Below are 72,089 nucleotides of genomic sequence, written 5' to 3'. Positions count from 1 at the left end.
CAAGAAGGGAAGGGAGACGTTGGAATTAAGCAGAGGCTGTGCTCTGCCAGAGAGTCGGAGGGGACGAAAGAGAACAGACAAGAGATTTGCAATGCTAGCTGCTGCTCTGGGAAAGTCCATCTCGGGCCCTCCTGAAAACCTCCTCTGCCCCAGTGACAGGACAGTCCTTCAACCGGTCCCCACGGAGGCCCCGGCCAGGTTACAGCCAAACCAGTGTGCCTGGTGCCGAGCTTTGGGCCACTGGAAGAATGAATGCCCTAAGGCAAGGAAGGAAGAGGAAGCTCCTGCAGTTGTGGGGCTTACCGACTTGGAAAGTAAATAGGGCTGCTGGGGCTCAGAGATATCAGGTCCCCGAGAGCCCATGGTAACCTTAAAAGTGGGGGACCAAAACAGTGACTTCATGGTGGATACTGGAGCAGAACTGTAGTTCGGTAGTAACAAAACCTGTGGCACCACTGTCCAAAAAGACTACCGCTGTAACTGGGGTATCGGGAGAAGAGATGATTAAATCATTTTGCCAGCCCAGAAGATGTCAGATGGGGGCACCAAGTCCTGAGTGCCCAGTACCCCTGCTGGGAAGAGACTTGCTCTCCAAACTAGGAGCACAAGTGACTTTCTCCCCTGAGGAGAGGCCCACCTTCCGGATGGACACTATGACGTATTTGCTCTCTCTCTCAATACCACCCCAAGATGAGTGGAGGTTGCATGAGCCTCCGAAGGAAGAACGGGTGAGCTGGAAGAGCATGAGAGTGAGCTAACTCAATTATCCCCTGAGGTCTGGGCGGAAGACAACCACCCCTCCTCCCCCCAGACTGGCTAAACATCAAGCCCCAGTGATAACAGAAGTCAAGCCAGGCACCATCCCAGTTAGAAAGCTCCAGTACCCACTACCGATAGAGGCCTGGGCCGACATACCGCCCCACATCAATAGATTGAAACAAGCAGGCATTCTAGTAGAGTGCCAGTCGGCTTGGAAAATGCCGATCCTGCCAGTCAAAATGGAAGGAGGGCAGGACTATAGGCCTGTACAGGATCTCAGGCTAGTCGACCAGGCTACTGTGACTTTACACCCCACTGTTCCAAAGCCTTACTTAGCCTCCTCCCGCTGAAGACTAAAGTTTATACTCGCCTAGATCTCAAGGACGCCTTCTCCTGCGTATGCCTCACCCCAGCATCACAGCCCATCTTTGCCTTTGAATGGGAAGATCCAGTCAGGGGCACCAAGCAACAGCTCATCTGGACTCCCCCCACAAGGGTTTAAGAACTCCCCGGCCATCTTTGGGGAAGCCGTGGCTTCTGACCCGAACTCATTCCATCAGGAAGAGTATGGATGTTGGCTCCTACAATACGGGGATGACCTGCTGCTGGCTGCCGAGACCAGGGAAAAATGCTGGAAAGGGACAAAAGCACTGCTCCAGCTGCTGATGGAAGCAGGTTACCGGGTGTTGAAGAAGAAGGCACAGATCTGCAAGGAGGAGGTCAGGTATCCGGGGTTTGTTTTAAAGAAGGACGCAAGGGTCCAGACCCTAGTTGGGTCCTATAAACTGATGGCACTAGCCTCATAAAACAAGGACAACGGCTGTCAGGTTAGCCAAAGTGGAAGGGGCCATCAAGACTGAAAAGGGATGGTGGGAATTGCCAAGTGGCAAATTATTGGTACCCGAGGAGCTGGCACACCATCTGGTAAGCCAAACACACCAAGCGACCCACCTGGGCCATGCTGCCTGCCCACAGGTTAATGCTGCCTCTCGGGTATCAGACAGAAACCTCCGGGTATTCAGCTGAAAGGCATGCTGCCCTTTGAACACCTGGGAGTGGACTTCACCAAAATGAAACCTCATCGACACTACCGTTACCTGCTGGTCACAGTATGTGCGTTCTCGGGATGGGTAGAAGCTTTTCCTACCTGGACTGAAAGAGCGTCAGAAGTAGCCCAGTGCCTGCTTTGGGAAATAGTTCCCAGATCTGGACTTTCTACCAGCATTGGTTCAGACAATGACCCAGCTTTTGTAGCTGATTTAGTACAACAAGTAAGCAAAACTTTAAACATCAAATGGAAACTGCACACTGCATATAGGCCCAGAGTTCTGAGATGGTGGAATGAACCAACTGGACATTAAAGAGACTCTCCAAGTGGATCATAGAGACTGACTGCTCCTGGGTGGACTTGCTTCTGACGGCTCTGCTCAGACTCAGGATGACCCCACAGTTCCAAGGCTATTCTCCATACGAAATTGTGAATGGGAGGCTCCCTCCCATAATAAAACAGGTGTCAAGAAATTTGCCTCAGTAAGGGGGAATATGATTTCACAGCAGATGGAACTGGGTATGGTAATAAATCAGGTAACTAAGTTTGTACAAGAAAGGGTGCTGTTCCCCCTTGGGGAACAGATTCATGAGTTTATACTTGGTGACCAAGTATGGGTCAAAGATTGGAAACATGATTTGCTAGCCCCTTGGTGAAAGGCCCTTATGTTATTCTAACTACCCCTACTGCAGTTAAAGTTGCAGGTATTGCCCCTTGGATCCATCATACGAGGGTGACAAGAACTACCACGCAGACCGAAAAAACGCTGAGTGGGCTGCACAGAGGGACCCCGCTGACCCTCGAGAGACTAAGACCATCCTTAAGAAGAAGGAAAAAAGATCCTGGATGAGCCCCTTCAGGATGAGGCCGCACAATCAACTCCTGCTGCTTGGCCTCATCAACGTGATTTTGAATTTAACTTCCATTTCAACTCAGGACAATGTTTTCATCTCATGGGCACATTTCTATGCAGACTTCCAAAACACCTCCAGCTGCTGGATATGTGGGGCTATGCCTCTGTCAGTGATGGATGGACTTCCTTGGTAGGTATCACTGCTCTGCCAAGGAGATTTTAAACCACTCTGCTCTTTGCTGGGATGACAAAAAGAGACTTTCCTCTCTTGTCAATCACAACCTCTCCTTGCTGTCTTGGTGTAAGACCTACAGTCAGTAGACTCGGGTCATTCGATTACATTTGATATAAATGCCCGTGTAACAAAGCCTAACCTACTTGTAAATCTACCCTGGTAGCCCCAGTAAATCTACCTTATTTACGTGCTAGATGGACAAGATCCGTGTTTCAATGGTATGAGTATATTGCTGCCTTATTCGTATCCTCTATAGGGACAACAGATATCATGATTAAAGTAGAGACCTTACTAATTTCACAAAACAGGCCCTCCTAGATAGAACAAAAGCCATCCAAGCCTTAAATGAAGAGCAAATCCAAATGAGAAAAGCAGTAATTCATAATAGAATGGCTTTGGACATACTCACAGCTGCTCAAGGAGGGACCTGTGCTATAATTAAGGTTGAATGTTGTGTATACATTCCTGACTTATCTGGTAATGTATCGACTGCTTTAGATGACATGAAAAACCAGGTAAAAGCAATGTCAAATGAAAACATTCGTTTCTGGACTTCGGTCCTATCTTGGGTGAAGGGCGATTGGTGGAAAACTATATTTACCACTGTTATAGTTGCCTTGATAGTTCTGCTTTGTGGACCCTGAATTTTACAATGTATTATAAACTTTGTAACCTGAAGGTTGTAGTCATTCTCCCAAATTGGCGGTTGGAGAGCCAGGGTGCAATATATCCCTATGAATGATGCTCATAATATGAGTTAAGAGCATCAAGAGGGGGGAATGAAGAAGGAATTCATAGGGCCTGAATTCCATCTTAGGCCTGTTCATGCTGATCATGCTTGGCCACCTTTCCAATGGACTCTGAACTCTCTGTTTAGTGCCTATGAAAACAACAACAGAAGGATAAGACCCCCTCCAGACAGGGGAACCTTGAAGATCGTATCTAGGTTACTCACCGCCTAAGAGAAAACATTCACTAATCACCCCTTCCTCCAGACAGGCCATAAATTTTTCTATATCTATTGGAGTGTAACCTCGGGTTTATTGATTATTGGCTAACTGTTTGACTGTTTGAGCACATGAGCACATAGCACATGAATGATGGGGTTATTGGGATTGTATTTTCCTTGGTTGATGTAAGTCTCAAGGAATTTGGAGTGGTGGGTTCAGACATGTACACATCGGGGTATAAAAGATTTTCACAAATGCTGGTCAGGGTCCTTGGCTAAGAGGCGACTCTGCCTTGGGCCCGCCGGTGTAATAAACTGCACTCCACTATCTGCATTGTCCTTCTGAGTGAGTTTGTTTCCCGGAATGCCTGGCTACAACAGTTTGAGCATTCTTTGGCATTGCCTTTCTTTGGGATTGGAATCAAAACTGACCTTTTCCAGTCCTGTGGCCACTGCTAATCAAAATGATTAGGAAACTGAAAATTGGGACTTTAAATTTTCATTTACACCAGAAACCAGGACATATTAAGAAATTACACTTTTACAGACATGAAAGAACAAAAAAGTTAAATTAGTAACCAAAGTAGACTAGTTTTATGGCTTACTTTATTGAAAGCCTAAGAACATTTTGGTTTTTAAACAGTTGTTTCATGAGGAATAGATATTATTCACTCTTGGGATCCAGCCTACATAACTCAAAGCCTCTAAGCCTCATTCATCCCAATGTCTGTGCTGGAAATGCCTTCCCCACTTTCTCTGTTCACCTAATCCCACTCTCTATAGTCCAGCTCATCTCACCACCTCCCTGGAGCCTTCCCCAGCTCCTGCACCCCACAGAGTTGTATTTCTCTGAACTGTAGCACTCACTGTATAATCATTTGTTGATGATCTTTTTAATGGATATAAATCCAGCTTTTACAATCAGAATTAAATACTTTGTAAGGACTAAAGAACCTATATACCAAGTGCAGGCTTCCACATCTATATGTATAAATTTATAATTTGGGATCCCCACCAAAATATAGAAAAAGAGCCCTTTTACATTTACTATTGCAAAGAATGTCATGCAAAACTAGGATTGCAAAGCATGAATACTTTAATACAGCCTGGGGATCTGAGCAGATCTAGCAGATGTCCATGGAGAGACATCTTGGGACCAAGTCAACATCCTAGGTGATTTAAGACCTTCGAACATCCAAAACTTTAAAAATGTAAGCCTGTTCCTCCAAGTGTGAACAAGATTGACGTTAAGATAAAGTCTCAGCTGCTAAAGAGCCACAAGTCTCATCTCATATTCATCCAAGCTGCAGCCTGGCTCCTCAGGCAGAGTCTGGGGACAGGCAAGCCCTGGAGCCTATTAAAAGCCTAGGCTCACCCTGGACCTACTGAACTAGAGGCTGCATTTAAAAACATATCTAGGTGATTTGTTGGTTTGCACATTAAACAGTCATTGGGTGCCTGTGCTTCCTTGCTTTCTTTCTTTTTTAATCTTCACCCCCAAAATGAAGAATTCAAAGCTCTGGGGCTATGGTTCTAAACTTGAGCTGCACATTAAAATCCCATTGGGGAACGCTTCACATTCCCAAAACCTGAACCACATTTCAGGTCAAGATCTCTGAGAGTAGCCCCATAATCTGCATGTTTAAACTCCCCTGGTGATGTCAACTTGCAGCCAGGTTTGAGCATCCCTGTGGAGAGAACCAGCTCCTGGTTTTCTACAGAAAGCTAGCACAGTCTGCCCCCTAGAGGCCAACAACTGCTCAAGGCAATAGGAATTAAACTTGACGTTCAAATGTCATGCACTGGTTTACCATCACCTCCACCGGGGCTGTAGATGTGGAAGCATGGAGCCTGAGGAGGGAATCAGCTCAGTTCAGTCGCTCAGTCATGTCCGACTCATGAATTGCAGCACGCCAGGCCTCCCTGTCCATCACCAACTCCCAGAGTTCACCCAGACTCACGTCCATCGAGTCAGTGATGCCATCCAGCCATCTCATCCTCTGTCATCCCCTTCTCCTCCTGCCCCCAATCCTTCCAGCATCAGAGTCTTTTCCAGTGAGTCAACTCTTCGCATGAGGTGGCCAAGTACTGGAGTTTCAGCTTTAGCATCATTCCTTCCAAAGAAATCCCAGGGCTGATCTCCTTCAGAATGGACTGGTTGGATCTCCTTGCAGTCCAAGGGACTTTCAAGAGTCTTCTCCAACACCACAGTTCAAAAGCATCAATTCTTCGGTGCTCAGCCTTCTTCACAGTCCAACTCTCACATCCATACATGACCACAGGAAAAACCATAGCCTTGACTAGATGGACCTTTGTTGGCAAAGTAATGTCTCTGCTTTTGGATATGCTATCTAGGTTGGTCATAACTTTCCTTCCAAGGAGTAAGCGTCTTTTAATTTCATGGCTGCAGTCACCATCTGCAGTGATTTTGGAGCCCAGAAAAGTAAAGTCTGACACTGTTTCCACTGTTTCCCCATCTATTTCCCATGAAGTGATGGGACCGGATGCCATGATCTTCATTTTCTGAATGTTGAGCTTTAAGCCAACTTCTTCACTCTCCACTTTCACGTTCATCAAGAGGCTTTTTAGTTCCTCTTCACTTTCTGCCATAAGGGTGGTGTCATCTGCATATCTGAGGTTATTGGTATTTCTCCCAGCAATCTTGATTCCAGCTTGTGCTTCTTCTAGCCCAGCGTTTCTCATGATGTACTCTGCATAGAAGTTAAATAAGCAGGGTGACAATATACAGCCTTGACGTACTCCTTTTCCTATTTGGAACCAGTCTGTCTCAAAAACGACAGAATGATCTCTGTTCGTTTCCAAGGCAAACCATTCAATATCACGGTAATCCAAGTCTATGCCCCAACCAGCAATGCTGAAGAAGCTGAAGTTCAATGGTTCTATGAAGACCTACAAGACCTTTTAGAACTAACACCCAAAAAAGATGTCCTTTTCATTATTGGGGACTGGAATGCTAAAGTAGGAAATCAAGAAACACCTGGAGTAACAGGCAAATTTGGCCTTGGAATACAGAATGAAGCAGGGCAAAGACTAATAGAGTTTTGCCAAGAAAATGCACTGGTCATAACAAACACCCTCTTCCAACAACACAAGAGAAGACTCTACACATGGACATCACCAGATGGTCAACACCGAAATCAGACTGATTATATTCTTTGCAGCCAAAGATGGAGATGCTCTATACAGTCAACAAAAACAAGACCGGGAGCTGACTGTGGCTCAGATCATGAACACTTTATTGCCAAATTCAGACTGAAATTGAAGAAAGTAGGGAAAACCACTAGACCATTCAGGTATGACCTAAATCAAATCCCTTATGATTATACAGTGGAAGTGAGGAGGGAATGGGGAGGCTAAATGGCTAACACATCAGGTTGAGACCCTGTATGAGTCCCTCTTAGGAAGTATTGACACTTGGAATTTGTAAAAATGGTGCCCTTGGACATCTTGTATTTGTCATTTACATGTGTAATACTGCACACTTGCCCACACCCTGTCTGCTTCACCTCCTTCATTTCCCTAATATTTTAGCTCCAAGTTCTTGTGAACATCTCTGTACAGCCTGGAATCCTGAACGAGAGAAGTTTCACTGCACATGTCTATCTGGATACCTGTCCATAGAGTTGAGTTGAACTCCACATCACCACGAAATTTCAGAAAACTGGGACAAAGAGGAGATCCAATGAGTTTTCAGAGAGATAAGAACAGGTTCATAAAACACTTTGAAGAAAACAGGCACAGAATGTCAGCAGGCTGTCTTCAAGCTGGGAAGCTGGAGCTGAGTACAACAGCGCTGTCTGAAGGAGAACCCTTAACTGCCTAGAGTCCTGCACTCAAACTACCGAAGAAAAGTGCAAGTCACACGTCTTCACACTTCCAAACTTCACACTTCCAAACTGAAAATGAACTGTCTCCCTCTATGTCCAGAAGCTGCTAAAGGATATGCTCCACCAAAACAAGGGAGGCAAGCTAGAGAGAGTGAGAGATGAGATTCAGGAAACTGGGTTATGAGGGCAGGGATGGGAATCACTGAGACTGTGGAAAAGCAAATTCCCAGGTGGACAGCTATGAGTCGGGCAGGAAAACAGCCTGTTCGGATGGACACTGATCAAAGACTCCAGGAAAGATTCTATCAATAAGATGACACTGAGGGCGTTGTATTTGAAAATATAGAGTGGGGTAAACAGAACTTGGAGAGAATTAGGGGCTGGACTTGTGATAAAAACCACAAATATAACCAAGTAAATGGGGAAGGGCGTCAATTTAAAACTTCAGTGGAATATAAAAAGCTATGGAGGAAAGGGGAACAAAGCCATGGTGACTTTAAGTCACTTCAGTTGTGAACAATGTGAACACAACCATAATACTGTGAAAACAAAGTTGATATAATCCAATATGGCATAACTATATTGGGAGGATGCGGGAATGGAAAGTGGGCACATGTATGAGGTAGAGATGAGGGTAGGGTGAGCAGAGCTAAATCCTTGTCTACCATATTGGAAAATCAACAGACAATGCCTTATGTGGACAAAATCAGGAAGTATCTATAGAGAAAGTGAAAGTTGCTCAGTCATGTCCCCATGACTTTGTGACCCCATGAACTGTCCATGGAATTCTCCAGGCCAGAATACTGGAGTGGGTAGCCTATCCCTTCTCCAGTGGATCTTCCAACCCAGGAATTGAACCAGGATCTGCTGCATTGCAGGCGGATTCTTTACCACCTGAGCCACAAGGGAGGCATGGAAGTATCTATATACCCATGTTATTTAGAGCTATGGAGATAAATACCAAAAAATCACCTACTAGTAACTGAAAGTAGTTACCTCAGAGGACCAGGAAAGCAGGGTAAGCAATGACATTTTTGATACATGACTATTTGATTTTTTAAACTATATAAAGCTTTGGTTTAAAAAAAAAAACTGTAAAATTTTAAAATGGAACAAGTTGAATGAAGATTGTGCTGCTTCTCTGAGGCCCACAGGTGATGTCCAGGGATGAGGTCAATTCCATCCTGGACTTTATAATGTTGGAGCTAAACTGAACACCAAACCTCCAACCCTGGTGCCGCGGGAAGCTTCTTCAGTTGAGCTGTGTCCTCCAAAGCCGTGCTGGGTGTCTCCTCAGAAAAGCAGGTATGTGGTCAGAGGCTCTGTTACCTCTGTCTTCACCCTTTCTGACCTTCCACCTGCTTCTAGTGACTTTCAGGCTTGTAGACTCTGTGGAGGTTTAAACTTTTCTATTTGTGGCTCATCTGCTGCCCCAGCATCCAAAGGCCAAGCCCAGTTCTGCTTCTCCCCTGAATCCTTGTGTCAGTGAGTAGCTCTGCCAGCTCGCAGTCAGCCAAACCCAAGCCCTGAGAGGCACCATCACTGTGTCCACTGGGTGCAGACCTCCTCACCACCTTCCCCATGGGCACCACTCTCGTTCAGATTTTCATGGCTCCTTACCTTGATCACGCAACGCCGCCTTCATTGTTCTTAGGCCTCTTATTCCCCATCACACCCTCCACAGGGCTCTTCGCTTCTGTCCGGGCCTCTGTCCTGCCCCTACCTTCCAGAAGGTTCTCACTCCCTGGCTTAGCGCACAGGAGGTCGTGATGCTGCTCTGGCTGCCTCTCCCATCACCACCCACTCCCAGCTTTCCCTCCACCTACTGGACCCACCTGCGGCTCCCAGCCAGCACTGTGAGCACATCATGCCTAGTGTCCTGTCTCACTGCAGGACAAGCATCACCTCCTCCAGGAAGCCTTCCTTAGAGCCCAAGTGTGATTCAGGGGCTCCCCTCACTTCCTGCCTGTCCACTTTTCTGGTAGCTTCTGTCTCACTGTAGCATGAGTGTTTATTTGCTTAAGTCCTCCATTCACCGTGGTTTCTTCAAGGTTATGAATCATTTCTTTCATATTAAACCCCCGACCTCTCAGCTTGCTGACTGGCCCCAGAAGGGACAGGAAAGTGTGATTGAAGAGAGGCAATTCCCAATGTATCCCCCTCCAGAGGTGTCAACATGAAAGCATATCCGGCTGTTAACCAGCCCAACATTGCTCTGGATTAGGTTATCATGTTCCCATTAGGGCTTGCAATTGTCATTATCTTTTATTTTTTGTCTGGCTATTGGTTGTGAAAATTGATAAACATCTTTCACTATTGTGATTATGAAAGGGTAACAGGTAGGAAGGCTAGGGGTCCCCAAGAGGCAGGAGGAAATTAACTGCAAGTGGCAGATGTTTTTTTTCTTTTCTAATCCTGTGTTGTCATGACGACACTTGGTTCTGCCTGAACTTAACTTTTCTCAAACCTTAAGCTAACCAATGCGTTTTTCTTATGGAAATCTTTTTAAGCTATGTTAATGAAACTATGTATTTGACTTGGAATCTGCCTTTCTTCAAATCGGTTCTGCCTAAGACTAAGCTTTTTCTCAAAGCTTGAACTGATAATGGCTCAACAAACCAGTACATCTTACTCATGGAAATGTTTTCTTAAGCTATGCTAATGAAACTATGTATTTGCTTGGAAATCTGCCTTCTTTCAAGATTCATGTCAATTGTTTTACGGCTTGGGATGACTCACCTTGTGCCAGTGCTATCAAAAATGCACGTGGTAGGAGAGGGGCCTGGTGCAACTCTCTCAGTTTTGATGTGCTTCTTTTATCTGATTAGCAACTTGCTAACAGATATATAACATCTTGCTAAACACTAGCAAGGGGGCACTCTTCCTGTCCCCTTCTGATGTGTATGTCAGAAGCTTTCTTTATCCCTTTTATACTTGAAGAAAACTGTTAGGGGAAACACATTCACTGAAACCGCCCACCCTGGCCAGGCTCTCTAGTAACCATTTGCATGAGTTGTTTTAGGACAGGAGGTCCTGATAAGGAATATGGAACTAATAAGCCACCATCAACCGGAAGAGTTTGGGAAAGGTCAAAAGGGGACACCGCGTGTCCGCCCACTTCCCAGAATCTCTCTCGTTGGCATCCATATTGGCTGAGCGGTGCGTGCACCACCAGGAAGGACTCTGAGTCAGAATGATTGGCCAAAGACCACCCGAAACTAATCTCATCCGGTAAAACCCGAGACTGCGGGCCACGCGGCAGAGCAGTGCTCCTGGGTTCCCTTACCCTACTGCTCTCCACCCAGGTGCTCCTTTCCCAATAAAATCTCTTGCTTTGTCAGCATGTGTCTCCTCAGACTATTCTTTTCTGAGTATTAGACAAGAGACCTCTCTCAGGGCCCTGGAGGGGGCACCCCCTTCCTACAACAAAACTTTTTGCTACACAAAATGTCCCTGGATCAAAATCCTCTCTGCTGGAGGTCATGAATCCCAACATAGCACATGGCTTGCAGCTGCAACCTTTCAATTATAAAACTATTACTCACTTAATACCATTTTATCATGATTGGTTTTCAAAAAAATAACAGAATTCTATGTTATCGTTTAATAGAAAAACCTGTAATCACTTTTTAAATCCAGATGCATATCAGAATTATCTTGGAGCTTTTTGAAAAATACAAATGCCCAGGTATTGCTTTTTTTCCACCAGAGCTCCAGATATGTTTCTAATGAGCAGCCCTGTTTAAAAATAACTGGACTCTATGATGATCTTTTCGGAGAAGGCAATGGCACCCCACTCCAGTACTCTTGCCTGGAAAATCCCACGGATGGAGGAGCCTGGTGGGATGCAGTCCATGGAGTCTCGAAGAGTCAGACACTACTGAGCAACTTTACTTTCACTTTTCACTTCCATGCATTGGAGAAGGAAATGGCAACCCACTCCAGTGTTCTTGCCGGGAGAATCCCAGGGATGGGGGAGCCTGATGGGCTGCCATCTATGGGGTCGCACAGAGTCGGACACGACTGAAGTGACTTGGCAGCAGCAGCAGGATGATGATCTTTTATTTAGTTTGTTTCACTTTTTCTATTTCATATTCAGTGCTCCCATTTCATTTGGTTTATGTTTTCTGGTTTCTCCATCTCTTCCTTTTTTTTCTCTTTTTGATGTTCTTTATCAAGTGTAGTAGAAAAGCTCTTCTATACATATATAATATGTATAATATATACATTTTAGAAACCTTATGAATTTTTGCCTAACTGAAAAAAATTATGACATTTTGATTCTACTTGTTTCTTAGCATGAATAGAATGATAGATTTCTAATTAAAAAATTAGACATGCAACAGCAACAAAGGTTTACTGTATAGCATACAGAATGATAGTCAATATCTTGTAATAACATATGATGGAAAATAATTTCAAAAATAACATATCTATTTGTATAACTGAATCACCAAAAAAAGAATTCTACTTTCTGAAATTCAATAATATTTATCTTTTGTCAGTTTTTCTAAATGCCCTGTGGACATCTAATAACTTATGAGATATAAAATTTTAAGTATATTTGTGTAGTATATAAGGTTAATATAAATTAATATAAACAGAACTATTATATTTAAATTATTAATGACATCCTTCAAGATGCTCCTATTCTTATTTTTTATGCTCCTGCTAAGTCGCTTCAGTCATGTCCAACTCTGTGGGACCCCACAGACGGCAGCCCACCAGGCTCCCCCACGCCTGGGATTCTCCAGGCAAGAACACTGGAGTGGGTTGCCATTTCCTTCTCCAATGCATGAAAGTGAAAAGTGAAAGTAAAGTTGCTCAGTAGTGTCTGACTCTTCGAGACTCCATGGACTGCAGCCTACCAGGCTCCTCCGTCCATGGGATTTTCCAGGCAAGAGTACTGCAGTGGGGTGCCACTGCACTTGATAAAATATTCTCAGAGAAATGTTTATATGTCTCACTATGATTATATATTTTTTCTTTTCTATTTCTTCTGATTTTTGCTTTTTGTTTGTTTATGATGTCTATCTTCTTAGTGAATTGTACCTTTTATCATTAAAAATTTATCTTTGTTTCATTAAAAAAAAACAAAACCCAACTTCCCTCAGTCTGAATTCGGCTCCTTTTAAACAGAGGAAGTAGGGGGCCATTCTGACTCTAACCAATGGCTGAGTGGGACCTCTAACCGCCACTCACTAACAGCCATGTGCTTGCCCCGACCCTATTGCAATTCCTATCTATCAATGTCCATTCCACAATCTTGTGGGAATAAGGGGTGATGATTGTTCTGGCTACTTCCTGCTGAACAGAGGCAATGAGGGGGTGATCATGAAATGGAATTGATCAGCTTTGGGTCAGGAATACTCCTTAATAATTTTAGTAAGTAAAACAATTCTCTGCGACTATTTGAACCTGATGAAATTCCTTCTGCAAGGAAATTTTATTCTCCATACTTATCCTTTCTGAAGAGCAACCTTAAGTCTTCTAAGGGTTCACGAACACACTGCTCTCTAGGACTCAGGAGTTGGGTCATTTTCTGATGACGGTGAGGCTGCTTTGACCTGACTGTGATGTATCCGTGGCTTTACTCCAGTTACTCCAGCTAACCTGACAGATGAGTGTGTGATGAGTAATACCACAGGTGGTTCTGTCCACTTTGCAGTCAGCTGGTGCTCAGGCCCTTGTCCTCCACATGTTTTAAGAGGATGCAATGTCCAGGCTGGAAAGGATGTAAGGAAGATTTGCTTCTAGCAAATTCATGAACAGAGGTTTGTATTGTGCCTAGAGTTTGAACATAATTGGTAACTGCTATATCTTCCAGAATATTTATACAGTGTCCCTCATGGGCAGACACATGGAGTGGCCTACCATACAATAAAAAGAGGCTAATTTTAAGCCTGCTTCTGGAAGCCACTCTGATCCATAGTGGGGCAACTGTCAAGCCCTAACCCCAAGTTAAATTAGACTCAACGTATATTTGCAATGCTATTTAATGTAGAATTCATTTTCTCTGTTATTCCTATTGAATGTGCACTCCAGAATGAATATAGCTTTCCATTAATTTGCAGTGGTTTGGACATCTATTGGGTTATGCTAGAGAAAACAGCAGGCCCATTATCACTTTGAAGGGTGCTAGACTATCCAGTGGAGAAGGCGATGGCACCCACTCCAGTACTCTTGCCTGGAAAATCCCATGGATGGGGGAGCCTGGTGGGCTGCAGTCCATGGGGTCTTGAAGAGTCGGACATGACTGAGCGAGTTCACTTTCACTTTTCACTTTCATGCACTGGAGAAGGAAATGGCAACCCACTCCAGTGTTCTTGCCTGGAAAATTCCAGGGACAGCAGAGCCTGGTGGGCTGCCGTCTATGGGGTCGCACAGAGTCAGACACGACTGAAGCGATTTAGCAGCAGCAGCAGCAGACTATCCAAATTGGGGGAAATTTTCCTTAAACGTGGCTTTCACCACTTTGGAGGCTTTTTCAGTCCTGGTGCTTCCACCAGTCCTGAAAAAGACCACCAGTACTAGCAGGGATCTGAAATTTCCTGTGGCTCAAGGCACTGAAGTCAAGTCTATTTGTCAGTCCTCGGCACAGGCTCCTATGTGTTGGGTCCCTGTCTGGGGAGATCTGATAGCAGTCTTTGGGTTATTTTTAGTACAAATCAAGCAATTTTGAGAGATCACTGGATGGTCCTTTGTAGGGTGATGATGAAGCTCAGTCACTCAGTTTTGTCCACTTCTTTGTGATGCTATGGACGTTAACCCACCAGGTTCGTCTGTCCGTGGAATTTTTTTCTTTATATATGTATTTTATTGACGTATCATTGACTTGCAATGTTTCAGGCACACAGCAAGGTGATTCAATTACATATACACATACACAGATAGTACAAATATTATTTTCAGATTATCTCCCATTATAGGTTATTATAAGATATTGACTGTAGTTCCCACTGCTATACAGCTAACCTTTGCTGCTTTTTGTGTATCTATTTTTAAAATTCAGCCTCCTCCTGGAAATCTTGCAGAGATAAGCTGTGCAGGAAAAGTGCCTGAGTTATCTCCCTGCCTCCTGGTCCTCTCTCCTGCTTCCCTACTGGGCCTCCCACCCTTTCCTGCAGCTGCCTCGGCCACAGCAAAGTCCAGAGTCCACAGAAACTGCTCTGTTCATAGTGTGCAATCCCTTCCTCCCTTCTGCGAAGGTCACTGAGAAGCAGGGGGAGGCAGGGGTGGAGACGGTCTCAGGGGCGTGGTACCCACTCTTTCAGGTCTTCCTTCAACAGTGCATCCGGAGCCCTGACTACATGCCTGGTACTGGTCCAAGCACAGAGGAAGGAACAGTGAACACAGTGACAAGGTCCCCAAAGTGAAGTTTACAGTCCTGTGGGGAAGACAGTCAGTGGATAAACAACAATCACAACATCGTGTAAGGCAGCAAGACAGAGTGAGGTGGCAGGCAGGGGAGGCCTCTCTGGAGAGGGGATGTTTGAGCTGAAGTGAGGAAACAAGTCATACGGACATCTGCAGCCAGTGCACCCCAGACACAGGGACTGGCAGGTGCTATGGCCCTGCGGTGGGAACATGCTTGGCACATTCAAGGCACGGCAGGGAGGTCGTGTGGCTGGAGCAGAGAGACTGAACAGAACCGTGGAGGACAGACGGTCAGATAAGAAGGTGGGGGCCACAGTGCATGGGGTCTTGTGGGCTCTGGTGAGGTCTGGGCTGTGGTTGAGGTAAGAAGCTAGAAGAGGGTCTGAAGTCGACTGATGTGGTTGACATGCACTGTGAAAGGATCACTCGGAATGGAAAGTTGCTGGAGCCACTGATCCGGCCTTGAGGTGCAGTCTCCACATGGACAGACAGTAACGTCTGCAGCCTCGTCTTTAAAAACTAACCCACTGGCATGGTAACATCGATGTCTACAGAGGACCACCTTCCACAGTGTGGAGGACCGCCTCCTCTACCCTGAGCCCCCACCCCTCCAGCCTGTTCCCACCACCAAAGCCATCTCTGTCCCAACCAGTGACAAGGCAGACCACACGGAGGATATTTTATTACTTTAATACATCTGGTGTTACAAATAGAAAATACTAATTATGATTTCAAATAAAACGATGGTTTCAGTAAACATTTTGTTTATAAAATTAAGAGACTCAAGAGTAAACACTTTCTCCTTATGCAAAAGTAAGGCACCTTCATTTTCCACCTCCTTTCCACCCCTAACTCAGTCCTTGCACCAGAAGTGTGTACTTCTTCTTTTATGTACAGAGTGCTATACACACACACACACACACACACACACACCAGCTGCCCTCGGGCAGTGGCCCAAGCACCCAGCACCGCTCCCAGGCAGGCAGCTCCAGTATGCTGAGCCCGGGGTAGTGGCCACAACAAAACAGCACAGAGGTTGTGATCACAGAGCGCAAGCCCCATGAGAAACAACCAAAATGTCTTATTTTGAGGAGATTCTCCCCGAGCCCGTGAGCCAGACAGCAGGTGAGGCAGGAGAGGGCAGCTTGGGCTGGCTGAAAGGACATGTGTGTGTGTACGCTCACTCATGTCTGACTCTGTGACTCCATAGCCTACAGCCTGCCAGGCTCCTCTGTCCATGGGATTCCCCAGGCAAGAATACTGGAGTGAGATGCCATTTCCTGCTCCAGGAGATCTTCTCGACCCAGCGATAGGACCTGTGTCTCTTGAGTCTCCTGCATTGGCAGGCAGATTCTTTACCACTGGCGATACCTGAGAAGCCCCTGATCAAAAGGGAGTCCCTTTAAACTCAGAATATCTGAGAAAGAATTATTACTATTATAGAAGGGGGTGGTGAGAGGGGCTGGGGCTGCAAACACTGTCCCCACCAGAGGTGGATGCGCTTACCTAACCCAGCAGACCCGAGTCCCATTCACGGGCTGCCTGTCCTTCTGCCCCTTCCCCTCATCTCTCAGGAGACCTTTGGAGTTCTCAGGCGGGGAGGACCCAGCTGAGTTTGCAGTGAGGGTCACAGGCAGGAGAACACGAGCCCCTGAGTGGCGTCTGGAGGAAGGCACGGAGGTGGCAGTGACGCACACAAGGCCCTGGGCCGGGACGTCTTCTGCAGAAAAGAGCCTTTCTGTTCCCGAATCAGGCTACCAGACCCCCCAGATTCTTAGCACCACCACATCCTGAGGAGGTCAACTGTCTGAAATCAGCTTAGTCTTCTAGGTCACAGCAATGTTTTTATCAAGTTTATTGATGTTTGGTTTGATCAGCTCTGAGGAGAGAGGTTTGCAGACATTCACAACATGAGCCAGAAGAACCTGGTCCCGGAGTCCTGAGGGGTTTGTCCTGAGGGTGTTTGCTCTCCCACAGAATGTCAGTGGTCAGTCTGGGGGCCCAAGAATGACCCTCATCCAGAGCAGCTGCTGCTCCTTAGAACTGGGCTCCTAAGGGTCTTCAGACACTAGAAAACGTTAATCTCCTGAATAAGCTTTCTTTTGGGATAATGTGCAGGCTTTGTCCCAAGGGATGGACTGGAGCAGGAAGGTGAGGCAGCAGCCAGGACTGACTCCAGGATTCTCTCTGCCTCCCCAGCTCCCAGAACCTGCAAGGGCAGGGCGGGGCCCCAACCTGTGTGGTAGAAAGGGCATCTCCCCCACGGAGACAGGGCAAGCTCTGGAGTGGGTTCCAGGAGGCAGAGGCACTATCCTACAAGACACAGATGTTCCTCCCAGTTCCCCCAGAAGCTGCTCGGTGAAGGCCGTGGGGCTGGCAAGTAGAGCTGTGCTGGCTGGAGAGGTGGGGGCGGTCCGAGTCCCCCGAGTCGCTCCTCTGCCCTCTCTCAGAAATGCTCCTCCTGCACAGTGGTGGGGGCTTTGCTGCTCTTGCTGTCCTCCTCCTCCTCCCCGTCCTGGGGTTTCTACAAGACAGACAAGGAGACAGCCATTGAGGGAAGAGGCAGGGACTCCTCCCTGCTGGAGCATCTTCCTGCCCATAAGTCTGGAATCTGGGGGGAAGACCAGAGTCCCAGGCACTCAGCATCCCCCACTGAACAAGGACGAGGACAGGGGCTCCGTTCATGCACAATGCTCCCCAGACACACACACCATCACGACAGGAGCAAAGGAGGAGCGAAAAGGTCAGCCTTCCGGGACACCACAGCCTCCAGGGACCACCTCACTGTGAGTGCCACTGAGCTCCGGTCACCCTCCTCCCCTTCTGACAGCCTCGCCCCACCTGGATGGACCCCCACGTGGCTGTGGATGGGCCAGGTCTGCCCCCTCCTCAGGAGTGCTGACTACCCCAAGTCAGGGGCAGCCCCCAGGCGAGGAGCACGGTTACCATATGTGTGGAACAGACGCACAGTGAACTGTTACCAAGACAGGATGCAGTATGGCTCAAAGTATGTATATATTAATATAGCATCCCCAGAGAAGAAGAGACTTTGGCTGTTTGTCATCAGATTTCTTGGGGACGATGGCACAGAATTAGAAGGTATTCAGGGTCACGCTTGTTAGCTGGGTGGGATTTAAATATGCCCTGAAGATTATGCTCTGAGGCCCCTAAGTACTAACTGCCAACTTGGGCGTTTGTCTGCTGTTTTAGGAACACTTTGCTTCTTCCCTCAGGGGCTCATCTCGCTCCCAACAAGGCCTCGAGCACAGGCCGAGCCCCACACAGCTCTGACCATCGAGGCTGGCGGAGCACATGCAGGCCACGTCAGCTGGACAAACGGCACTTCACCCACCACGACGCCCAGGGCAGCCCATGGCGGAGGCAAAGCAAAGATCCAGCGTCCAGTTCTCCATCTTGCTAACTTGTCGGCACCAGTTTGGCCTCATCTCTGAGAAGCCCTCACTCAAGAGCCAGGAGCCGCCTTCAACCACTCATGCCACCTCCTGTCTCTGACACACTCATGCACACACACCCGCCTCCTTCAGCGCCATCACCTTGAAGTCACAGATAAACAGGGCTTAGTGTCTCTGGGGCCAAGAACTACCAACTGGAAGACAAATGGAAACCCAAACACAGAGTGTCATCATCAGCGTCAGTCCTGACCCACTGGAAGTTCTGGCTCTTTCTGCCAGTGACCCACCTCACTGATCAGAAAGTGCAACTCTGGCCCGATGCGCTCCCTGCCCTGTCGTCCCCTGGCGCTGAGACTGAAGTCCTAGGACGGTCTGCAGGTCCCACTCACACCCGCCACCTCGGTGGGAAAATGACGGCTCCTTCACGACGCCCTCTGACAGCCCTGACTTCCCTGGGACCAGCCCCACGTGCCTCTGACCCCCGTCCCACCAGGCCCCCCAGGTGTATCCAGGACAGCACCGTAAGCCTGCACCCACTGGCCTCCTGGCCCGACTCGCGCTGCTTCCCACGGTCCACACGCATGGGACTGAGCCCTCACCGCCTGCTGGATAACAAACCTGGCCCACGGGGACAAGGATCTGCTTTCGAGACAGGGAAATGTGGGACGACCTAAGTAGGAAACAGGAGGAAACGGACACGTGTACATGGAGACGTGGGGTTGGGGGCAGCGGTATAGAAAGGTTGTCAGACTCTCCTAAGGAAACAAGCAGAGTAGAAAATCCAGCATGCACAAGCACATTTCTGCATCCACGGAAGACACTGGGAAATGACTAAAGTGTCACCAGGGTATCTCTGGGCACTAGGCCTACGGGCAGCCTTTACTTTCCTCTGTTTGCTTTTGCCCAGGGAAACACTGATTACAGAGTAAATACAGCAGAGTCTCATATCGCTTGACACAATGCATCACATTTCAAATTGAAAGCTTTTCATGAGTAATCCATCCTGTTATCATAGGCACCTTTTCATAGGCTCACACTATAGTCACCCAAATGTCCCAGATCACGTGTCCTCGTCTATGGCACAGGGACAAGCCCATCTCCGCGGGGCTGCTGCTGCACTTCTCACAGGCTCCTGAGAAGACCGCTCCTGTCTCAGGCGTTCCCTGTGCCCCACTGAACGTCCTGTCCCAGGCGCCTCGCCCTTCACCTGCTCCCTGCTGCCACCTGCCAACTCCAGGGCGTGAGATCAGAGGACAAACGTCTCTCAGCGCACAGCCTTAAAGCACTAAACGTACCTCTCTCAGATACGATTTTTGCCTTCGATAATTGGCAAAGATTTTCAAAATGAGAAATACTCAGGGTTGGCCCCATACACTGCTAGAGCAATGTACATTAGTAGTATTGATAGTACCTTCTTCCTACAGGACAGTCTGGTAACACATGTCAAAGTCTTAACTACAGGCACAACCACTGATCCATTTCTCAAGAAAATACAGTGCTTAAGAACATGCCCAAACAGTCAGCTCCAGAACAGTAAACACAATATCATTTCTAACAACAACCAGAGACACTCTTAGTGTTCCTGGACAGGAAAGTTGTCAATCAAATCATGTCTATCCATGTGCAGTTATTAGAACACTGTGATGTCAAGTACGTTGTAAAAGACTAATGACCTGACGAAGCGCTTGCAGAAAGTACGAAAGCACGTGGAACAGGAAAGCTTGCAGAACCACAAAAGCGCGAGATTCTACTTTGGTTTAAAAAATACATACATATATCTACACATATATATGTGTACACAGACGTGTGAGTAAATGCAAAAATACAGGACCTCATCTCTAGGTGATGCTATTACACGATGCCTTTCAAATTTTGTACACTTTAAAACAAACAAAAGATTAAAAAATTTGTACATTTTGCCATATTTTAAATTTTTTCCACAAAAGTATGTGTATTACCTCCGTAACAGGTTTTGGGTGTTTTGTTTTTTTTTAAGCAATATCCCACTGACTCCTGAGAGCTGAAATTCCCTTCATCCTGATTCAGATTTGATATCTAACACATTGGTTAAAGGATTCCCTGGTAGCTCCACCTGCAAAGCAGGAGACCCCAGTTCGATTCCTGGGTCGGGAAGATCCCCTGGAGAAGGGATAGGCTACACACTCCAGTATTCTTGGGCTTCTCTGGTGGCTCAGATGGTAAAGAATCCTCCCACAGTGCGGGAGACCTGGGTTCGATCCCTTCACTGGGAAGATCCCCTGGAGGAGGGCATGGTAACCCACTCCAGTATCCTGGCCTGGAGAATCCCCATGGACAGAGGAGCCTGGCAGGCTACAGTCCATAGGGTTATAAAGAGTCAGACACTTTGAAGTGACTTAGTCACAAAGTGCTTGGTCACAAAGTCGGACACTGTGACTAAGCACAGCACAGCACGATGGTTAACAGAGTTCCCATCTTTCCCAATTAGAAAAGATGGGAAATACTCTTCTGTTCTTGATCTACTTCCTGGTCCTCTCCCCTTCCACCATGATCCACTCCTGCTTCCTGATTTGTACTTTTAGAGCCCTGCTGGCAACCCATTGGCTCTGGTCCCTCCCTGGCACCTCCTGAGGCCCTGCCACATGCCAGGAGAGCCACTGCCTCGGGGCCACCACCGCTATGACAAGATGAAGGAGCCAGCCCCCCACATTTCCTCTCTGTTCATGAACCCCAGGCTGAAAGGAGAGGAGCCAGGGCGTCAGGACTTGTCTCAGGACCCCGGGGTGGGTGTTGCTCAGCAGACTGTGACACAGGGACCAGCTCTGGGGACCAGAGCAGGGAGGCCAGGAGCAGAGAAGGAAGTGGCAGAAAAACCAGGAGAGGGTAGCAGAAAAGCGGGGCTGAGCCCCACGGAGGAAACCCTTTATCTCCACGTGTGTGACGCTGCGTGGCTCTCACCGCCACCAGTCCCCCTGGTGCTACCCCCATCCCCCACTTCCCCCCAATGCCACAGCCTCAGCAAAGTCTGAGCCCACATCTCAGCCCAGCAGCTCCCACATACTCACAGTCTCAGGAATTTCTTTGTTTGCATCCTGCCTCCGGAGATCTGCCTTGATGAATGCTGAGGTTCAAGGACACAGAAGAAGGGCAACAGAAACATATCAAGCAGAGCAATGGTCAAGTTCAACCACAAGAGGGAGCCCGTACTCTCCTAAGGATCACGGATATCCCATCTCCTTCAGACCTTCCAGGGATCTGGAGGTTCCACCAGCCAGCTTGATAGAGCCTGGGAACCACTGCTGTGCCAAACAGGAAGAAGCCAGTGACAACACTGGCCTCCATGCATAGACCCCTGATATTTGCAGGGAGTTTGCACACAGTGCTCCAAGCCTCACAGCCATCTCCATTCTACAGATTAGGAAAGTGGGGCTCCCAGAGAATGGTCCACTTGCCCAAGGTCAAGGGCTATGGAGGTCAGTGTCACAGTGCAGGGTTCCAACAAGGGTCTTTTGGAAAGTCATTCCAAAAAACTGAAGCTCATTAGTTTCATTCCAAAAAAACTGAAGCTCATTCCAAAAAATTGAAGCTCATTCCAAAAAACTGAGGCTTCCAAAACTGAAGCTCATTCCAACAAAATATGCTACTGCCTGCCAAAGACACTTCCTCATGAACCCTCTCGTCTGCCCTGCTGCACGTGAGCCCCTTAGCTGTATGATCAGTGAGGACATTGGGTGCCAAACTGCCAACAGTGTAAACTCAGGCACAGTCAGAGCATCACTTTGTCCTGAGGCCCTGACTCACCAGTGAGCACCGCTCCAAGGGTCAGGAAGACACACAGGAAGATGTTCCCAGGCATGGTTCCATAGTTGTCGATAATCTGGCCCTGGGAGATGGTAAAGATGATCCCGAATACCTGCAAAGACACGGAGAAGACGGGAGACAGGGGCCCAGCCACGCAGCCCACGGGGAGCTGAGCTGCCTTATGCAGCACCCGCACCCGCCGAGCCCGGCACGGAACACAGGCCCACGGCTCCAGTGCCACCACCCAACGAGAGGCCTACCTGGGCAGACACATTGAGGAGGCCAGACGACATGCCTTCTGATTCCGGGTATGTCAGCTCCACGGCAAACTCAAACCCCAGTGGGAGGTAGCCAGTCATAAAGAATCTGAAGGCCAGATCACAGAAACGAGGTGATGGAGAAATTCCAGAGCAAGGAAAAAAGGGTGCCCAGCTCTTGCCCTACAACTCCCTTTTCTGTTTCTTCCCATCAAGACATGCCAGGCCCTTGAAAATCAGGCCACCCTCTAGGTGGTCATTATACACACGCACGCTCACACACCGTCACGTGTATCGTCCATAGGAAAATAAGCAAGAGGTGAAGCTGAGCAGAGATCCCTGTGGAAGGGGCTCCATTTCCTATACTTTGTCATACAACAGGTCTAGAAAATTCCAGCTCTGGTCCCTTACAACTGCACCACACTTCCTGGTGCTTTCACATCTGTTAATCCTCTCCTTCTTTCCAACAACTCCACAAGGGAGGCCACTCATCTGCAATTACGGATGAAGATACTGAGCCTCAGAGTGAGTAAGGAGGTGCCAATGATCTAATAAACAGTCGGCAACAGTGAGCTCAGGACCCACCTTTCTGATCCCCAGGCCTGTGTACTTTCTGTGACCCCATGTTGTCCCAGGCAGAGCTCATAAAGACGCTAAACATTTCCTAGCCTCCCAGAGATTTATGAAGGACATAGTCCGTTCCAACAGCGTGGACGGCCTGGATGCCCGAGGCAGCCTTTTGAAGTCTTATGAGTGAACATGACCTCTGGCCATTTCCACGTGTGCAGAAGTCATGAGAGGCGGCAGATCTCTATTGCATCTTAGGATGTCAGTAGGTCTCAGAACCATGGATGGTGCTTTCCAGTTAAGCAGGTTCGAAGTACAACTTACCCCATTGCGCCAGCCGTGATGAATACTACCCACAGGTGTCCCAAGTTCAAGGTGTTTGTGTAAACCACCATGCCCACCAGAGTCATGATATAGACCACCAAAGTGGTCTCCCTACAAGCAGAGGCAATGAAGTTGAGTCATAAACTGCAGACTTTAACAGGATATTTTCCCTTCTTCCTTCCTCTTTTCCTCCACCCCACTTCTTATCTTCTGGGCAACTGCTGAGCGCTGAGCAAGCCCACGTCTGTGTGCTATTTACTCTCATAGAATTTTCTGTCTGTGAGGTTGATGGACACCGGACCAATGGTCACACTGTGCTCAGAGCTACAAAGGGTCAGACCAGGACAGTGCGAAGCCATCTTGTAGCACGTGTGTTCTCCTGCAGAAACCTCTCAGCGAGTAAACACTGCACCTGGACTGGCCACCTCCTATCCACAGGCAGGACACAGCCCTTTCCTTTTCTCCTTCCACCAGAAAAAAAAACATGGGGCTCACACCAGCTGTGGTCAGGTGGCAGTGGTCACAGGACCCAGAAGCCCATTCTGCTTGTCTGCATCGCCCCCCGGCCCCCGGACAGTGCCGGGCAGGGACCTGACTGTGAGAGTCTCTGTCGTCTCTGAGTCCTTCCTCTTGCCACCTGCACACGTGCAGCACAGCTTTTCCCACTGAATCTGAACTCCTCCACTCCTGACAGTGCAGCTGAGAGAACAGTCTCCAGCCCTGAACTAGCCCCTGATTCCAAAGCCCAAGGGAGAAAGCTGCGCCCCCTCCTGGGTGCGTGTCCCTCTGCTGGTCCCTCAGAAGGCCCATCTGTGCTGGCTTCCGTTTCAGGCTCACCCTGCCTGAGCCCCTCCACGCACCTCTCCCCCAGGTTGCCCCCCAGGACTGCTGTGGCCCTGAGTCCTGCACTGGGACCGGCCCCCTCTCCCTGTCCTCCTGACTGAGGTCAGGGACTCACAAGGCACCTCCTTGTGCACTCTGGCCACGAGCATCAGGACTCAGACCACGGAAGCTCAGAGCCTTCCCTCATCTCTGCTGAAGCCAGAAACATGGTGGGGCTGGCAGGTGTATACTGTGCTTACTAATACTGCACTTGTTGGACGCCAGAGATTCTCTTATGCACTTTACATATATTTAGTATTTCATTTAACCCTTACAAAAGCCCTGCAGGAAAAGTATGACTGATTTAAGAAAACTGAAATCATATCAAGCATCTTTTCTAATCACAAAACTGAGGTTAGAAATTAACTATGAGAATGGCTGATTCATGTTGATGTTTGAAAGAAAACAACAAAATTCTGTAAAGCAATTATCCTTCAATTAAAAAACAAGCAAATTTTTTAATGTAAAAAGGAACTTTAAAATATTTTTAAAAATCAACAATGAGAAAAAAACTACAAAAAACACAAAAACATGGAGGCTAAACAATTATCTACCAAGCAACCACTAGGTCACTGAAGAAATCAAAGTAGAAATTAAAAAAAAAGAACATCTGGAAACAAATTAACAAAAAACACAACACAAACTCTGCGGGGTACAGGAAAAGCAGTTCCAAGAGGCAAGTTTTTAGTGACACAAGCGAGTCTCAGGACACAAGGAAAATCTTTAAACAGTGTAATCCAAGGCAGTCGGCATATTCAAAGCAATTGCTGTCAGAACACTAATGGCAACTTGGCAGAATTAGAACAAATAATTCTAAAATTTGTATGGAAATACAAAAGGCCCCATATAGCCAAAGCAGTCTTGAGAAAGTATAAAACTACAGGTATCAGTTCTTCCAGATCTCACACTGTCCTCCAAAGCTACTGTAATCCAGCCAGAATGGTATTGGTATAAACAGACACCTGGATCCATGCATCCGAATAGGGACTCAGAAGTGAACCCACATGTATGTGAACCATGAGCCCATGATGAAAGAGGCAAGAACATACAGTGGGGAAAGACAGACTCTTCAACAGATGCTGTTGGAAAATTGGACAGCTATATACAAAAGAATCAAATCAACTGCTCTCTCACGCTATGCAGAAAAACAAAATGGATTAAAGACTTAAATGTAAGATTGAAACCACAAAAATTCTAGAATAAATTTATAGGCAGTACACTGACATCAGTCTTAGTAATTTCGAGGGCCGGGGGGTGCGGGGCGGGAAATGTCTCCTCGGGCAAGGGAGCCAAAAGCGAAATCAAACAAACAGGAGAGCTTTAGCACAGGAAAGGAGACGACCAACAAAGGCAAAAGGCCATCTACTGCATGGAGAAGGTGTATCTGTAAGGAGTCAATATCCAAGCTATACAGAGATTTAATACAACTCGACATCAAAAGAAAAAAACCCAAGGGAAAAGTGGGCATAGGATCCGTGCGGACATTCTTCCACAGAAGACACACAGACGGCCGAGAAGCACGCGGAAAGGGGCCCTGTGAACTGCCTGCCGGTGGGCGCTGCAAATTGGTGCAGCCACTATAGAAAACAGTACGGAGATTTCTAAAAAAAAGGTTCAAAATAGAACACCCAGGGGGCTTCCCTGCTGGCCCAGTGGTAAAGAATCTACGTGCGAATGCAGGAGACATGGCTTTGATCCCTGGTCTGGGAAGATCTCACATGGGGCAGAGAAAGAAGGCCTGTGCACCACATCAATGGAACTCTAGACCAGCAACCACTGAAGCCCAGGCACTCTAGAGACTGTGCTCCACCACAGGAGAAACCACGGCAGTGAGAAGCCCATGCACACTAGAGAACAGACTGCAAAACAACAAAGATCCAGCTCAGCCGAAATAAATGAAACCATACGCATATACATGACAAACCAGAACACTCGGATGACCCAGCAACTCCACTCCTGAGCATTCATCCCAAGAAAACGAAAACACCAATTCAAAACTATAATGTACCCCTATGTTCATTGTAACATTACATACAAAAGTCAAGATACAGAGGCAATCTAAGTGCCCATCGATAGATAAACGGATTAAAAAGATGTGGCATGCACACATACGTATTTCAGCCATAAAAAGGGAAGAACTCTTGCCATTTCCAGTGACATGTATCGACCCAAATGCTCTTGTGCTAAGTGAAATAAGTTAGAGAAATACAAATACTATATGACTTCATTGCTATGCAGAGTCTAAAACACAAAACAAATGAACAGACGTTAAGTCAGAAACAGACTCATAGATACAGAGAACACACAGATGGCTGCCAGAAGGGAGAGGGTGGGGGGAGAGGAGAGGAACAGGTGAGAGAGATTAGAGGTACAAACTTACAGTTGGAAAACAGATAAATCAAAGGGCTGAAATGCACAGGGCGGGGAATACACTCCATGACTAGTAATATCCTGGTATGGGAACAGACCACAGCCAGACTTAGGGCTCATTCTGAAATTCCTAGAAATACTGAATCATTAAGTTGTGTTAAGGAACCTACTAGTGTAGTAGGTCAGTAATGTCAAAAACCAAACAAGCATGCAAACTCACAGAAAAAGAGATCAGATTCGTGGGTACCAAAGGTAAGGATGGGATAGGGGAAGGGAAAATAGGAAGAAGGCAATCATAAGGTTAAAAACTTCCAGGTGTAAAATAAGTAAGGACTAAGTAATGTAATGTGGGCTTCCCTGGTAGCTCAGATAGTAAAGAATCTGCCAGCAATGTAGACTGGGTTCCAGCCTACATTGCTACCCTACATTCTACCCGGGTAGACCAGGGTTCCATCCCTGGGTCAAGAAGATCCCCTGGAGAAGGGAACGGCTACCCACTCCAGTATTCTTGCCTGGGGAATTCCATGGACAGACCATCCGGTCGTAAAAGAGTCGGACACAGCTGAGCGACCAGCACACACACCCAAGTATGTAATGTACAACATGATAAATATGATCAACATGGTATATGTTACGTATACAAGTTGTTAAGAAAATAAGTCCTAAAGGTCCTCATCATGAAACTTTTTCTATTTTTTAAATTTTGTATCCATACATGATGATGGATGTTCACTAAACTATTTGCGATGTCGATTTCACGATGTATGTAAATTAAATCATGTGCTGTATATAGATAGTTTAAGTCCATTATATCTCAATAAAACTGGTAGGAAAAAAGAAGCATATGACTATCTCCAATACGACAAATGTGGAAACTGAGCTCAGACCAGCCAAGTTACTTGTCCAAAGTCACCCAGTAGGTAAATGCAGGATTAGAAACCCATGCTCTCTCCGCTCCCACACACAGGAATACTAACACACGATGGGGCTACATTTTCAGAAATGAGCAACAGCCTCTGAAGGACACCCCTCCCTCCTGGGTCTTGAGCAGCTGCTGAGGTCAGAGGGCCTTCATCTCTTCTCACCCTGCTCCCTGCATCCAGGCCCTCCCGCTGCACAACCCAGCCCCATGGACACCCATCTCCCTTGCTGACCACACAAGCTCACCTTTTTGCCGTATTTCTTTACACACGGCTTCTTCTGAAACCACTAGCCTGTCTGCAAAACCATCCGTAGCCTCAGCCAGACATAAATGGACCTGACCATCCAATTTCCGTCTCCAAACCAAAGGGGACACATCTGGGAGCCTCAGGGAGAAGGAACAGGCACCAAAATGCCCAGATGACAGAGCTCCCCACCCTTTCTCTGCCCAAGTAGTGGAACGGAAAGAAGAATGTCCATGCTGATTGCAGGATGCAGACATCAAATGCCACTAGGAACCGTGTCAGCTAGACTCTGCAGTGTCCTCCCAGCCTTTCGCTGTCTTTTCACTGTCTTTTCTGGTTCATCTGAATCATCTGGTTGCCCATATCCTGGCCCCGCCAACATTTCAATCCCTCCTTTCTGTTGCCACAGAACAAGCCCAGGAAAAGAGATGCTGCTATTCCTTGTTCAAGGGTGGTCAGTCCTCACTACTTGAAGCAAGCAATTGGCATATGGCAGAAAGGAGGCAGTAGCCCAGCTCCACCAGCAGTAATTAAGTTCGGCCGGGCTACTCCTTGTGTCCAGCCAGGCAGCCACATCCCCAGGGAGGGCCTCAACTGGCCTTTGATGAGGGCAGCCAGAGGGAGCCCTGGTCTGACCAGAGCCTCACAGAAGCGGGTTTGTGTGCAGAGAACAGGTCTGCCGCTGTCTGTCGCCTCCAGACACTGGGAACTTTGGAGGCCTTGACAAAGCAGCCCAGAATACTGCCCTGCCCAGCACAGGACAGCCCAGGCAGCTGCCCCACTGAGCAGCATTAACTGAGCACCCAGTGGATGCGGAGCACGGGACAGACACAAATTGAGCCTCTGTTTCCAGAGCACTTTCTCCAAGGCCGGCTACTGAATCAAGGCATCTGGGTTGATTTCTAAATGCAGACTCCCCTACTGAGTTGACATCCATGAGGAGTGGGGCCCAGGGGTCTGTATTTGTAGTAAGCGTCCTGGATTAGCCTGCAATCCACTAAAACCTTAGTGGCTCTTAGAAATGCACAGGACTAAACCTGGACTAAACCACATCACAGTATTTACCAATGACGTGGAAGCAACTGCAAGGTAATACACTGAAAACTGGTGGAAGCACAGAGCACCCTGGTTAACCCCAGGAGGTCCACGAGCAAGCCATGGGAATTTGGCAATGAACCTCCTCATCCCAGAGAAGATACATCTGAACTGCCTCCTTGACCACTCAGACCCCAGCTGCGGCAATCACACCCTTGTAGCCGTGTTCCTAATGAACATGTCATTTCAAAACACGGTCTCCAATTCAGTCCAAGCGGAAGAGTCACTTACTTGTAGGTTTTGGTCCTATCCAGCCAGATGCCTGAGATCACAGCCCCAAGCATTCCCGCAAGGACGATGGTCAGGCCGATTCTTCCAGCATTCACTTCTTCCCCCTGGGGAAACCATAGCCCCAAGGATCACTCAAGGATGGAACAAGACATCTGATGGGGCTCACTCACCAGGAGGCAAAGGGGTAAGGCAAGTAAGTGGGGTGCCACTGCAGCCAATTCTCAGGAAGTAGCAGAACAAGACAAGCTGTAAAAAGCTGCCAGTAATTCTAGGGGAGGAAATCCTAGAATAATTGCTCCTCCCAATATAATATAATATAATATAACCCTGGGTGTGGGTGCATGATACTGGATGCTGGGGGAAAACAAATTCTATCCTTAGAAACCAGTTTTAGGTAGATTTTTCAAAAATATAATCCTCATAGGAACGCTTTATCATTATTCTCATTTCACAGATGGAAAACTGAAATATGTATACCCAAACATTTCATACTTAGGCTTTTTTTTTTTCCCAGTTATCACTGTTTGAGGTAGGAAGACATTACATATGTTTGTGTGTTTATTAAGAGCCAGATACCATGCTGAGGATTTTATATCATCATCTCATTTAATTCTCCTGCCTGCCCACCAGGAGGTTAAGAATCAATACTCCCCATTTTACAGATGAAGACATCAAGGCACACTGAAATTAGCCTACTAGCTGAAGGTCATGAGGCCTTTATTAAGTGCAGAGGCAGGATTTGAACTCAGACCTGTCAACCTCCCACACTGGAACACTCACTCCCCCATGGTGGCCCACAGTTCCCAAGCTGAGACCCTTGACCTTCCGAAAGAGGGTTGGGCCTGACATCCCAACTCCAGGATACTCAGTGTCCAGTTCCCAGTATTTAACCCTCGCTAGTTCTGGAGACATTTGCAACCTGCTTTCCGTTGAGCAACTAAGACTTTAAATCCTGCTCACATTTCACAACGTAATTGACTTTATAGGTGATTCTATGTGTATATACGTTTCCCTACTAAGTTGTCAGGCACCTTGCTGTGTACTTTACACGTATAAATCTTATGATTTACTCATCCTAAATTAGTCTTTTAAAAATATAAAATTAAATTAATCCTTCAATAAATAACTAGACTTCTTTTGCAGAAAAGAGGATGAGAGCTCAGCGATGCTACCCAGCTCTCACACCACTGAGAACCACCAGACCTGGGTCTGAGACCCAGGGTCACCTCCCTCCAAATCCTGGAGCACACACCATACCACACCGCCTCCCCAGCGCCTGCCCAGACACTAGAAATCTCCTTCTCTCCGGGACTGGTCAGCTTAGGGGACGCCCTTACCGGGTAGTGGAAGATCACCATGCGAGTCAGCAGAGTGGACAAGGCATAAAAAGCACCAGCATTCAGACCTGAAGGAAGGAGGGGAAACACAGCATTAGGGTCCCTGTCCTGGTGGGGCCATTGCTGGCTCTCCCTCCAGTGGTGAGAGAGGAAGGAGATTCTCATGCTTGTTGTCACTAAAGGTGGTGACCTCAGAGAAGAAGAAATACTCCAGAACAACTCAAGGTAACCATCGTAACCTTTTTTTAGCCACACGCCATTGCCCTCTCATCCCTTTATCCTGTCGTAAAAACACAGGCTCCAGGAAGTACACATTACTCCTAGGTCAGATCCATCTACATCCCTCTTAAGCACTGGCCTGGCCTAAGGGCTCAGTGAAACTACTGGACACCTTTCCACCTCCTCCTGATGACCTATGCCCCCTCCAGAATGCTCCAGACCTCTGACCCCTGACCCTTGACAACACTCCCATTCTCACCTGTTTTCACATCTCTCCAACTTTTCTTCTCAGATTCAACACCACACAGGTCTTCTATTTGAAACCAGAAAGGACCCTGAAGAACATTTAGATGACTCTCCTAATTCGTCAATTTATCCAACCAATAAATGGAATACTTAGAGCATTCTGTAAGAATCAATTTCCTCAGAGGACCAAGTCATTTTGTTCAAACCATACAGCGACTTTGTAGCTAATGTGAGACTAAAAATGAATCCAAAGGAGACGGACCTCCTGCCCTCCTTTCACGACAACAATGACGGCGACGATGGTGGTGGTGACGGTGGTGATGTCGTGATGACGACAGTGAGACGCTGGGAGCGCGGTGAGGGTGATGGACGCGGTGACGACGGTGAGATGGCAGGGGTGCTGATGGTGCTGAGGCTCACACGACACACACCGGGCATTGGGTCCACTGGAGAGGGCGTGGACGGGACGCGGTGCCCGGGCAGGGCAGCCTCAGGAACCGGTGGTGATGGCTGATGGTGATGGTGGTGGTAGTGATGGCAAGAGCACACTCTTCTGTGCTAGGTGCTTTTCTAAACAACTTACCGTCCTCATAACAATCCCAGAAAGTAGCTAACATATCCTCATTCCCATTTTATAGATAAGAAAAGGCACACACATTTAAAAAACAAATACAGAGGTCATTCTGGAAGGCCCACCAGGGGTCTTTTTAATTTCAGCTAATTTTGAGGCTCACGTGACTGCCACTGGCACACCTGGCATTAGGTCCACTTAGAAGGACGTAAGACAGGACACGGTGCCCAGGGACGGCAGCCTCGGGCGCCCCTCTTCACTGGAGCCAGTCCACAGGACCCCAGGCCACAGAGCCACTCAGAAGCCATCCTCTTTCACCCCCAAGCGGATGGCTCAGCGCAGGGAAACGTGGGCGTGGCCCCCACCCTGCCTCAGCCCCTCCCAGGAGCCACTATTGTTTGTAACTCAAGCACAGGCTTAGTTGCCAGGATCCCCATAAAGGACAGGCCCGTGAAGAGAGTCGCTGTGCTCAGAGAAACACAAAGAATGGCTTCCCAACAGGGGTGAGTAGATCGCCCAGCCCACTGCAGTTATTTTCGTGAGAAGTAAAGTCTAACCGCAGTTGACTTCCATTCTTGATCAGGTTCCCAGAGGAATGAGATACAAAATTAAGCCAAGGTCAAATTCTCCTGCAAAGTGGGGGGTCTGGTTTGCCCTCCACACCATCACATGCGTGGTAAGACGCAGGGCTGCATCGAACCCAGACTGTAGGATGCCAGGTCCTCCATCTTAAACACTCGATTTTATATCCTCACGAACTGATCGATCCTCAAAGATTCCCCCAGCTCAGCTCACTGGTAGTTTCATGCCCAGACTCTCTGAGCAGGTCACCTCAGGGATGCAGCAAGGCTGAGCTCAGTGCCCCAGACGTGCCATCAAATATCACTACAGCTGCCACACTCAGGCTCTCAGCAACCTCTTAGATAACAAGCATAGCTACACCTCACCTTCTTACCACTTACCACTCACCACTCCCAGCCACTTGGAAATTCCATGCCCAGGTCAAGAGAACCCACAAGGAGACACATTCCTGAAATGGGGGGTGGTGGTGCAAGGAGGATGAAACCAGCCCCCTTCCTGCCCCTCAGTTTAACAAGGCCAGGGGGCAGAGCACACACCAGGTCAAGTTCAGCTTGGGCCCACCTGGGCTGAACAAGGAGGGCAGAATCCCCAGGTAACTGAGAAATTATCCAAGAGAACTGGGAGCAAAAACTCTAAACACCAGCACTTTCGTGACCCCAAAACAGAGAAAGAAACAGTGCAGAGAGGGCTGATCAGGGATGGCGAGCAGCTCTGTGAGGCTCAAAGGTTTAGGAAAATCTCTTCCAGATCAACAACCCCTGGGAGCTCGTTAGAGATGCAAATCGTGACCCCACCCAGACCTCCTGCTGTAGAAACTGGGAGTGGGGCTTTTGTCTGTGCTATCAAGTCCTCGAGGTAATCCTGATAAAGCTTGAGACCCACTGGTTCGGCTAGACTAGTGTTATCTACCAGTAAGCATCCCTGGCTCCCAGCCAGACAGGAGATGGAGTCAGGGCTAAGGCAGGGAGGGTGTGGAGCGGGGCAGGGGTTCCCCCTGGAAGGCTGCCATTCTTTTCAATTCTTTCTACATTCCAACCCTAAAGGAATTAGAAATTTCAAATCCCTTTTGAATAAGATGGCCCTCCCCATATTGCCAAAGGTTGCCAGATACAGTTAAATGGCGAGAGTCTACTCCACTGACTTCCCTGCTGGCTCAGACGGTAAAAGCTTCTGCCTGCAATGCGGGGGCCCTGGGCTCGATCCTGGGTCGGGAAGATCTCCTGGAGAAGGAAATGGCAACCCACTCAGTACTCTTGCCTGGAAAATCCCATGGATGGAGAAGCCTGGTAGGCTACAATCCATGGGGTCACAAAGAGTGGGACACGACTGAGCGACTTCACTTTCTTTCCACTCCACTGACCGAACCAAGGGGTCCGGCGTCCACACTGAAGGGCAGGAATGAAACTCATGCTCTGTCCTGTGCATGACTACCTCTCACAGGAATGCAGGTGACTGTGTTATATTTGAGTGTGATTGTCCCTCAACAATGTAAGCCTGCCAGGTCAGTGAAATGTGATCGCCCCTGAAAGGCCAGGTCATGCCTGTATCAGCCACCTGTGGGAGAGGTCTGGGTCCCTGAGAGGGTGGACTTTAGAAAGGCAGAAGGGACTCTGAGTTTCTGTCTTGTGTCAAGACTAAATTCTACAAATGGCAGCCTAGAGATCACTGGCATTAGAAGGCCTCAGATTTTTTAAATGCAGATTTCTGAGCTCTACCAGGACCTACTTAATTTGATTCTCCTGGAATGAAGCTAGGAATCTGCATTTTAACAACAATAAACCCCCCCTCCCCTTCCCCTCCCTGGGCATCTCTTAAACTCTCTGAAAAGGTGACTAAATGGCCTTGGGCACAAGAAGATCACAGAGCAGGCCCAGGCTGTGAGAGGCCGGGGTTCCCATGGAAGCAGCTGGGAGGGGAAGGGGCTTCAAGAATCACCCATTACACACCCACATTAGAGGTTCTCAACTCTGCTGCATGCTAGAATCTCCTGGAATGCTTGCAAAGGCAGATTCCCAGGCCCTCGCAGACTCTCTGAATCTGACTTTGCAGAAGAGAGGCAGGGAATCCAGGCACACACCACCCACAACCCAGGGGACTCTACTATCAGGCCAGAGTGGGAAACTCTGATCCCAGATCTCATGTCTGGGTTCTGGGAACTCTGTGCTCATTTCCCTTTTGTCCTCCTGAACCTGGAGTAAACTGTTGGTTTAAAGGGCCAGCCTGACCTCAGCAAAGCTCCAGGGACTCCCAGAAGGATGTGCTACACCCTGCATCTTGACAGCATCTTGAGGGGTCACACAGCTCCTCCGAGGCCCATGTAGGGTGGTGTAAAGGCCTTGAGAGCCCCAAGGACAGGTGTCCTCGGACTCAGGTTGAGGCTGTGAGTTCAGATGCCCAACCCTGCAGATTCTTCACAAGCATAGCTTGAGTTCCAGGGAACTCAAATGGGAAGCAAAGGTTGTTATTCTTTTCTGAGGGGCCGGTTCTTAGAGAGACAAAGGAGGAGCCCAGGATGGGTGAAGGTGGAACACTCAGTCATTAGCAGAGCTGAGACCAAAAACTCAGACCTTATGTTCCTTACGTACCAACTCTGCATTCACTGGCCCATCAATCAAGGCTATTACTCCAAGACATGTGCACCCAGATCCAGCACATTTGTCCATGAAACTCTATCAACTGCTTGATTCCCAACGACATGGTCCTAGGAGTTCATAATTCAGAGGAAAATACAAACATTGTGTATCATACGGTTACGTGTGTCCTCGTCGCTCAGTCGTGTCGACTCTTTACGACCCCGTGGACTGCAGCCCACCAGGCTCCTCTGTCCACGGAATTTTCTGGACAAAAATACTGGAGTACATTGCCATTTCTTACCCCAGGGTACTCCAGAGGATCTTCCTGACGCCGGGATCAAATCCGAGTTTCCTGCATCTCCTACAGTGGCAGGCAGATTCTTTACCACTGAGCTACCTGGGAAGCCCTATACGAAATGGTTATACACACATATAATTAAAGTATGAACCATGTTCCTTTTCAAAGCTTAACCTGCAGGATTCTGGGAGGTCTCACAGCATTTAGTCGAATTTGTAGAGGGTCCTTTTTTTTTTGGTTGTGTGTGCCTTTTCAATTTGGAGCAGACTGTAGGAGAAGAAAGCAGGGATTCTTAGGCAGATTGAGTGTCAAACAGTGCCTTTACATGACCTGTAACCCTCAGAAAGACACATTAAGATTGAAACCTCATCATGCCCATGTCCCAAAGACGGCTGGTCAGTGAAGGCAGGTCCTGCTTCTAACCCCCAGAACTCCAGAGCCTCATCTTCAAGGAAAGCAAGCCCCAGGGAAAGGGTCTGAGGACTGAATCTGAGGAAGGACAATCCATCACTGTCACCCCTGCCAGACAGATCCAGAGGCCACTCAGGCAACTGAGGCTGAAAACAGACCCCCGTTCTGTCTCCAAGAGGCTCCCTTCAGCATGGGGAGACAAAGTGGTGTGGTTAGGAAGACAGGCTTTGGTCTCAGACAGACAGTTTATACTAAGCTCTCTTGCTTACTACTGTTTAATCACAGGCAAGGAATTAAATCAGAGCCTCAGTTTCCTTAATATGAAATGGAGCAGTTAAGCACCTAGGTCATGGATTTCTTTAGAAGATTAAATGAGATAATGCATATAAAGCACTTTACACATATAATGCATATAAAGCGCCTGACACACAGTAACGGCTTGATAACATTTTTTCCCAAATCTGTGATCAAGCCTAAGAATCATTTCCTAGTTGGCAAAGACCCTGTCACCAAGTCCAACCCTCTCTCAAGAAAATAAGGCTTGTGTTTTTCTGACTATAATGAAATGTGTGCAAACAACCAGATTAGTTCAACGCTTTCTCACTGGGATTGCCCCAGGCTTTTGAGAAAAATGTTAAGAAATTCTATTTCTTTTTTTTGAAACTGGACATTTTTAATATAATGTCATCCCTACAAACGAGATTCTCCTCCTTCCCCCACCCTTGTTGCCGCCGCAGTTTGGACTCATTTCGTAACACCTGTGTCCTTTGTCACGTGCAGCAACTGGTTTCTGCGCTACTAACTTAGTTTAGGGCTAACGATCAGGCAGAGATTTCCTTAAATACCGTAAAGCCCATAAGTCTCCCACTTTGCTGAGGACCTCTATGTATGCACTGGGATTCGCCTGTGATGCTTCAGCAGCGTGGTGCCACCTCTGCCCTAGCCTTCACTTTCCGCTTACACAGAGCTTCACGTTCAGCCAGTGTGAGACTTTAGCACTTCCCTGGGTCTGTCCTGGGCATGTGCACAGCTCTGGACATGCAGATTTCTAGACTGCTAAGAATATGTCAGAGGTTTCCAAAGCCCCCTGGTTGTCTCATTCTCCAGATTTTCCTTTCAAGATCTTTGGCCAGCCTCTTGATGACCCCAACTGGTATTGTAACCTCAGACAGTTGTGATGTTAAACAGTGACTGCTTTCAATAAATACCCTGGACATAGCGCTTTCCCACTGAGAGAACTCTGAGTCAGGTCAAATATAGGCAAATCCTCTGAATGGAACCTTTCCAGGGAAACGGAAGTCAAATAAACAGTGAGCTAGGGATGGGACTTTGTTGGGGAGGGGGGCAGGGGGGGTGTCCAAAATTGTCTGGGCCCCTCCAGTGGCTGTGAGGTTGCTAGTTTTCACAGCTATCATGTCTGGGAAGCTAGTTTTCAAGGCTACCACAGAGTCTAGAGGGGAGGATTGGAATAGGACAAGTTAAGACTCAAAGCTTGCTACTTTACCATTATTTAGCCATTTGCCTTGAACAGAGGCTCGTTGGGTTAAGCCTTTAGTCAAGAACCCTGAAATAACTGATGCTGATAATGTCTGCCAGTGTTTTTGTTTTCATGGAGGATCAGAAGATCTACTGTCCTCACTCCACCATCCCAGAAGTGTTAACGCATTTATTCTTTGTGTTATCACTTAACCAGATAGATAAGGAAGAGTATCCAGAACCCAGAGCCCAGCCCATATCAAACAGTGCTGCTCCTCGTACATTTTGGTATTTCTTACTTTCATGGGTCAGTGACCTGACCCTGCCATCAACAGCCTCTAGCACTGAAGACTGAAACCTCCGGAATGAGGCCACTGCCTGGTTAATACCACCATCACTATTCTCACCCACAGGAGATATTTATTAAGCAGTTATCTGCCCTAGAATTCCACTGCTGCTGCTGCTGCTGCTGAGTCACTTCAGTCGTGTCCGACTCTGTGCGACCCCATAGACGGCAAAAAGACCCCATAGACGGCAGACCACCAGGCCCTGCCGTCCCTGGGATTCTCCAGGCACAGGAGTGGGTTGCCATTTCCTCCTCCAATGCATGAAAGTGAAAAGTGAAAGTGAAGTCGCTCAGTCGTGTCCGATTCTTAGCGACCCCATGGGCTACAGCCTACCAGGCTCCTCCGTCCATGGGATTTTCCAGGCAAGAGTACTGGAGTGGGGTGCCATTGCCTTCTCCTAGAATTCCATGGTAGGTCTCAAATGCCCTGTTGTCAGACACAATAAGGTTTATAGCGGTTAAGGGCTGATGCACTCAAGACGTTTAATTCTAGGGAAAAGGGAAAGTTCTTAGAAGCATGGAATCCTGAGTCTGGAAGGGAACCAAAAGATCACATTTCAGTTCAGTTCAGTTCAATTCAGTCTCTCAGTCGTGTCCGACTCTTTGCGACCCCATGAATTGCAGCACGCCAGGCCTCCCTGTCCATCACCAACTCCCAGAGTTCACCCAAACCCATGTCCATTGAATCGGTGACGCCATCCAGCCATCTCATCCTCTGTCGTCCCCTTCTCCTCCCGCCTTCAATCTCCCCCAGCATCAGGGTCTTTTCTAATGAGGCAGTTCTTCACATCACGTGGCCAAAGTTTCACTATCATGATTCACCATCCATCTATAGGCTGATATTCCCCACAATATCCCCACTAAAGTGTAGGCTGGTTCCACCTACACTTGAATATCTCTCAGTGGTGAGCAACTCCACTTTATCACCATTTTTATCTTTAGTTGGCCACCCTGAGAATTAGAAACTTTGTTTTGTGAATGAATGCAGAGACACACTCAGAACCGAGAAGGTGGAGAGAGGAGGATTGGAGACCACAGACCTTGAAGACTGACATGGATACCTAGTGCTATTCACCTAACCGATTCATATGCCTGAAAACCAGGGGTGCCTCTCTACTGATGATACCACCTCTTAGCTAACACCTCAGCAGGCAAACACTTTAATTCAGGTAAAGGGCATTGATAAGCTTAAAATGCTAAGTTGCTACTGCTAAATTGCTTCAGTCGTGTCTGACCTTGTGCGACCCCATAGACAGCAGCCCACCAGGCTCCTCTGTCCCTGGGATTCTCCAGGCAAGAATACTGGAGTGGGTTGCCATTTCCTTCTCCAATGCATGAGAGTGAAAAGTGAAAGTGAAGTCGTTCAGTCCTGCCTGACTCTTTGAGACCCCATGGACTGCAGCCTACCAGGCTCCTTTGTCCATGGGATTTTCCAGGCAAGACTACTGGAGTGGGTTGCCGTTCCCTGGCAAAATTCAAGGAAGGAGCACAGGCAATCATGGATCAGGCTTTGGAGTCTGACAAATCTGTGTTTGAATCTTGGCTCTGCCCTTTAAAAGCTGTGTATTCTTGAGGTATTACTTAATCTCTCTGAGTTTGTTTCCTCATCTGTTAAAATGGGAAAATGATACCACTTACCACACATTGGTGTGGTGGGAGTTAAATAAAAAATCTTTGCACATAGCAAATGTTATTACACATGGTTTCGGAGCCTAGAGAAAACCTAAGGGTATAGCCAAGTCATTGTAAAAGACCCTGATGCTGGGAAAGAGGAGGAGGAGGGGATGACAGAGGATGAAATGGTTGGATGGCATCACTGACTCGATGGACATGAGTCTGAGCAGGCTCCAGGAGACAGTGAAGGACAGAGAAGGCTGGCATGCTGCAGTCCATGGGGTTGCAAAGAGTTGGACACGACTGAGCGACTGAACAATAGCCAACTGGGATTTCACTAAGAATAAGTCATGTCAAACCAGTCTCACATCTTTTTTCTTCTGGTTATTGAGCATGATATACTTCCAGGATTGTAATCACACCAAACTGGAGGGGTAAATGGGCAGAGTGGAGAGCAGTAGATTTGCGTGGATCTGTAAAGACACCTTTAATGGAATGCCCTGAGGTTGTGTCCTTGCCCAGGTCTAGGACAACATTACCATTAATCATTAGAAAGAAGATGCTGCAAACACCTTGCTGGAAAGGTAAGCCAATATGCCAGCAGAAAGACTGACATGTATCTTACCAAAGCCAAGAAAATTACATGAAATTTGGATGTTGTCTTCCATTCAGGTAGAAAAGAGGCCAAGTTAGAAGATGAAGGATTGGTTGGGGAATGATTCACGTAGTGAGACTCATGTAAACATCCAACCACACATTCATTCAATCACCCATCTAACAACTGCTGGAGTACCTGCTCTAGGCTACAAGTCCTCCTACTGCTGATGAACTATACAGGTAAAAAGACATAAATCTCTACTCTCAGGGAGTTCCTAGTGTGTGGGGAAAGAGATCTGGAAATGACTTGTCCTGTCTGACTCTTTGCGACCCCATGGACTATAGCCCACCAGGCTCCTCCGACCATGGGATTTTCCAGGCAAGAGTACTGGAGTGAGTTGCCATTTCTTTCTCCAAAGATGTATGGTGAAGTCGATCAGTCATGTCTGACTCTTTGCGACCCTATGGGCTGTAGCCTACTAGGCTCCTCCATCCATGGGATTCTCCAGGCAAGAGTACTGGAGTGAGTTGCCACTGCCTTCTCCAGGAGACCTTCCCAACCCAGAGATCGAACCTGGGTCTCCCACATTGCAGGCAGATGCTTTACCCTCTGAGCCACCAGAGAAGCCCTAAAAAAGCTACAAGCTTCCCTTGTAGCTCAGTCAGTAAAGAATCCGCCTGCAGTGCAGGAGACCTGGGTTCAATCTCTGGGTTGGGAAGATCCCCTAGAGAAGGAAATGGCAACCCTCTCCAGCACTCTTGCCTGGAAAATCCCATGGACAGAGAAGCCTGTTAGGCTATGACTGAGGCTAAGCCTGGTAGGACATGACTGAGCGACTTCACTTTCTTTCTAATACTGCTTCACAGCAGACATACTGGGATGAGACTTGGAGGATCAGCAGGCATGTTGCCGGGTGACTTGACAGGGGAAGGGATGGTTAAACTTAAAGGAACAGGGAAGACTCTGAGGCACAGCTGGCTCTTCTGCTTAACCCTAAATGACGACTTTACATATACATTTGGGATCTGGAAACTGTAAGATGCACAGAAACATCAGGTCTCTTGTCTCACATGCCCAGCTCCAGTACACCCCAGACACACGTGTATCATACCATAGGTGATGACTAGCAGCACAAAGTTGAGGTTTTTGAAGAGTCGGATGATGGAACTTAAATACGAAGCATCAGTAGACGCCAAGGCATAGCTCAGGGACTGGGCCCTGCTTGGAGGATGTTTAGGCTTCTCTTTGAACACTGAAAGGAAACAAACAGAGGTCATTGCAAGTCCCCTGGTCCTACTCCTGCAGAGCTGACACACAGATAAGAGCTGACTCCCTCATCTGAGAAGGGGCTCAGACTCCAAAAGGAAATATTAATTCTTTGATTAAATCCTCTCGAGCCTCCTCTCTTGAAGCTGCATCTCACTGTCTGTGGCTGAGGGGCTGGTCCTTTGACTTCTTTTTCTTAATGACCTTTGGACAGCTGTGATCATTGGACTTTCTTCCAGGCAGTGCTCAAGGATAAAGGAGTCCTGTAATAAATGGCAAATACCAAATGGCAGAGCACTGAAGAATCCCATAGTAACCAGTGGACAGAAAGGAAGTGAGAGCTGAGGCTCTGGGATTCGTGGGCCCAGATGGGGACTCAGCCCCAGAGCTCCTCCCGGGGAAAAGGCTGGGCTGCCCATGAGAGCACAGAGCCTGGCACCAGCTGCCAATAAACACTCCCTGAGTGAGGGAAGGAGCTGCTCCTATTGCAGAGACCTAGAGTCCCTCCCTAGTTTCTCAGAGTGTGAATCGGACATCTGCCTCCTGGGAAACCAGAGGACTAACACGCGCTCCTGCAGGACTGGGGCTCTGATAGGAAGGACCTGGGAGGGACAGTGGGAAAACCATTCTCCGTACGTTCTAGTTTCAGTACAGCCGGTACAGTCCATTTCACTGCACTGACTGCTGTCCAGTTCTCTGGGGGCCAGATCAGTTTAACCAGCTGTCTGCCTAAACTGGTCCCCCAGCTGAAGCACCATCTTCACCCCCAGCCTCCATGAGAATGCTCCTGAAAGGTCAGGAGATGGTTTCCAGTTAGAGGAAGCTTTGGAAATGAGGTTTACTCTCTTGAACATCAAAGGTCTTCCCGTTCCACCCAGATAAATCTCCAGTCCGGACTTCAGAGTCTTGCTTCTTCCTTTCCGGAAATAGTCCTGGCCAACTTCCCCCACCCGCTGGGAACCTCTCAATCATTGTCTGACCTGTTCACCTCCCCTTCTATCAGGGGAAAGAAATCAAGGCGAGAGACTTTTTTTTTTTAATCTTGGCAACAATAGCTGTTTGCTCAAGGATTGGGCAACCACAAACCACAATTTGGATAAGATTTTTCAGTTCCTTACTCAGTGAGCAGTGGTCAATGCTTGTTAGTATAATGTAAAGCAAAGAAAGGTCCCAACTCCAGGATCTCTGCAAAGGACCAGGCCCTCACCTGCTACCAACACAAGAATCTGGAGCTGAGCACATTACAATTCGAAACTTCAAGGCTGTCTGAGGATGTTCTTTCCTGTTCTCAACCACAGCTTCAAAGGAACACCTTTCTCACCTTTACAGGAACTCCAGGTTCTCCGTCCAGGAGATTCTGTGAACTCTGAAAAGCCCTTCCTCTGAGTGTGGACCCCAGGGAGGGAATGACACAGTGAGATCAGCTAGCGGAAGTCCATGATCATAATAATGTTTGACTCTGGAGGTGAGGCCGGCAGGCAGGAAGGAAATCTTTAACGTGTATGGTGGAGTTTCAAATATTAAATGAAAGCTGGTTAACCTTTAAAGAAACTGACTCACTGAAAATGAAAACTTCTTCTACACTCTTTATCACAGCCCATCTGATATTACTCAGATAATAAAAGATGATATAAATTATACTAACCAAACATCTCAATGATTAAATCTGTATACATGGAGTAACAGTAGTTCTCTGGGGCTGGAGTTTGGGATTAACTAATTCTAGGCTAAGTTAATGGTCATTGTTTTGTGTATGCTTTTTTGTATCTTCTAGATTTTTTCATAATGAGCATTATCCTATACACTTTTCAAAGTATTTAAAAAATGTGGGCCCCAGGCATTCTTGAGTGATTATATGAGAGCTTTAGTGTTTGTGGGTCAATCTTGTTTTGTTTCAGAAATGTAGATTATGGAGTCAGCAGTTTAGGCTAGAATTCAATCTCTGCCACTTACTATCTAATCTTGAACAATTTCCTTATCTCCTCTTAAGTCAAGGTTTTCTCTTGGTTAAGAGACACTGATACTAGGACCGCCCCCCTCCCCGCCCCATAGGGGTCAATGAGAACAGGTGCACTCAGCACAGGGCCTGTGGTGTCACAAGTACTCAGCAGAGTTGCATCAAGGGGATCAAGGCTGCCCATTAATTCTCATAAGGTCATACGGAGGAACTGGTCATTAGAACTAATCTTGACTGAGCATCTAACAAAGCACACAGGACCAGTTACTATTGTATTGGCAGCAACTACTCTGGCTAAAACATTTGAAGACCATTGGAAGCTTGGCTTCCAGTTTCTACAGACATGTTTTATAAAATACATGATACCCAGAATGGTGTTCTAGGGCCATATTCACAAGGTCCTCACCCAGGTCAGCAGGACATCCTTGTCTCCCCGCCCCCCATGGGTCTATCAGTGACCTTACCTATGATGACAAGGATGAAAAGCAGAGTGGCCACACCTGCTATTATGTAGAACATGATGCTGATGTGGTAGGCAAGCTTGTCCTGGTCTTTGACGTTGGGTACCAAGACGGGAGGGACCAAGAACCCAATGGCAATTCCAAGCTATAGAAGACAGAGACAATCAATTATAGTATCAATAGCCAAGAGGCACACATTTAAGAGACTCCTAATAAGAAACAATCCTCAACTTCCAGTCCTTAAAACCCAGACAGGGGTTGTTTCCCACTCAAGACACCAGAGATCTTTCTTTTGATTGACAGCTCAACCCACACACCCTCTTGACCACCGTCACTATCAATGGTGGTTTAGTGTACAGTTTAGGACTGTAGCCTGCCAGGCTCCTCTGTCCATGAGATTCTCCAGGCAAGAATACTGGAGTGGGTTGCCTTTTCCTTCTCCAAGGGATCTTCCAACCCAGGAATCGATCCCAGGTCTCCTGCCTTGCAGGCAGATTCTTTACTGACTGAGCTACGAGGGAACCACTGAAAAAGATTGTAGTTGGGGTTCTCATTGCAGGCGATTTTTTTTTTTTAACAACAAATTAATGAAGAACAGTTTTTATACTCCCATCTCTGTGGTAAAGTAAAACAACGCTAGTTTTGCTTTTGGTTCCAGTTAAATTCTTGATTTCACTGAATCTGTTAAACTGTAGCTGAGAGACCACCTGAGGGATAAATTCTATACGCTATAACCCCAAGAACTTGCATCCAGTGAGAGACGGAAGCCAAACATTGTGACCACACTGACAAACGTAAATGTTTCAGTTCACTCTGTAACTTGTCATTTAGAAAGCATCTGTGGTGTGAATTCACAGAACTGCATAAATTTATATACACAGGACATAGGAACATGCAAACTGGCTATAAACACACACACACATACTCACATACCCCAACAAACTGAAACATCTCATATCAGCACTGCAGTTCTAACTTCAGGGACCTAACAGTTGAGTATTTCTGACAGCAGAAACACCGTGATTCAGGAGTGACCAGCTGAGATACAAGGCCCCAAACCCTTCTGCCACATGAAATACCAAGGTGGAAATTGGAACACAGCCTGAAAACTCATGCAAGATTCAAATTCTATAATTGAGAGATGCTAACTCTTTTGTGTTAAGGTACCACTTCTCCTTTATTGAATTTGAAAGCAACTGCAGGGAGAGAAGCTATTTGCTTTCAGGCCGATTATAACATCATTAACTGCCAATGCACTCATCGTCCCAGTTGGTTTTCTAGCCTGTCAGTTATAGCCACTCAAGGTAGTCACAGTGATTCTTAGCTCTGAAATAGTCTCAAAAGTCATCATCAACAGGTTCAGAGCAGCATTCTTCCAGTGCGTACTGTATACAATCAACAAGTCAAACTGATCTTCTAAGCACCTGCTTTTTGAAATGTATTCTGCTAGATTTCTGAGGGAGTACAGAGACGTATATGGCAGAGTACTGCTTCAAGGAGCTTTATAATCTAGTGGGGGCAGGGAGAATTAAAAGAAAGATACAAAAGGTAACACAAATGGAGATACTTGTGGGTTGAAATGATTGAACAATAGTTCCCGAGTTCCTTTATCATCCTCTGTTATACACCCATTATTAGAGGACTTAATAGAGGGTTAGTGACTTGTTCAGGGTCACACAGAGTTGAGAAACCAGATATCCTGGCATCTCTAAGACGTGCCTCCTTCATGGGGCCTAGATTGCCCTTCAGGGCTAAAGTCATGAGAAAAGTCCAAGCGAGCAGGCTCCTCCATGAGAAGGTATTTCATGTCCTTAGAGGTTTATCTGATCCTCACTTACATTAATCTATCAGAGTTGAGTCCCGCTTCTTACCTGCTGGTCTCCAAGATGTTGAGGGTAAAAACCAGCCAAAGATAGAGGGGCAAATGTAGCCTTCACAGCTGGGAAGCTGGGCCACTGCACGCCCTCTCTGGTTTCCTAAGCACTTTGAAGTTGCAGATCTAGCGTCAAACAGGATGCCAGAGGGTCCCTCTGGCAAGAATGAGGGAAGATACGGGACTTCACTCAAGGTCCTGGGATTCTCTCATTCTCAAAAGGACCTTGATGGAGGGGGACTTAATGCCCAGTGATGTTCTGCCTCGAGAGGGAGGTCCTCCCAGCTGGGTCCACGCTGCACACCTGAGCCCTCAGAGGACCCCCTCCATTCTCTGTCCACACTCCGTCCACACTCTAAGCCTGAATGAGTACTTTTGCAGCCTCAGGATGGGGCAATCAGCTTAAGGGCCTGAGGCAGCCCTGGCCAGGTGGCAAGGCTGTCCCACAGGGACCTTTCTCCAGGAGGATGCCAGCTTTGGCAGTACTTTCATACCCAGTGTGAACATTCAAACACAGGGATCGCACTGCCAGCTGCTGCCTCTTCTGTTTTCCAGAGCATATATTTCTCCTGCTTCTTGAAAGCCATGCTCAGTGAGTGTGCAGAGCCCTATACCCAGCTCCTAGATCCCGAGTCTGTGCCTTAGCAGGAACTCAGCCATGTTGGCTGGCTGGGTGGATGGACAGATGGATATTGGTAGAAGGTCTTATCTACACAAAGCTGGTAGAATCACACAGGTCTGCCCACTAATGACCATGTTCTTTCTACAAACCATGCTGTATTTCCAGTCGTAAGGGAAGAAAATCAGTGTGGGGCTGTGGGTGGGAAGAGGGTAGGATCCTGACTAGCTTTTGAGCATCTGCTAGGCACTGGGCATATAATACAGCTTATCTTTTTCACTTAGTCCATGAACTCTTACAACAAAGACAAAAATGAGAAAAACTGGTCAGTACGCAGCCAGCATCACACTGGCTGGTAGCATAAGAGTTGGGTTCCCAAACCAGTTCTGTCTGACTCTGGGCCCCAGCTCACCTCCTGCCTCCCAGGAAATGGTGCTGGTGTGATATCAGTCAACCTAGAAGCCTATATTTTCACTCCTTTGAGTTCTGTCACACATTTGAGAGGACACCCACCAGGGTGAAAACCAGAGACCTGCAGCCCAAGTGAGGCCAAGAAAAATGTGAAGAATTGAGAGAATGCTGCTCCCAAGGGTAGGATCCTCATCTTTTCCATGCTCACAAAAAAAGCAAGGACCCACACCATGAATGTAAAGGATTAAAAATCACTGCTTAAAAAAAAAAAAAAATCACTGCTAACTGGTTCTGGCTTGCCCTTTGCCCCAGCATTTGTTCTAGTTTTATCCTCCTCAAATAGTCATGGGCAAAGTACACAACTCACAGACAAACCCAGTCACAGTCTCCAGCCTTCAGAGCCTAGGAGCCTAATTACGATGGTGCACTTTGCCCCAGAAGAAGACGTTTAATCCAAACGGGGTGAATGAAGGATGGAGATGCAGACTGGGAAGACACTCTATTTTTATCTTTGATTTGATTTCACCCTTTCTGCAAACGCAAGGATGACATCTAAACCCTGTTGCAAGAGCTGCGATCATGAGCACTTGCAGAGCAAATGTCCCAGTTAAAAACACGCCTATGCAGCCTGAGGGCTTCGGGTGACAGGAGGAAGCCATACTTGCGTCATGCATCACTTGTCATTCTCGCTCACGAACTTGGCAGAGCAAAAATTAATCCAGAAATCACGAGGCTGCATCTGGGGTAAGACGTCCACACTTAACCACTACACAGCACATCACAACATGTGTTTTATTTGCTCTGAGACCCACAGAACCACTGTCCCCATCACCATCCACATGGGGCACCCAGAAAAGCCCCAAGTCAGACAGAATCAGAACCCAGGCACAAAGCTGCTCCCCAAAGCTGCCTGGTCATGAACATGCCCAGACCATCCAGGGTCTCCCCAAAGCTGCCTGATCATGAACACGCCCAGACTATCTAAGGAAGATCCTGGGGCTTTCACAAAAAGCAGGGAGCTCTGTGTCAACACCATGGTGAGGGCTCAGTCCTACCGGAACCGGGACAGACCACTGGTCCCCATCTGAGCCCTCTGCCAGGGTCGCAGGCACCTCATCCTCCAGACCCAGGTATTGGCCAGGAGGTTGCTGCTCCTCTTGATAGGAAGCAACCATATCAGCAAGCAGGTTCTCACCCACCGAATCTCATTCCTCCTCGGCCCTTTCCTCCCCCAGGCAGACCGGCTGATCAGAGAAAGCCGGGCCCACAGCCCCACGGCTAGGCCCCCACTGCCTCACTCCTCCCCTTTGGCCATAGTCACCAGATCAGGATAACATATCTCTTGGATTTCAGGGCTCCCAAGAGCTAGCTCCCTGGGACCAAGGATCAGAAATGTCCCCTTAGTGAGTCAGCAGTTTCCCTGCAGCAGAAGCCCCGGGCTTGAAGGCTCCCTTCCAACTTGGTCTCCGTATGTCTTCACTGGGAATCACCTTGCTCCTCAAGGAGCTCACACCCATGAGGTTCATTTTAAGAGTGAACATTGTTCATTTCAAAGCAAACCTCTCCCCCTTCCTCCTTTGTACCCCGGTGTCCCTCTGACTTGTCATCACTCTATACAGTAGTTAAGGGCTTAGGCTCCGCAGTCAGAAAGGTCTGAGTTCACAGGCCAGCTGCCAGTCACTAGAAGGCTGACGTTGACATGTTATTTCCCTTCATTTCGCCTGTTTCCTAGCCCACAGGAAGGTACTGTACTGCCGCTCAGGGGGTTGCTCTGAGGACTAGTGGGCCCATCGAAATGGACTTCACAGCAGGATGCTCTATGTCAGGAGGGTTCACTCCCTTCCCACCCGCCACGCCCTCCCACAGCATGGGCGACAACCCTGGGAGGACAGGCCACCTGGACAAACAAGACGTGCTCGTTTGACCGATGCATCCGCTCAGCCACCTACCCTGGTTCTCCTCCTCATCCTTCTCTGCTCCTTTTCTCCATGGAATTTTCTGGGCAAGAATACTGGAATGGGCTGCCATTTCCTTCTCCAGGGAATGTTCCTCACCCAAGGATTGAACCTGGGCCTCCCACACTGCAGGCAGATTCTTTACCATCTGAGCCACCAGGGAAGCACCAAAAGGTGCTACAAAAAGCAGTATGTCAACTTTCCATCCCATACACACAAACCCACCCACTCCTGGGCTCACGTCTGGACTCTGGTCCCTCAGACGTGGACAGCAGGGCCACCCGCAGGGAGGCTGCCACCACACCCTGTGGACAAAACCAGAAGTGACTTCAGCACTCAAGGTCCATCCCTACACACTGCTGTGTGCATTTGAACACCACAAAGCGGTGCTGCAGAGGCAAGTCGGCACCTCAACACAAAATTCCGCACCTATTACGCCGCTCTCCCCGCTTGGCCAGGGCCACTCAGACCACTGCTTACACCTCAGTGAACACGCCACACCTCAGTGATCAAGGCATAACTAATCTGGGCAAAACGACGCACAGAAAAGCCTCCGGGCCCCCAAGGCGGCGTGGCACGCTGCAGGAAAGCCCAGGCTCAGAGGGCGGTCCTGGGACTGAGTCTTGGATGCCCCAGAAAGGAGCGAGGCAGCTGCTGGGCACAGCAACACTGAACTCGATCAACGGTTTACTCATGAGGACGGGCCACCCAGGACCACCTGGCAGCTCCTAGGAACACATCACAGTCAGCAATAATGTGCAGGCAGAGCCTGCTCACATGACTGTATTTGTTAAATTCCCAAATCCAAGCCCCTGGCTTCTTCTGAAAAAGCCAACTCAGGATTAAGGATGGAGCAGACCTTCAGGAACAAAAACAATCTCTGATTTGGGGACAAATCCCCCATGAAAGAGGTTTTTGGATTTAAAACGCTAAGCTTAGGTCCCTAAGAACTTGAGAAGCGGTGTCACAGCTGGTCAGACTCTAGACTCCCTTAGGATCCCCTCCCCTAATCACAGGGTTTGTCCTCAAATCTGTGATTGCGCTGGTGGCTTACATAACCTCGACACTCTTGGATTTCCTCAGTCCTTCAGGTGGCGCTAGTGATAAAGAACCCGCCTGCCAATGCAGGACACGAAAGAGATATGGGTTTGATATCTGGGTCAGGAAGATCCGCTGGAGGAGGGCACAGTAACCTACTCCAGTATTCTAGTCTGGAGAATCCCATGGACAGAGGAGCCTAGCAGGCCAAGAGTCAGACACGACTGAAGCAACTTAGCAGGCGCTTGAGGAAAGAGGTGAGGTGGAGGCAGGAGGAGCACCAGGGACACCGGGACGGCCTGTAAGACTTGCCTCCCAGGGAAGGTCAGAAGCTCCATCAAGGCTGACTCACTGTGCTCGCACGCCACAGCTGCCGGCCTGCTGCTGCTGGTGCTGCTAAGTCGCTTCAGTTGTGCCCGACTCTGTGTGACCCCAGAGACGGCAGCCCACCAGGCTCTGCTTCTAAATGCTGTACCTACGTGCACACACACCCTCCTTTAATCCCGATTTTTTGTTGTTGTTTTGCTTTCTATGCTGTTTTGGCGGTGCTGGGTTTTCACTGTGGTGTGTAGGCTTGGTTGCCCCATGGCATGTGGGATCCTAGTTCCCTGACCAGGGGTCGAACGTGTTCCTTGCATTGGAAGGCGGATTCTTAACCACTCGACCACCAAGGAAGTCCCCAAATCTCTATTTTAAAATTGAGAAAACTAGTCATTTAAGTAGCTTGTCCAAGGTCACAGAACAGCAAGTGTTCTATGCTAGGCTTCAAGTTCAGGCCATGGGTACTAGAGTCCGTAGCCTTAACCATTTGGCTGAACATTCCAGTCCTAGCTGTTATTCAAAGCAGAAGGAAGGACATGAATACATAATGAGCACCCACTGTGTGATAGGCAGTTGCTAAATGATTTTTCATGCTATTTCATTAAATTCCTCACAACAACTCCCTGAAGTCGTCAAGATTATCTCTGGTTTGGTTTTTACAGAAGAGAAAACTATAACTTTGCCCAAGGTCACCCAGCTTCTAATGGCAGAACTGAGACGCGAGCCCATGGCAATCGGATTCCAAGCCCCTTGACAAACTGGGCATATTTCATGGAAGTAACTGCCTCAGAGACCTGATAACATCTCCAGGCTTACAGGTGCAATGCTATCATTCAAGCGCCTCCCATGAGTCTAGCTACTGGAGTAAGCAATCAGCAGATGTGGTTCCAGCTATAGTCTGACTGATGACCACTTAGTCAACCCCTATGGGTTTTCCTGTTCTTACATGCTTGACTTCTGATTGTCTTCCATGTAGGCTATTTGTCATCTCTCCAGCTAGATGTTAGGAGAGGGACATTGATAAATCTTACCTTGTGTGACCCCTCCCCATGCCACACCAGTACTCTGCCAAGAACAGAGATGAAGCTCAGGAAATACCTTCTGAACAGAGAAGACTTTTAGAACTCCACAGCTCAAACCTAAATCAAGTATTGCCAGTCTCTGCTACAGCAAAGAAGCTGGGCAGAGTAGCAATTTGCTGAACTGCAAGAGTTGACCACCAAAAGAAAGCAGATGCAAGGTGGAATAACGCAGGGAAGACCCCCAATTTGGAGCTCCCCAAAATCAGACACGGGGGTCACTGGAATGTAGGCTGATCAACCACCCACCCTCAAACCTACACTTAAGATTTACTGAACACCCACTGATAGGAAGCTCCACACTAAAAGGTAGGGGAGGAGATAAATGCAAGACGAAGGGCATTACCAAGCTTCCAAGCAGCCAACACGCCTTGAACTTGACCTACAGCCTTGGGGATGGGTTTCCTCCTCATTATTGAGAGGGTGCAGATAGCAGAGGTACCCTGGGCTCTAAACAGAGAAGGTGCTAAGTTTAGGGAAGGGGCCTGAGTTCTACTGGGAAATTTTGATTAATTTTTTTGACAAAGGGCTTTTTTTTTCTTTTAGTTCAGCTTCATATTTGTGCTGCTTTCAGTCATCACCTCAGGAGGCTCCTGATGCACACATGCCTCCTGTTAAGGGTAGCTGTTGCTCCTGAAATTGTGCTTGTGGTGACATCAGCAAAGGCTCAGTCCTGGTCTAGGTGAGAGCAGCCTTTACCCCCCTTTCCAGCCTCTGCTCCCCTTTCCCCAAGTGCCCGACTCATGGCCAAAGGTCCCTCGCGTGACAGAGCGGACAGCCAGTGGCCACAGGCTCCTAGAACTTCCCCAGTGATTCAGTCGGGGAAGAGGAAAGAAAAGGGACATCTTTCTAACCACCAGGCCAGGAAAGGGGCGGATGCAGACCTCACTTTCTCCAACTCTTGGAAAAAATAAAAAGCTCCATTGAGATGGAGCTTTGGCACTTCCACCAACCCCCAATCAGACGCCAGCCCACGGCAGCCAACAGTTGAACTCACACATCTCGGGTACTGTTCCCATGCTCAACCTCACCACTCCCTGCCTGGTGACAGATGGTGAAATAGCCCAAAGCAGAAGAACTGTTTCCTTTGTCTGATATGTCACATGCTGTCATTCCTGAAAGCAGTTCATGTGACCATGAGTGCATGCTTAGTCGCCAGTCGTGTCTGACTCTGTGACCCCATTAGCCCGCCAGGCTCCTCTGTCTATGGAATTCTCCTGGCAAGAATACTGGAGTGGGTTGCCCTGCCCTGCTCCAGGGGATCTTCCCAACCCAGGGATTGAACCCTGCATTGCAGACAGATTCTTTACCAGCTGAGCTATCAGGAAGCCCCTTATGTGACCATACACACTTCTAATACTCCCAAGTTTTCATCTGAGTCTGATTGGGCTTCCTTGGTTGAAAGACCCCCACTTCTGACTTTCAGAGGTGAAACTCAGACCAGAGGGCTTACTCACAGGCAGGCCCTGGAAGAGTGGTTTCTTAACAGGCTGCCACGAGCCAGACCCAGCTCCTCCCACTTCAGGGTGAGCCTCCAAAAAGAGACAGGCGGGGCCTTAGGTAGTTTTTCCCTAAGATGCCAACTTCATAAGGTAACTAGCCCTGCCTCATGGTCCCAGAGAGATCTGGAAAGGAAAAAAAATATAAACCTTGCACCAGAAAAACTTTTAATTAGCCATATCTACCACCATCCCCGGAGAGTAATACCATGAACTCTGGCCTGGGATTTAGAGAGTTACCCAGGACCTACTTACCTGAGGTCAGCTCCCCTCCTACCTGGCCCGACACTTCCACCACTAGTCACTCCATCAGCCTTAGAGTCTAATCCCTCTTCTCTTAGATGTGAATTCAGGAACTTTTCTTTTCTATTGCTAAAGTCCATGGGGTCTCAAAGAGTCGGACACGACTGAGTGACCAAACAACTCTTTCCTAAGAGCTCAGAATGTGGGTTGGCACAGAGTAGATATTCAAGAAATATTTGTTCAGTCAGTAAATAATGGCTGTGGTGCATTGTCTCAAAGAAACCATAGCTCCCAAGAACTGACATAAAGGTCAGAGTGCTTGGCCCTATAAATGGAGAGTATAGCCCTTAATGGGTTTACACTAGTGGTAAGGAAGCCGCCTGCTAATGCAGGAGATGTAAAAGATGTGGGTTCGATCCCTGGGTCAGGAAGATCCCCTGGAGGAAGGCATGGCAGTTCACTCCAGTGTTCTTGCCTGGAGAATCCCATAGACAGAGGAGCCTGGTGGGCTACAATCCACAGGGTTGCAAAGAGTCAGACTCCACGGAAGGGACTTAGCACACACACACATAGGCCTTAACGGCTTCCCAGGTGGCTCAGGGGCAAAGAAGCCACCTGCCAAGCTGGATCCAATCCCTGGGTTGGGAAGACTTCCTGGAGAAGGAAACGGCAACCCGTTCTAGTATTCCTGCTTGGGAAATTCCATGGATGGAGGTGCCCGGCACGCTACAGTCCATAGGGTCACAAAGAGTCAGACATAACGACAAACCAACCAGCCATCGAAACCCTTAATGCAAGGTTCTACCACATGAGACAGACAGCCAAGGGGGTTAGAGCCTTCATTTACTGCTCTCATTTGTCACATTACGAGTGGTCTGTCAACTGGGGAAACACCCAGAGGCTGGCTGGAATGGTTGCAATCCAGTATCAATAGAATTCAAAGAGAAACACAGACTGATGGCCAGGGGCCTGTGTCGGGTACTTGCAAGGGACAGAGATCCGGCCCGCAGTGGGGACACCCTGGTAAAGGATGCGGATTTTTGTGGAGCAGCATGAGAATACAAGGCAAGCACTCCTGGGGCAGATAATGGGGTCCTCTCTTCCCCAAGGAGAGACAGAAGAACTCTGGAGAGAGAAAAGTCAGTGATCACACTCACGTGGATGGTCTGAGCCCCACCAGCCCCGCTTGTCACCGTGGGTCAGCATCACCCTTAGGTGGTTGGGGGTGCTGGTTTAGTAGCTCAGTCGTGTCCGACTCTTTGCGACCCCATGGACTGTAGTCCACCAGGCTGCTCTGTCCATGGGATTTCCGGGGCAAGAATACCAGAGTAGGTTGCCATTTTCTTTTCCAGGGGATCCTCCTGACCCAGGGATCAAATTCGGGTCTCCTGCATTGCAGGCAGATTCTTTACCGACTGAGCCACCAGGAAAGCCCAACTGTAAGGGGCCTGGGAGAAAATGTGGTAACACCAGGACTACTAGGCCCTGAGGAAAGACTTCTTACTCCTGGGACCCATCTCCTGACAGTGAGGACTAAGTCAGTTCTGTGTTCTGACACCAAGGCTACTGCCTACATTGAAGACAGGAGCCATCCAGGGCATACAGAGATTGAAAAGCTGCTTTGTGCCATCCCCTTGCAAAAGGCCCTTCTTGGAATCAAAAAGGAGTTAGAATGGTCCATAGGACCTCAGGAGCTGCATCATGGCTCAAGTCAAAAAGATCAAATCAGCAGGGATGCTCTGGAACCCAGCAGCTCTGGGAGAGGCCCCAACAACCAGAACAACTAGAACTTTTTCTAAAATCAGCAACTGATTCTAAAATTAAGAATGGTGAGCCCTGTAAACCAAGGGTGTGGCCCCTAATCCAAGGTGGCTCTTTACCAGGTGGCCAGGACCTGATCTATATACAGGAAGCCTTTTACTTTCTGAGTGTCATGGGCAAGTCTACAGATACTTTTTTCAGGGCACGTAAGGGGCTTCCCTGATAGCTCAGTTGGTAAAGAATCCACCTACAATACAGGGGATGCCGGTTCAATCCCTGGGTCAGGAACAATCCCTGGAGAAGGGGTAGGCTACCCACTCCAGTATTCCTGGGCTTCCCTTGTGGCTCCATTGGTAAAGAATCCGCCTACAATGTGGGAGACCTGGTTTTGATCCCTAGGTTGGGAAGATCCCCTCAAGAAGGGAAAGGCTACCCCCTCCAGTATTCTGGCCTGGAGAATTCCATGGACTGTATAAGTCCTGGGATCACAAAGAGTTGGGCACGACTGAGCGACTATCATTTTCACTTTCAAAAGCCCTTTTGCACAGAATTTCAGTTTTCAAGGCACCTGCACATCCAGCATGCAAACAGCATCAAAACCATCCAGTGAGGTGAACAGCAGGAAGCACATGGCACAGATGAGACACAGAGCCCTGGGAGGGCCCGTCCTTCTCTCCATTTCATAACTGAGTTGGCTCAACTCGCTAAAGTCACAGAGCTGATCGGTAGTGAGGTAACATCAGGACTTCTGTGGGTCCACTCCCAGCCCTGCTCTCTTCCCACAGAGCCTCACTGAGCCAGGCTTCAAGCAGCCCAGGAACATGTGGTCTGAGACCCAAGATGAGCCAGGGACCAATGGGGTCCTTTGCAATGGGGTTTGCTACATAACTAAGGAATGTGTTTGGGTCATTATAGAATGGCTAACAATTACTCTGGACCTATTATCAAAGTTCCTTCTAGGGGCGTCCCTGGTGGTCCAGTGGCTAAGAGCCCATGTTTCCAATGTAGGGGGGCCTGGGTTCGATCCCTGGTCAGGGAACTAGATCCCACATGCCCCAACTAAGACCCGAAACAGCCAAGTAAATAAATAACTTTCTTCTTAAAGTTCTTTCTGGACAGTGAGTCAGAGGCAGTACAGTAACTGGAGAAAATGTCAATATCTCTGGGTGTCTCTCAACAAAATTACAGTGGTGGTCTGATCCCTGCAAACACAACTTCCTTCCCTCACAGTAGCCTTGAGAGAACCGAACATTTCCAAGGAGGACTGTCATTATCGTTGTATAGTTGCTCCCTCTTTTGCGATCCCATAGACTGTAACCCGCCAGGCCCCTCTGTCCCTGGAATTCTCTGGGCAAGAATACTGGAATGGGTTGCCATTCCCTGCTCCAGGGGATCTTCCTGACCCAGGGATCAAACCCGCATCTCCTGCTTGGCAAGCAGATTCTTTACCACTGAGACACCAGGGAAGCCCTAGGACTGTCTTTACTCCACAAATAAAGCAAGGCATTATCGAGATGCCTGTCCCAAGGCTAGAGGCTGAGAATGTCTCTTGGCAGCCAGGTCTTCCCAGGTCTCACCCCTCAAGTCAGCCAGTCTCAAAAGAGGAGGAGCTTCCCCACCTGCCACTCTTCCCAGGACCAGCTTCCAAGGCTGCTGAGGAAGCAGGTGGAGGGGATTTTCTCAGGAGGCCCACTGACACATAAAAAGTGGAAAAGATTAGTAGGAGGGCTGGGCCAAGCTGCATTTTTCCTCCACCCACCACTCCCATGCTCCTGAGGCCCTGGGTGACATGTCATTCCATGGCAAATATATGCTCTGGAATCTCCCTTCAGCAATGAGAAGATAATGCCCCAAAGATAAAGGGTAAAACCAGAACAGCAGTCGTCCATCTTTCCATCAGCACTTTCTTAGTCCCCACCATGTGCCCACCAGGGCCTCTTCTGGCCTGTTTTCTATAAACAAAGTCTTATGGGGGGTGACCTATTTCTAGAAGGGTGGTGATGCCAGCACCAACCTAACGCATCGGTGGAGGGAGTGGACAGGCAGGTCTGCTTAAGTTCCTTCCTGACCTATGGTGTCAGGGAGGAGGGTCAGTGAGTGGTGTTCCTGGGACAGCAGCTGAGGTGAAAGAAAGGCCTAGATCCAGAGGCACCTGAAGGAGTGCTGCGAACCTGAGTCTGGTGGGAGGGAGAAGACGGATGTGCACTCAGTGAATGTCTATGGAGGCTCCTCTGGGCTCAGGAGCTTTCACACATCGTTTAACATGGATGTCCACCTGTGAGGCTGGCTTCCTTGTTACAGATAAGGAAGCTGATGCCCCAAGAGGGCAGGTGTCCAACAGGAGGCCCCAAAGACGGGGGCTGGCAGAGCCGGGTCAGGGTCCCACGGCTCCCGTACCAGGACTTCTCAAATTTCAGTATCACAGTTCCTGGTGGAGAATCAAAACCACAGATTCTAAAGTCCCACCCTGGAGAGGGTAATTCCTTGGATCTGGCCCCCTAGGCCTGGCAATCTGCATATCTAACAACAACACTCCCCCTTTCCCCATCCCCCGCCCAGGTGGTGCTGAAGCTGGAGATTCCTGGAGCTCACTTAGAAACAATGGCCCTTCACTGCCCCGAGGACTCCCCAGGTGGTGCTAGTGGTAAAGAACCTGCCTGCCAATACAGGAGACATAGGAGACGAGGGTTCGATCCTTGGGTCAGGAAGATCTCCTGGAGAAGGGCATGGCAACCCGCTCCTGTATTCTTGCCTGGGAAATCCCATGGACAGAGGAGCTTGATGGGCTACGGCCCATAGGGTTGCAGAGTCGGACATGACTGAAGTGACTTAGCATCCCCCAAGGACAGAAATCAAGAGCTAATTCTCAGCTGCTGTCTCCCTTGGAGTCCCAGGAAGGGGTGGATGGTGGGACCCCGGCGTGCTCCTGCCTAGCTCCTTGACAGAGAAGAAACGGGCCTCTGAGTTCATTGAGGGGCTCCACAAACAGGAAGCCCAGGTCAAAGGTCTGAGGAGGCGAGGACTGCTCAAGGGGAGCCACCACCCCAAACAGCTGGTTGCAATGGACCCTGCTTTAAGGCCACAACTCATGGCACCCCACTTCCTACATTTCTGAGTTGGTGGGCACAGCAAATGGCCCTGAGCAGAGACAGCTGCGTCCAGAGCCAGCTGGGCAGCCGCAGCCATGCCAACACAGCAACGTAGGGGTAGAGATCAGGAATGTCCAGGGGAGAGGAAGAGGAAGAAAAATAACCCCCAACCTTGCTCCAGCTCCTGTCCCCTTCCTTCCTGGAGTCAGCAGAGTTGTCCCATCAAGACTGATCTGGTACCAAAAGGGATTTGTGTTCACCTCCTCTCTAAATAAAGAGTCGGACAGGAGCCACAGCAAATACCACTCCACTCGTGGTTCGGGGACACTCTGTCTAATCCCGAGAAGTTGATGAGCAAGGGAAAGCCAGCCCTACCTCCCAATACCCTCCTCTCTGTCCTCACGCTGGGGCAAGGCCTCATCTCCAACCGTGTGGGGCTCAGAGGCCAAGCTACAGATTTCACCAGCAGAGAAAAGGAGAGATGCTTGCAAAAGGGGGAAGAGGCAGAGGAGTCCGGATGGGCCTCCAGAACCTGCAGGATACCTCCCACCCCTGAATAACTCAGCAAAGACAAAGGCCCATAGTCCTGAAGAACCAAGAGAAGGGAGATGCTCCCTTGGGTTAAGTTTGGGATGGTGTTAGACAGAAGTCAAGAGATAGAGAAGAAAGAAAGAAGAGCAAACCCCACTTGCACCCTAACCCTGTAGCTCTTTATCATCTCTGATAGTGTTAGCCACCGAGTTGTGTCCGACTCTTGGCAACCCCCTGGACTGTATAGCCCACCAGGCTCCTCTCTCCGTGGAATTCTCCAGGCAAGAATACTGGAGTGGGTTTTCATTTCCTTCTCCAGGTGCGTCTTCCCAACCCAGAGATTGAACCCAGGTCTCCTGCTTTGCAGGCAGATACTGTCTGAGCCACTGGGGAAAAAGCCCTGATAGGGATCTCTGATAGGGATCCAACCAATTCACACAGGGCCCTTTGATGTCAGGGGCGGGGTGGGGGGGTGGGGGGATGGGGGGGAGGTGCAGGCAAGGGAAGGACATCCTGTTAACAGCTTTGTTGGATAAACATCAAGAATCAGGCAGTGGAAAAGGGCTGTGTCCACCTGATAAGCCTGGGCGCCATCCCTCCTTCAGTAGGGTCTTAGGTTTGTAAGCCTGAGGTCTGATGTGTAGAGCTGGCCCAGTACCTGTATCATCCCCGAGACCCTAAAATCTTCAACACAGATGCCAGGTTCCATCAACCAGCACCAGACAGCTTTTAGTCTGAGTAGTTCTCAAGAGGAACAAGTCCCCATCAGGATACTGCCTGGAAACTTCTAGAAAGGCCCGCTCTTCCCTGTTGACCCAATTCCTGGTCACTTCATTCATGGAGAATTGGCTCATAACCATCACCCCCTTGGGGATGCTGTCCGGCTGGGTCCCCCGACATTCACTCTGGAGCATGTCCTCCCAAAGAGTGAGCCCTAAATGTCCTGTGCACACGGACCCTTAAGCCTGCCACACAGTGCTATAATGAGCATTTCGTGTTGGTCTCTTTCCAGATCAGCAGCCAATTATCCGTGTTGAGGATACAGTAGTGACAGCACCTGTTCTTCATTCAGCAGATAAACTCTGCTCACTAAATGCACTCATTCCTCCCCTCAGCCGCCTTTTGCAGTTGCTGTTCAGCTGCCCAGTCCTGTCTGACTCTTTGTGACCCCACGAACTACAGCACTCCAGGCCTCCCCTGTTCCTACCACCTCCCCAAGTTTTCCCAAGTTCATGTCCATTAGCTAATATTATCTCCTGTGGGCTCCCAGATGGCTCAGATGGTAAAGAGCCTGCCTGCAATGTAGGAGACCTGGGTTCGACCCCTGGGTCAGGGAGATCCCCAGAGAAGAGAATGGCAACCCACTTCTGTATTCTTGCCTGGAGAATCCCATGGACAGAGCTTGGTGGGCTACAGTCCATGGAGTAACAAAGAGTCGGATACAACTGAGTAACTAATGCTTTCTTTCAATATTATCTCCATCTTACAAAAGAAGATGCCAAAAGTTAGAAAAGCTAAGGCCTTGTCCAAGAGTACACAGCAGGGCTAAAGATGGTGTTCTAACCATCGTGGGCCCAGCAGAGTTCAAGGTGCCCTGTAAGGACTGAATAGATTTTTCCACTGAAGGAGTAAGATTGAGTCATGTCAGGAAGACGATCCAGGCATGAGAGTCCCTTTCGACAACCACCTGAGCTCTCAGCTACCTGAGTGGTCACCTTACTTCCCCTTAGGAAAGGAATACTTGTTTACTAATAAGTCTGACCATTCATAAGTGCCTGTTATGCCCAGAGGCCTGAGACATGGGAGAGATGTACTAGTCAAGGTTCCAGTCCTTTGGCAAGTTTCCCATTTAGAGGAGATGGGGAAACAGGGGAAGAGGACAAGAGAAAAGTTAAGGAAGCAGGGAAACACGAACCATGGGAAAACAAAGGCCGGTATCCATGGAAACTCAGCAGTTACACAGAAGGGCAAGGACCACCTTCTGCCGGCACAGAGACTGACGAGGTGACGGCAGGGTGAGCAGGTATCAGGTACTCAACCACAAGAAACACCTCCCAAGTAGTGTGTATCTTGTTTCTTTGGTAGTAGAATACACACACACACACACACATATGGCCTAACCTTTACTATTTTCATTGTTTCTAACTGTACAGTTCAGTGGCATTAAGTGCATTCATATTACTGTGCAACCATCGCCTCCATCCATCGCCAATACTTTTCAGCTTTCCAAACTGAATCTCTGTATCCATTAAACACGAGCTCCTGCCACCTTCCTGCCCCAGCCCCTCAAAACCACCATTCTACATTTTGCCTCTATGAATTTGATTACTCCCATTATCTGTGGTATAATAAAAATTTATTTAGTCTTTACTCTGGTTCCTGGTACAGAGCTCTAAACCCTGGGCTTTTCTGAGTGATAGGAGTATCCTTTGTGATTCATAAGGATCCTGTTTCCATCACACCAGAACTTATCCCATGAGGTGACTCAGACTGGGGCCCTGCTAGAGCCCTGGGATGGAGCTGGTCTCCAGAAGCTCAAGTGATTAGAGTTTGGGAACTTTCAGCAAACCCCCAGAGAAGGCAACGGCAGCCCACTCCAGTACCCTTGCCTGGGAAATCCCATGGATGGAGGAACCTGGTAGGCTGTAGTCCACGACTGAGCGACTTCACTTTCACTTTTCACTTTCCTCGCTGGAGAAGGAAATGACAAACCACTCCAGTATTCTTGCCTGGAGAATCCCAGGGAAGGGGGAGCCTGGTGAGCCCCCGTCTATGGGGTCACACAGAGTCGGACACGACTGATGTGACTTAGCAGTGGTAGCAGCAGCAGCAGCAAACCCCCCTCCCCCTCCTTGAGAATAGGAGGGCAGCTGGGAATTGAGCTCTACAAAAACTCTTGAACCAGGAAAGTTCCGTGAGGCTGGTAAACGCGTGACATCAAAGTGCTAAGAGGGCGGCACCCCACAGAGGCTCTGAAATCTCCTCCACTTGGCTTTTCCTGACTTGTACCCTTTATAATAAACCAGGAAAAACAGTTAAGTCAACTGTTTATCTGAGTTCCCTGAACCATTCTAGCAAATTACAGATCCTGAGCAAGGCTCATAGCAACCCCACCTTATAGCTAGTCAGTCAGAAATATAGGAGGTCCCTAGGACTTGCAACGGAGAAAGCAATGGCACCCCACTCCAGTACTCTCGCCTGGAAAATCCCATGGACAGAGGAGCCTGGTGGGCTGCAGTCCATGGGGTCGCTAAGAGTCGTACACGACTGAGGGACTTCACTTTCACTTTTCACTTTCGTGCATTGGAGAAGGAAATGGCAACCCACTCCAGTGTTCTTGCCTGGAGAATCCCAGGGACGGGGGAGCCCGGTGGGCTGCCATCTATGGGGTCGCACAGAGTCGGACACGACTGAAGTGACTTAGCAGCAGCAGCAGCAGGACTTGCAAATGGAGACAGTCTTGTGGGTCCAAGCCCTTGACTTCTGGGGTCTGCACTATCTCCAGGTAGTTAGTGTCCGAGTTGAACTGAATTGCGGAACACCCAGTTGGTATCACAGAAAGTCAGAATTGGTTGGTGTCAGAAAAAAAGACAGCTCAATACGTCACATAAGTAGAATTCCAGAATATCTATTTTTGTGACTACCATATTCAACTCAGCCACAGTGTCTTTAAGGTCCATCCATGTGTAGCATGTCAGAATTTCCTTTAAGAATGAATAATATTCCAGCATGTGTATATTTCATATTTTAACAATCAGCCATAGATGAACACTTGGGTTGCTCCCACCTTTTAGCGATTGTGACGAATCATGCCATAAACATGGGTACAAATATGTGTTCAAGTTCCTGCTCTGAATTCTTTTGGGTATATACCCGGAAGTAGAATTGCTAAATGCTATGGTAATTCTATTTTTAGTTTTTTGAGGAAGTGCCATACTGTCTTCCATGTGACTGCAGCACTTTACATTTCCATCAGCGATGCACAAGGGTTCCAATTTCTCCACATTTTTTCCTACATGTATTACTTCTTCCTTTTGGACAGTCATTGTAAGGGGTAATGAAGTGGCATCTCACTGCAGTTTTGGTTTGTATTTCCCTAATGTTGAGCCTTTTTTCATATACTTATTGACCATCCACGCATTTTTGGGGGAGAGAAATTTCTATTCAAGTCTTTGGCTCATTTTTAAATTGGGTTGTGTGTTCGATGTTGTTCAACTGCAGGAGTTCTTTATGTATGCTGCCTATGAACTTCATATCAGATATATGATTTGCAGATAGTTTCTTCCATTCCACAGCTTGCCTTTTCATTCTGTTGAGAGAGTCCTTTTTACATGAAAGTTTTCCATTTTGATGTAGTCCAGTTTATGCTATTGTTGTTATAGACGTTTTTAGTGTCACATCCAAGAAATCACTGCCATCATTATAAATCCAGTATCATGAAGATTTCCCCCTACGTTTTCTTCTAAGAGTTTTATAGCTTCTCACAATACCATTTGTTGAAAAGACTGGTGATCATCATGTATCCTTGTAGGTTCATCGGTTGTAACCCATGCACCACTCTAGTGGGGGCTGCTGACAATGTGAGAGGCTACACAAGAAGCAGGTGCGGGGAATATATGGGAAATCTCTACCTTCCTCTTGATCCTGCTGTGACCCTAGAACTGCTCTAGAAAACAGTCTATTAAAAAAAAAAAAAAAAAAAAGGCTGTCCTTTTCCTCTTAAACAATGTTAAGGTCTTCCAATCCATGAACACAGGATGTTTTTACAATTATTTATGACTTCTTTAATTTTTTTCAGCAACATTTTACAGTTTCAGTGCACAAGTCTTTCACTTTGCTGGTTAAATGACTCAAGTGTTTTCTTCAATGATACTGTAATTGGAATTGTTTTCTTACTTTCCTTTGGGGATTGTTCATTGTTATTATAGAAACAATCCATGTAAAATGTTGCAAGTTTGGTCTGCTTTGTGCTCTCAGGTTTGCAGGGAGGCACAGGAGAAGGGAGAGGGGAGGGGCAAACTTGAGCAAAATGGCCATGAAACTTTCTACCATTTTGAATGAGACTCTTCAGTTGGGTGTTTCCTTGTTTGCTGTAGATCTTTGATGTACAGAAATGCCATAGAGAAGGTTATTTTAGCCAGTTTCTCATTTATTTAATGTTTCCGTGGGAGAAGAAGTGTGTGGAGCTTCCTGGTCCACCATCTACCGATGTCACTCTCCAAGGCTCTAGGCTTAATCTCTAAGCAATGTATCTTCAAGGACAGAAGTAAGAAGCCAGACTGGTCAGAGCAGGGGAAACACTGGGAGGGAACAAGAGACAGGCTGGCTGGGAAAGGCAAGGAAGGAGGGGCCCTGGATGCTAAACAGAAGACGTAGCCTTGATTCCACGGAATCATCAGGCCCTCAAGACTGCCTGCCAAGGCAACACGGCCAAGTCAGGAGCCAGGCCAGGCTACAGAGCCTCCTCCCATGCAGAGCACTGAGCTGAAGGTCAAAGAAGCAGGGTTAGGAGCTTCTGCTATGGTTCCACCTCACAGGCCTGCAGGGCCTCCCCACCCCACCAAAACCCCCCCAAACTCCCAGGGCTTTGTTTATTTTCAGAACCTCAAGTGAATCAGAATTATAAGCGCTGCCCCAAGCCCACCCTCCCGTCTCAATCTGGAGAGTGACTGAGCTCCCAGCTCCTCCCCCTGGGAACTGGACCCTTCCTACAGCAGCACAGACACGCCAGCCCTGACAGGAACCCGTCTCCAGGCAGGAGGGCGCCTTCCCAGGGCACGGAGCTCCTCTCTCCTGGTGATTTCACATCTGATCACAAACCTCGCCTGGGAAGCCAGGTGGAAACACAGGCGCCTGGCCTCTTCCCTGGAGGATCTGATTAGAAGTCCAGGTGAGGGCCCAGGCGTCTGTAGTCCGTCCTGGGCCCACAGGTGAGGTAAATGGGCACCATTTGAGGGAGCACTGGTCTAGTTTCCTTCCCCAGTGGCCAGCCTCTGAGCTCACCCACCTGCCTGTATCTTTGGTGAGGGCTTTGCATGAAGGAGAAACCAGAACTGGCATTCAGTTCCCCTTTACCTTCCCTAGAAGTCTCACCCAAGAAGTCTTATATGACCCACAATCTCAAAACATGGACAGTAACAACAACAGCATAATTTTTGAGTTTTATCAGAATTAACAAAAAACAAAAACAGATTTCATAAGCCAGACTCCAAAGACAAAATATTGCATGATTTTGGTTCTATGCAGTACCTAGAATAGGCAAATTAATGGAGAAAAAAAGTAGAATAGAGTAGCGATAGAATAGAGATTATAGAGGAGTTCCTGTTTAATGAGTACAGAGTTGTTGGGAATGATAAAAATAAATATTTGAGTATAGTGGTAATTCTTAAACAACATTGTGAAACTACTCAATGCCATTGAACTGTATACTTATGAATGGTTAAAATTATGAATAAGTTATAATTTTAGCACAATTAAAAAATTTTAAGTAAAAATCTGGTTTCTGGCTTCTTTAAAGGCAACAACAAATGAGATGGTCTGATAACATGAGACGGTCGTGCTGTGTATACGAACGGTTGGCGGAGGCTGAAACAGCTGCCAGTTCAGCTGGGACGCGTGTTCTCACGATGCCGTGACCCTCCTCCTGTGTCACATTTCCTTGCACGACCTGGCTGCCCCCATGAGCATTAGAGGGTTGGTCCTGGCCCCACCCCTTCTCATGCCAGTCTCCACCAGCCTTGCCCTGGCCCTCCCAGTCTCTGCCTGGTCCTCTCTCCCAACCAGAAGGGGAGGTCAGCAAATAGCCAGCCACGGGGGCAGGTGCTTCACGTGCCCTGACAGTGACCACAAACATAAGCACACAGGCGCTGGCCTTCTCCTACCCCCAGACATTACTCAGACCTTGAGAGTTTCTCTGACATGGCAACAGCCAGATTGATCAGTCTGAACTTTGACCCACCCATGTGCTTGGGAGTCTGGAACAAGACGAGGCTGGCCAGCCACCTCTCCTGACCTTGACTCCTGAGTCAGCCTCAGGAACACCCAGTCTCCCTGGGCAACAGACGACCAGCCAGCCCAGTGAACACCACCTCCTCAAGATGGGACTCACTTTCTTAGAGCCCGCATTTATCCACGAGAGCCTGATTTCCAAATGCTTGAAATATGATGAGAGTCAGGACCCGATGCCCCCGAATATGGGACCTTGGCATAGTGAATATTTTAAGCTGAAGGAGTTTGAGAACTGCAAAGCAGAAAGGTCACTCTGACCTCCTCCCCCCGCCTCCCCATTCTTCCCCAAAACGAGCCTTAAAACCCTCCTGTGGGAGGTACCCTCCTGGCACCCAGAGGAAGGGAGCATCCTTGTCTCTGAAGATAAAAGGACACTGCAGAAAAGAATCCTGACATATAGGCCTTGACAGTGCTCCCGATCTACAATGATCTCAGACCTATCCTCTGAGTGTCCACTCTTATCAAACCTGGCACAGAAGTGCACAAGTCTGGACTTCCTGGTGCCTCAGTGGTAAAGAATTAGCCTGCCAGTGCAGGAGACACGAGTTCAATCCCTGATGCAGGAAGATCCCACATACGGCAGAGCAACCAAGCCCATGCGCCACAACTGCTGAGCCTGTGCTCTAGAGCCTGGGAGCCACAACTGCTGAAGCCCACCCACCCTAGAGCACGTGCTCTGCAATAAGAGAAACCTCTGCAATGAGAAGCCCGCACACAACTAGAGTAGCCCCTGCTTACTGCAACTAGAGAAAAGTCCATGCGACAACGAAGACCCAGCACAACCAAAAATAAATAAAATCTTTTTTTTTTGAAGTGCATAGGTCCAACTATTGCTTCATTTCCTCACAAACACTCCCGTGTCACCTAATATTTATAGTAAATAATTATGCATAATTTGCTTTTATTAATCTGACTTTGTCCATTTAATTTTTAGCTGGGGACTCTAAGACAGTCAAGGAAAACTTTTTCCTCCACTACAATTAGCATCATCATTCCAGACATAGTGGAAAATGTTGCTAGTCAGTAGGCCTAAAATATATGCTAACTTCTAAAGACTCACCATGGAAAAAGAATGTAAAACAGCCTCTCGGTAATTTTATTACATTGATTTCATGTCAAAATACTATGTTGGATATACCGAGTTAAATAAAATATAGTTCTAAACCTAATTTCACTGTTCTGTTTACTTTTGTAAACAAATTTACATTTTACCTGTTTTTCATGTGGCTCCTAGAAAATTTGGTCATGTATGTGGCTTGTGTTTGTGGCTTTCATTATATTTCTATTGGAATATAATGTTCTCCAAAGGCCACAGCCAAGGCTGCTGTAGAACTCTAAGGTAACTGTATTTTCTTCACGTTGAAAAGCAAACTGGTTCTCTGTAGTCTTTTTCTGGGTGGCGCTATGCTGGGAGCTGCCCTGGGGCCCTGGAGGAAATCCCTTCTGGTCTTAGCGCTGGAGGCTCCTCATTGGGGCTGGGGCTGCCTTGAAGATCTAATCCTGCTCCCACATCTCCCTCACTCCCATGCCACCAAGGGGTCACCAGATCTCACACAAGGCTTTCCTCCCTGCCTGGCTCAATAACAATGTGTCCACATCCCTCCAAACCCCACACAGATGGTTCTCCCTGCAAACAATGGAACCAGTGTTGCCAACACTGCGGAACTGCCACCACCTGTGCGAGGGTCACAGGACTCCCTGTCCACTCTCACCCCAGCTCAGATCCACTGGGTTCTTAGCCCCGGAGCCTGGGGCCCCACCTTCCTGAGGCTCAGGGAGGTAGGAACAGCCCCTCTGCAGGCAGCAGGTGAAGTGTGCCTGCTAGTCACACCCAGCTCTCTGCGACCCCACAGACTGCAGCCCGCTGGGCTCCTCTGTCCATGCAATCTCCCAAGCAAGAATACTGGAGTGGGTTGCCATTTCCTCTTCCAGGGGATCTTCCCAACCCAGGGATTGAACCCACATCTCCTGTGTCTCCTGCATTGGCAGGCGGCTTCTTTTACACTGAGCCACCTGGGAAATCTATCAGGTGAGGAGGCAATGCTACTGCCTGGAAAGTCAGAACAGAAGGCAGGGGCTGGCTCACAAATTCTAGACAAACTGCTAGACACTGTCACCACTAACAAATCTCGAAACAGAGGGCCAAAACTTGAAACTCGGAATCTTGCCATTTTTATTTTTAAATATATGCTTTGTCCCCATGAAGACCCAATAATGGCCCACTGACAGGGCCTGTGGAAGTGGAACTGGCTTCAAACCTCCTTTTTATCACTCAGGGCCTGTAGGACCCTGGAAAAGGTTGCTCCATTTATCTGCATCTGAAGTTTCTCACCTGTAACAACAGAGACAATCCCACCCACCTCAGAGGCTAAAAAAAAAAAAAAAAAAAAGCCTATGGATAAAAAAGTGCCTTGTATTATCATAGGTGTTTGATAGAAATTAGCTTCTTTCTCCTTCAATCTTCCCTTAGCAATGACAAGAAGACAGTAAAAACCTTGCAAAGAACTGAAAACAAATCCTCTGTACTCTCATCTTGTTGCTTCTTGTGTGTTTTTTTAAAAATCTGGATGTTGGTGCCTGGTACAATTTAAAAGCCTGGGAGGAGAACTCTGAAGGCAAGGGATTCTCTGTGTAGCCCCAGCACAGCACCTGGCCAAGGCATCTGTTTCCATTCTAATACACCAGCCGTGGTGGTAGTGGTTTAGTCGCTAAGTCGTTTCCAACTCTTGCAACCCCAGGGACTGTAGCCCACCAGGCTCCTCTGTCCATGGGATTTCCTAGGCAAGAATACTGGAGTGGGTTGCCATTTCCTCCTCCAGGGGATCTTTCCCACCCAGGGATCAAATGCAGGTCTCGTGCATTGCAGGCAGATTCTTTACCAACTGAGCCACTGCAGGTTCTGGGTAAATGCCTATTGAGTCAAGGAATGAATGAGGTCAGAATTACCAGGGAACAGGAGTTTGGCTGATCATTGTGAAGTCTGCAGCCGAGAAGAGTAACTCTCTGAAAAGACGCTTATAGTCTGTTTAGACAGCTTCATGGAATCTATTTTTTTTCCCCTAAAAAAAGAGCTCAAGGTGTTCTATTAATATTTCTCCACCATTCCATCATGCTTTACTTAGGAAAAAAGGTTAAAACACATGCCAAGAGCCAAACAAAGTCACCTCTACGTGAGGAAGCATAAGCAGTTCAGCTTTTCATAATTTTTTAGCCCGGTGGGTTAAGCCTAAAAGAACGCACTAAATTGATGGCTCCATGACAAGAATATATGCTGTTAGGGTGTTTTTCAATGTGAAATTCTTAGCATTTTCTGACCTTGGTGGGGAGTAGGGATAGGAAATGGCTAACTATTCATACTAAATTTTAAAGATATATTTGGCTTTAAGTTAGGGCTTCCCTGGTGGCTCAGATGGTAAAGAATCTGCCTGCAATGCAGGAGACCTGGGTTTGATCCCTGGGTCTGGATGATCTCCTGGAGAAGGGAATGGCTACCCACTCCAGTATTCTTGCCTAGAGAATCCCATGGACAGAGGAGCCTGGTGGGATACAGTCCATGGGGTTGCGAAGAGTCAGACACGACTGAGTGACTCACACTTAAACTCTTCCCTCACAGGTGTGTGTGGAGAAGTCTGAAAAGCAATTAGCTTTTGCTCCATGGTTAACAAAAAAAGCGTTGGGTTCTCTGATCTCACCAGGCCACCTGAGGGTGCATCTCTCTCCTGCCCTCCCCAAACAATGGGTTTGGGACTGCAGTGACCTTATCTGAATCCTGTTGGGGCTGCAAATAGACAGCTTTAACCCTCTGGAGACATGAAAGATCCTGCCCCCCGACTCCTCAGCTTCACCCTCGGATAAAGAAAACATCCAGTAACGTCAGCCCCACCAACAATGCTGTAATGGAGATGTTCAAATCTGTGGTCACACCACCTTTGAGTATGCTATGCTATGCCTGACTCTGTGTGACCCCACAGACGGCAGCCCACCAGGCTCCCCCATCCCTGGGATTCTCCAGGCAAGAATACTGGAGTGGGTTGCCATTTCCTTCTCCAATGCATGAAAGTGAAAAGTCAAGGTGAAGTCGCTCTGTCGTGCCCGACTCTTAGTGACCCCATGAACTGCAGCCTACCAGGCTCCCCCGTCCATGGGATTTTCCAGGCAAGAGTACTGGAGTGGGGTGCCATTGCCTTTTCTGACCTTCGAGTATAGGGTGTTGTAAATGTCACCCTCAGTACCTATTTTTTAATTGTCCTGAACAAAAACATCCAACTGGTTTCTTCCCCAGCCCTTAAATCCATTCAATCTTCTGAACGGTCAAACCCACAGGTTAAAGAAAACTGGGTAGAGGCTTTTCTGTTGCCTGCTTGTGCTGAGAAGGCCTGTCTGTTGCTTTCACTGACTGCTTACACTATTACCCAAGTGGCAGGACTTACTGGCCTGAAAAAATTTAGCTCAAGTTACCTTTCTGGTGGTAAAGATGAACAGAATGACAATTAACCTTTAGAGAAGTTTGGAAGTTTCTGACCCAAAGAAGAACTTTCTAAATGAAAGCTTAATCGTTCTAAATCAGCAGTTCCCAACCTTTTGGCACCAAGGACAGGTTTCGTGAAAGACAATTTTGGCACAGGCTGGGAAGGGTGGATGGTTTGGGGATGATTCAAGCTCATCACATTTACTGCACACTTCATTTCTCATCTAATGCCACCGCTGATCCGACAGGAGGTACCTGTCCATGGCCCAAAAGTTGAGACCCCTGTTCTAAACGTAATAAACAAGGAAGAGAAAACAAGCCTTCAAGAACTAAGGGTTCCTGGTCATTTGTTAGATGTGTCACCAAAACTGCATGCGCTTTGGAAGAAGTGAGACCCACCCCCCCACCAAGGCAGTGGTCCAGATAAAGAAGGACCCCGTAAATAGCTGCTTCAGCCTTTCGGACACAGGGATCAGACTCACAATAAGCCCACCTTTCTGGATTTAATATTCTCCTTCCCCTAAGGAGGAAAGACAAAGGATTAAGATATGAACTTTCCAGGCCTTCCCATGGCTTCTAGGCCTTAGAAATTCAGAGCAAGAATTTGATTCCATCCTCCTGGACTTGACTCTAACTCTCAGGGTAGGCATTTGACATCAAGCACTGCTCCCACTGTCCTGGCTCCAGCTGTGTATAAAGAAGGTGAGCGCAGCGCCAGCGTTGCTCTTGCCTTTTCACGCGGTGTAGGAGATGCTGCACTCTGGAAAAGCTGGTTGGACAGGCAAAAAACACCGGCCAACCTCCGATGACACAGAATAGTCTGACAGCCAGGGGCTATTTCCTGAGAAAGAAGAGCTATCCTGTTCAAGCTGGTGAAGTAAGTTCAGGAATGAGATCATAAAGACAACATGTGTTCCAGAAGCACGGTTTCTGCTGGAGGAAGAGAAACTGCCGTGACAGCAAAGGCCCTTCCTTTCGTTTCCCCACTTCTCTTACATACTCGCTCGGTCACAATCATCCACTCACTCAGTCACACCCAGCCACAGTCAGCCAGAGTCACAAACACTGCTGAAGTCGGAAAGCTAGTCTTCACACAGTGAAGCAGTTTGGTACAATGAACACCCTCAGTTCTGCAGTGAACGCCACCCACTCCTCTACCCACCTGATTGCCAAAGACAGCTATGGAGCAGGCGGTTGACACCTCATTAGCCCCGAACCAGACGGAAGCAATGCGGGAGGGCATACCCAGGATGAAGACCTGGGCCACGGAGCAGATGACCTGGCCCAGCACCGTGACTGGGAAGAGATGTGGCTTCAAGCTGCCCAGCTTCACCCAGGCTCCCAGGCAGTTGAGAGCAGAGCCAGTGAGGGCGATGGTCCGCAGGCCAAATTTCTCTAAGAGCCAGGCCACCGGCAGGAGCAGAGGGATGTAGGTCAGCATGTAGCACATGGACAGCCAGTCGATGGCAAAGGCACTGACCCCGTAGAAGTTCATGAAGATGTTATTGATGGAGCCGTACTGGATCCACTGGAAGGCGTTGCACATGGAGTAGCAGCTGAACACCAGGACCACCGCCCACCGGCGCTTGCTCACCTTGATCACGCTAAGATCCTCAGGGCCCGAGCTACTGGGTTGGATCAAGCCACTGGGTTGAGCCAAGGTACTTGGGTGGGCCGAAATACTAGGGTATACAGAGACACTGGGGTGGATTGAGACGCTGGGGTGGGCCGAGACGCTGGGGTGGATCGAGACGCTGGGGTGGGCCGAGACGCTGGGGTGCATCGAGACGCTGGGGTGGACTGAGAAATTGGGGTGCTCCTGGAGCGCCGAAGTTTGCGAAGGGGTGCCATCGTGGTCCTGTTGGTTAGGGTCTTCATTCACCATGACCGCAGCCTCTCCTGGCACTCTAAGCAGGTGCTGACAACTCGAGTCGACTTAAAGGACAGTGGTGTCGCCTGGTCAGCTAGAGCTGACGTGGCACTTGCCCAGCCTGCTCCGGAGGAATAAACTGAGTCCCCAGCCTGCGTAAAAGCCAGCGAGTGGGGCTCCTCAGCTCAGCCCCAAGCTTCGGCTCTCACTTTCCCTTGGCGTCCTCAGTCCCTGACAGCTGTCCCCCAGACCGGCTGCACACCGGCCTGAGCCAGGTCCTGGCCGCTGGTGCCTTGAGTGCCTCGGAGGCGTCCTGCCACCTTCAGCCCCTCGGTCCTGGTCAGTTTTCTCCCGGCGGCGCAGCCACTGGGCTGCGACTCGGATTGCTCCTCGGGCGGCTTGCGGCCTCGCCCCCTCCGCACACGTGACCGCCCCGCCCCCCGCCGTGCGCGGCTTCCACCCCCCTACGAACCCCCCACCCCCACTCCCACCCCACCCCACCCCACCCCGCCCCCACAGCCTCCAGCCTTCTCTAGCCGCTGGCCGGACAGTACAGTTGTTTCGCCACCGCTTGCGGGTGCATTCCTCCCCCCCACGCCCCAGGCACCATGGAAACCGCCCGGTTAACCCCCTCACCCTGGCACTGCTTTCTCAAATTCATTTGCCCCCTCCCGGGGCACTCTGCAAGAAAATGCCCTTCGCTTTTGCGAAGGTAATCCTCTAAAGAGAGTCTCCTCCCTGTCAGTCCGCATTCCCTGCGCGCCCACACGGATGCCCGGCGCCTCCAAACGGCTCTGTGGTATCCAAGAGGGATTCTCGACTTTTGCCCACTTGGCTGAGCTCCTCAGCCCTTGTTGGACTTTCGGAATAGAGACAGATTTGTAGATTTCCCGGGCTGGTTGCGCTCCTGGGGTAAAGGCGAGAAGCGCAAACTCACTTTCCCTCTTTGCTTTCCCTGCGAACTTGGTCTTACATTGGGGAACTTCAGATTTGAACCTGTTGAGTAGGACTCTTCTTTTTTCATGGATCCCCGGGCGGCCTCCTAGGCGACGACTTGAGGGCGGAAAAGAGAGGGGAGTTCTAAGACGCTGAAGACCCAGCGCAGGTTTTGTGGTGAGGTGCCCAGCACAGCGCACGATAAGTGGCCTCTGCACGCATGCAGCCCTATGCTGCCCCCTGCTGGTGTACAGCCCATTCTGCAGAGAAGCCCTCAAG

The 72,089-nt window shown here is 48.4% G+C and overlaps 1 protein-coding gene across 1 annotated transcript; it reads right to left on the bottom strand.

The window, feature by feature from the left end:
• Positions 1–15,743: 15,743 nt before the first annotated feature.
• On the bottom strand, positions 15,744–71,349 carry LOC113899135 (feline leukemia virus subgroup C receptor-related protein 2). The gene is made up of 10 exons (XM_027552472.1): positions 70,167–71,349; positions 43,113–43,254; positions 40,537–40,677; positions 30,492–30,559; positions 29,155–29,258; positions 23,411–23,521; positions 22,523–22,628; positions 22,263–22,374; positions 21,527–21,582; positions 15,744–17,593 (listed from the first exon to the last, which is right to left on the bottom strand). Exons 1-10 carry the CDS (start codon positions 70,887–70,889, stop codon positions 17,516–17,518), a joined length of 1,641 nt encoding a protein of 546 aa, XP_027408273.1. The 5' UTR covers positions 70,890–71,349; the 3' UTR covers positions 15,744–17,515.
• Positions 71,350–72,089: the final 740 nt, after the last annotated feature.

This window comes from Bos indicus x Bos taurus, chromosome 10 (genome assembly GCF_003369695.1).
Source record: "Bos indicus x Bos taurus breed Angus x Brahman F1 hybrid chromosome 10, Bos_hybrid_MaternalHap_v2.0, whole genome shotgun sequence".
In the NCBI taxonomy this organism is placed as follows: domain Eukaryota; kingdom Metazoa; phylum Chordata; class Mammalia; order Artiodactyla; family Bovidae; genus Bos; species Bos indicus x Bos taurus.
Note: the sequence above shows the minus strand (reverse complement) of the source record. Positions and strands in the feature narration are given on the sequence as shown.

Coding starts and splice junctions, on each gene's coding strand:
- LOC113899135 (XM_027552472.1), bottom strand. CDS start 70,889: ATGGTGAATGAAGACCCTAACCAACAGGACCACGATGGCACCCCTTCG. Junction 29,259..30,491: donor TGGTGATCTTCCACTACCCG/GTAAGGGCGTCC, acceptor TGGTTTCCCCAG/GGGGAAGAAGTGAATGCTGG. Junction 23,522..29,154: donor GATAGGACCAAAACCTACAA/GTAAGTGACTCT, acceptor CTCTGCTTGTAG/GGAGACCACTTTGGTGGTCT.